Source organism: Marmota flaviventris, chromosome 7 (genome assembly GCF_047511675.1).
Source record: "Marmota flaviventris isolate mMarFla1 chromosome 7, mMarFla1.hap1, whole genome shotgun sequence".
NCBI classification, from domain to species: domain Eukaryota; kingdom Metazoa; phylum Chordata; class Mammalia; order Rodentia; family Sciuridae; genus Marmota; species Marmota flaviventris.
Genome location: NC_092504.1, coordinates 74,121,016 through 74,193,104, shown reverse-complemented (window position 1 = coordinate 74,193,104; position 72,089 = coordinate 74,121,016). Strand labels below are relative to the sequence as shown.

Here is a 72,089-nt window from a genome sequence, read left to right as displayed (position 1 = left end):
AATATCTGTAGGCCTTAAACTAAAAACTTCTGCCTCTGGCAGCTCCTCTTGATAGTCTCTATTTATAGTTATCAGGCATTCCTGTCTGATAATCCTTCTTTGTAGCCTCCAGTCTTACTTATTTTGGGAGGCTAACATAAAGTGTATACATTAAAATATTATTATTATTATTATTATTATTATTATTATTATTATTATTATTTAAAATGCCCAGGAATGGTTGTATTTTGGTTTTAACTGTCTTTGCTAAGTGTTTAAGATGAAGCAGTCAAACTGAATTTTGTTCCTTTCTATTGTTAACAGTCAGCTGAGCTTTTATGGGAGTCATTCCTGGGGCAACTTGAGAGCAGCTTCTCAGTTCTGCTAGTGCCATTTGCGCTAGGTGGGTCCAGGTCTTGCTTGACCATGTGGCTTCTCTCGGAAGCATCAGTGATGTCTCCCTTCTCTGATGACTCTCCTCTTCATAACAAATGCACTGATTGGATTTCTGTTCTCCAGTGGTCTCATTAATCTCCCTGATCAGGAGGTTATGTGGCCAAGAGTTGCAAAGCTCTTTAGAGAAGTCCCCTGTTCCCTGGATTCAGACTGACTCAGAGGGCAAGAGCCAAATATTGGTTTTATTTGCCCTTTTCATTTAACTTTAATTTTAAATCCTAATCTTAAACATCCAGCAAATAAATTTTAACAGCCTTATATTAAGAGTACTGGGCTTTAATGTCTATAACTTTATAATTATTTATCTTTTTATTAATTGGGATCTGTATTATTCTGTCTGTCTTGTAGGTGATGGCTTATTATCTTGAATAAACCCATGTTGTGTTCTTAAAGCAACACTTCTGTTAAACACTTACAGGGAATCTTAAGATCACTTATAAGAAAATTTCAAAATAAAATTAACAAGAGTAAAAATACTTAGTTCGTGAAATAGCTACCCTGAATTTTTTGGCTGAGTTATACATCATATCCCCTGTTTGAGATCCTAGTAATCTTTACAGAAAAAAAAAAAAAAAAAAACAACTTTTGAACATAACTTTAAATGAAATAAAATCTGACCTACTGCTTTAGTAGTTATTCTCACATGTAGTAAGATGGGACACAGAGGCTTATCTCAGGTAAGGCAGGGCTCTTTATAAGTCTTAAGTGTTTTAGTTCTAAAGATGATCTTTGTTTTTTTAAATATCATTTTACAAAGTTTACATAAATTGTTTGAGGTCACATGAACATTAGCTAACATCATATGATATCACATTTAAAACATGAATTAAAGAAAGGCTGAAAGTTCTTAACCTTTACATAGATTAGGCTCTCATTAACATAAAAATATATTTAAATTTTTCCCAATGTAAAAAGTAACATAAAACTTTACATATCTTATTGATAACAGGTAAATGAATGCCCAATATATTTTTTTACCATACAACTTCAGAACACCAGCTTGATATAATGCTCTTTTAAGTTTCAACCTTACAGACTTGTATACCTGGAAGATATGAGCACATTAATAGCATCACAATTACATTGATGTTTCTACATTAAGCCAGTTTAGCTTTTAAAGAAATGGCAGTACAGTGCTCTAAAATAACAGTTCTTATTTAGTCAGTTGTTTAATTTTTATGGTTGCTTGCTCTAGAAAAAATAAAACTTAATAAACACAATGTTTGGGTAAACTTATGTTTTTAGAAATTTTTGTCTCTTTAACACATGACTGATTTTTACAATCTTATACAGACTTTAGTACAAACTTATACAGACCTTAGTAAATCAATCAGATATCTAACAAAAGTACTCATGACTGAGTAATCCCATATCATATTTACTTTACTTATTTATCAAAATATTAGACAAATGTATTGAACAGTGTAAACCATTTTTTTTGGTTGAAGGAAATGTCCTAGAACCAAGTCATATAAGACATTTTATAGACATTAATATTTTATTATATTTTTGAACACCTAGAAAAACTTTGAAGCTTAAATTTAAAGACATTTATTTTTATCTGTTTATCCAATTTCAATTGAACCATTTAAATGACCTGAATTAAAGATCTTTGGATTCAGTGTGGCCTGAACACCCTTCCTGTGAACCAGGAGTGATCAAATAGGCCTGCCCTTATTACTGCTACACTTCTCCAGTTTGAGGCCTACTGACTGCCAGGTATAGATTCTTTATGTGAATTGGAGTCATGAGAAAACCCAAGCATCTATGGTCTAGCCTCTGCAGGCCTTTGAAGAACTCATTTGTCCCAAAGGATCCCTATTCTCACTTGATGGAGGTCAGGAACCTTACAGAAGATGGCAAGAGACTTCATCCACAATGACTGCTGTTTTGACCATTTTGGTTTTGTAGCACACATGGAATCTTACTTTAGATCCATCAGGTGCTGAGAATCTAAGCCACAGCCTCACACAGGACCAAGAGGCTGATTCAGACACATCCCTTTCCAAAGCAATTAAGCAAAGAGCCACAGGTGATGCCCATTCATTTCCATTTCAAAACTGTTTTCTTCAGGCTTCACAAAGGGCTGGCCAGAGGCAAAGACCTTCCTGACATTCAGGGCAACTGAAGAATAGGTAAGCAAATGGCCCAAAGCAAGGATTCTCCACTGAGACTTTACTGGTCACATTGATATCTGAGTATTCTGAGATCCTCCCATTCCCTTCAGTTATCATGTACATGGCCATGTCACAGAGCTTGGAGGTGGTACATATCTTGGACACAAAATCATGAGCCTATTCTCGAGAGTGGCCAGAATTCAGGAAGAAAACAAGAACGTAGTAAGATAGTAGGTGTTCCCTATCCATAAGGCAAGTCACAGTCCATTCATAAATTGGGCAGGATGAATGCTGGGAAGCTTTCTACTAGACAGGACACATCCATTGATGCATTCTCTTTTCTAATGTCTACAACCATGGACACAGTGGGATACACAGACATAGAAACACTCGCCTTGTCAAACAACTTACTAGAAAAAAGTCCACTCCAAACCAAACAAACCGCCTTTCCTACCTATTCTCAGAACATGAGACAAAACCACAAACTCACACCCACACCCACAAAGGCACCTCCTTCCCCCAAGTAGGTCTGTAACTATCCGGAGTGTCCTCTGACTGGTGGGTCATACTATGTTCCCCCGAAATGGCCTATTCATTCTCAGATCTGGTCTCCTTGGCCAACTCTGTGAAGTTGTCAGGAGCCTGTGGTGAGCCACTACCTGCTTTCTCAGAAAAGGCCCCTGGCATTTGGCCACCGTCACATCAGTAGGTACCAAGAAAGACTGACTCTGTCCTTAGTAACACCAAACAAGTGAGCCCACTGGGACTAGGACTGGGATTGGCTCTGGGTGCCTGGCTTCCTGGATCCCAAGTTTAGAGAGTTCCATCACCAAGGAAGTGAGGTAGGTCACTTCCTTCAGGAAGTGAATGAGGTCACTGCCTTGGCAAACACTTTGTCCTAACAGTTGCTTCCAAGAGTCCCATGAGATGGAGGCTGCCCCTACTTCCTGTGACACTTTCACAAGTTAGAATGATATATCAATCATAGGCACCAAGGAACAGCTCTCCAAAAAGGCCTGGTTTGGTCCATTTTCTCTACATTAAGAAGAGAGAGGCTGATTCAGACACATCCCTTCATCCTGACCAGGTTGTTTGCAATGGAAGAAGACTTTTTCTCTCTCAGGTCCTTCATAGCTGCCTACATCTTTTTCAGGGATCATTTCTGCATGGACCTTTGAGGTTATCAGCAGGTGGAAGATCCCCTACATTCCTGTATTTTAAGACCAACTCTGTCCCTGCTCTTCTCTAAAGTTAGATTGAGGGAACACTGTGGTTAGGGTTAATAACAGGTTCGATTTGGGTTAGGAATCATTCTGCGGGATGAATAATGGTATTGGGAATCTGTGATATTTTCAAGAATATAGACGTGAGATATAAGTATGAAAACAGAAATCTAGGTAAGATTTGAAGCCCAGAAGGGCATTGGGACCTTGATTGGGATACTTAGCATTGAAGCATTGAAATACTTTCTGCACAGATGTCTCAGATAAATCGATATACAATGGCTTAGGACATTGTACCTTGGATGATTGAATGTCGAAGAGAACCTCCAGTCAAAAAGGGATAGTCGTTAGGATTAGGAAGATAGTCGGTAGGTTTAGAAAGAAGAGTGAGTATAGGATTTGGACCAAAGATCTTTACCAATATGGTTTCGGTTAGAGAGTGAATGTTAATGTCAGTCCATGTGAAGAGTCAGTCACAATGATGAACTGGGGAAAATATGTAGGAAAGCAGATATCAATAGAGACATTAGGAAATCAAGCAAAGTATTAAGTGAGTCATAGGATTAGGCATTTTCAACAGGGTTGAGGTTGAATATATAATCTTAGGAAGAAACAAATATGTAGTCACCAATAGAATTGACATTTGAGAGCATTAGGCAACCTGGACATCAATGTTTTTAGTAATCCATGCTCACTTTCCATTTAGGCTTTGGTGAAATTAAATAAAATAGGTACTTGTCACTTTCTGTTTTTCTGTATGCTTAACAAAACACTGTTGAAATCTTGAAAACTTTTTGCTAATCTTTTTCCCAGAATGTGCTGTCCCCAACTGCCAAACTGCAGAATGTACTCCCTCACCCGTTTACACGCAAACCGCCCACTCGCCCTGGCCCATCAATAAACTTCCCTCCCTGCCCTCTCCAAGGAAAGTATATAAGCTCTGCTTAAGCTGTTGTCAGGGCTCTCTGCTCTATTCAAGTGAGCTCTGAGCCCCAGAATTCTGGACCCTTTGCTGTTGCTTGAGACAGTCTCTTGGTGGTCTCTTCCTCCGACTCTTGCCCAACCTTTACATCTGAGGGCCCCAGCGAGATTCAGCAGCGGTGGACGAAAAACCCCCAATGGGCTCCTCTCAGGGTAAGTAAGGTGCCTCTTTCTGGTTTCAGGTTTTGTTAGGGATGGGCAAAATGGCTATCGGTGATGAGCGTGAGCTCTCTCTTACGGTGGCTGACAGACATGTCACAGAGCCACAGGCCACGTCTCTGGTGGATGCCCCAGAGGACTCGGGAAATCAAGTAACAATAGTCTTCTCGACTCAGTGATATTTTGTTTCGGATTCGGTATTTCCAGCCCATCAGGTTTTGCCAGCTACTCAGTCCTGGTCTCAGTATTGGACGTCCATTGCCTGTCTTTATTGTCTTGTCTTGTCTGTGTCGTGTGTCATTGCTTTCACTGTTTGTGTATCTTTCATATGAGACAGAGCACGCACTTCAACGCCTCTGTCCCTGACCCTTGATCACTGGACCAAAATCTGCTTAAGGGCTCAGAATCTTTCTTTTTCAGTAAAACGCCGGACCTGGCAGACTATCTGTGCCACAGAATGACCTACCTTTGGAGTCGGATGGCCCCCAGAAGGATCTTTCTACTTCCCACTAATTTGAAAACTCAAAGATATTGTCTTTCACCCGGGGCCACATAGCCATCCAGATCAACAGCAATATATCTTAACTTGACAGGACCTCTGCAAATCTCCTCCTCCATGGGTGAATCATTTCCTTGTCCCTGCCTCCGCTCCTACTGCTTCCCCCATGATTCTATCTCTCAAACCCTCTTCTCCTTCTCCTCCACCTTCTGTTCTCCCTGAGTCTCAAGACTCTACTGAACTCTCCTCCCCCTCCTTATGCCCTGTTCTTGTCCCCCAACCCCCAACACCCTCTAAGTGATTCCCCTGGTGCTGACTCAGACTCTCCGCCATTGGAGGAATCTAGGCCAGCCCAGTGCCCTCCAGATGACTACCCCCATGGCACACACAGCCCCTCCTTCCCTGGAGGAAGCTGGCCCGGCCAAAAGAACTCAAAGAACTCGCTGGCGGGGGGAGTAAACTTTGAAGTGGATACAGGGGCGGTATACTCAGCCCTTAAGGCCCCATTGGGCCATCTATCAAATAAAAGGACTCTAGTTCAAGGGGCTAATGGCAGTAAATATGGGGCTTAGACAACTAAGAGGACTATGGACCTGGGGAAAGGAAAAATCCATCACTCCTTCCTAGTAATCCCAGAATGCCCGGCCCCATTGATGGGCAGAGATCTGCTCAACAAGCTCCAGGCCAGAATAACTTTTAACCCTGAAGGCCCCTAAGTGAAATTTCTAAATCCTTCAGTAAAAACTCCTATAGTCACGGCTTTAACTATGTCAGTAGAAGATGAACAGAAACTCGTCACACCCCCCAAGACTGATTAAACAGGCAAGCTACCCCAGAAATGGATAACAGATTACGCAGATGCCTGGGAAAAAACTGCTGGGTTAGGCCTAGCCATGAAACAACCTCCAATAACAGTGGAGTTAAAAACTTCAGCCCCCCCAATCAATGTCAAAAAATATCCTCTGAGCAAAAAAGCTAAAGATGGGATAAGGCCCCATATTCAGAAATATCTGGCCTTAGGGGTCCTAAGGCCCTGTCATTCGAACTGGAACACTCCCCTGCTACCAGTAAAAAAAATCCAGGAACCAGGGACTATCGCTCCGTTCAAGACCTAAGAGAGATCCACAACAGAGTGCAGGACATTCACCCCACAGTACATAATCTGTACAATCTGCTTAGCACTCTGAACCCTGAGCAGAAATGGTATACTATTCTGGACTTAAAAGATGCTTTCTTTTGCTTGCCTCTGCATAAAGATAGTCATTTGCTATTTGCTTTCGAGTGGGTAGACCCAAAAACCAAAACGTCTGGTCAACTAACTTGGACTAGACTCCCACAGGGGTTCAAAAACTCCCCCACTCTCTTTGATGAAGCCCTCCCCAGAGATCTCAACAACTTCAGAACTATGCACCCTGAAGTCACCCTGCTTCAATATGTGGATGACCTGCTACTGGCAGCCAACACCAAGGAAAACTGCGAGTCTGGGACCCAAGCACTGTTATCCGAGCTTGCTCAACTCGGGTATAGAGCTTCTGCTAAAAAGGCCCAAATTTGCCAGCAAGAAGTAATCTTCCTGGGCTATTCCCTTAGGGGCAGTAAACGATGGCTCACTGAGCCCAGAAAACAAACTGTTGAGCAGATACCACCCCCATCTAACAGCAGACAACTCAGAGAGTTTCTTGGGACTGCTCTCTTTTGCAGGTTATGGATACCTGGGTTTGCGTCCTTAGCTGCTCCTTTATACCTGCTGTTAAAGGGAGATGCCCAATTCCAATGGATCCCTGAGCACCAGCAAGCTTTTGATAACATCTAAGGACACTGACACTGAAATCTTCAACTTCACTGAGCCCAGCCTGCATTTTCAGAAAGCCCTAAACTACGTTAAAAATGTACATGAACTCATTCACCATGGTTCAAAGAAACTTCAGGCATTCCTGAAGGATCAAGAACAGAGTTTTCCACTAACCGACTCAGAGCAAAAGGAAATAACTGAATGGGTAACAAAAGCCTGTTGGGTCTGTCAATTGGTTAATGATGCTTACCCTTCCAAGTTTCCTGCAGGAAAGCACCTACAAGGAACCAGACCAGGACAATTCTTGGAAGTGGTCTTTACTGAAATTAAGCCAGCAAGGTATGGACTTAAATATCTCCAAGTCTTTGTAGATACATTTTCAGGATGGATTGAAGCCTTCCCCACAAAAAAAAAAAAAAGGCACAAATGGTGGTCAAGAAGATCTTGAAAGATATTTTTCCAAGGTACGGACTGCCTAAGGTAATAGGGTCTTATAATGGACCGGCGTTAGTCAGGGGTTAGCCAGGACCCTGGAGATTAATTGGAAGTTACATTGTGCTTATAGACCCCAGAGCTCAGGACAGGTAATAAAATAAATAGAACCATTAAAGAGACCTTAAAGAAATTAAGCTTAGAGATGGGCATAAAAGATTGGACTATGCTCCTGCCTTATGCACTGTTTCATGCAAGAAATACCCATACTCCCTCTGTTTCTTTGTGTAACCTCACCCGCTATGAAATTCTCTATGGTCCCTCCTCCAGTAAGGGACCTAACCCCAACTCTAAGACCTAACGATCCCTTCCACACCCCCTTGCTTGATAGACTTAAAGCTCTTGAAAGAACTCAGCGATACCTATGGAAACAGCTGGCCACTGCCTACCAACCTGGGGACGAGGGGACTCCATATCGATATCAAGTAAGAGATTTCGTCTACATAAGAGGACATCAGGTGTCATCCCTGGAACCCCGCTGGAAAGGACCATACCAGGTGCTACTTATAACACCTACAGTGGTAAAGGTAGACAGAATCACTTCGTGGATCCATGCCTCTCATCTCAAGCCTGCGCCCTGTCCAGACTCTGGCTGGAAATGGGAAAAGACTGGTAACCCTTTCAAATTGTGTATTCGCCATGTGGATAAGGCTATAGACTCTCCCCTTGGCCAATAGTAGTCCTAAACCTCATAAGCCTGTTCAGCAGCGATGGCTGATCACAAATCCTAGTGTACAAGAAGTATGGTCTATCTTGCATACAGCCCCCTTAGGGACCTGGTGGCCATCTCTCCAACCAGACATTTGTCAGCTGGCTATAGGTCTTTCATATTGGGATATCCCTGATGAAGGGGATCCCACTAAAATTCCATTAAATCCCTCCCGTACCATAGGTAATGGAAACAAACATTTTGGATGTAGGGAAACGTGAGCCAGATGCAGGTTGGCTAGCTTAGATTACTATGTTTGCCCAGCGGACTATCAAAGCCACAAACAGCCACGGCTGTGTGGGGGAAAAGCCGACTTCTTCTGTAAGTCATGGGGATGTAAGCATACAGGTTCTGCCTGATGGAACCCAAACTCCTCATTAAATTCACTACACAGCATTGGCCATATTACCAAATAGATAACCAAAACCGATGGCCCCCAGAGGGTTCTCAAATTCTGCGTGAACTTTTTAAATTCTGCAAGTGCTCAAAAGGGTGAAAGGAGATTCCCCTATGTGGAAGCCTTTTCCCTCCTTCACTCACATCGTAAACTATGCTTCTCCAATAGATCTTCACCCTCAGTGTTCTGCTCCAGAATCTCTGCTGTCACTCCCACCTCAGCAACCTGATTTCTCCCCTCCAATTACTAGATCAAAAACCCAAACTTCCACTGGTTCTCAGACCACTGCCCCCTTGCTGAGGTAGCAGGTACTGAGGTACCCCTCCACCCACTCATTCCTCTCTTCTCCTGTCAGTGCCCGCACCGGGTCCCACCAGGTCCTCTTACCAGCTAACCCAAAGCTCAAACCAGCTGAGGAGAGCCCTCAGACCCCTCTCCAAGATGTAATGAAAATGGCCTTTAAAGTTGCTTTGTCATCACTGAAAACAGGTTGCTAAGAATTTAAAGTCCCTCACAGGCTTTTTGGAATACTCATTCCCGTCTTCCCCTCTGCACTACCTGTTCTACTGCTCAACATTTTTTGCCTGGAAAATCCCCAACCCCTTTCCCATTATTCTTTTACATCTCTCCTTCCTCATTCTCAGACCCAAGGAGCTGCTCTCAGACCTGCTTTCCCAGTCTTCCCCCTCTGTACCAGGCCCACGGAAAAGTCTTAACTGACCTTCTCCAGAAGTCTTCACCATGGCTCACTTTAGGACTTTCAGCCACAGAGTCCCTATAAAAGAGTTCAATGTAGATAAACTTCCCCTTTTTGTGTTGCCCTGTTCCACTTGGCCACTGGCTGGAAAAATCAGCACTCCTAAGCTAGACACCCCCTTACTAGTTTTACACAAAGCATGTGAACAAGGGCTCTGGCCTTGAGCTGGGGCTTCACAGAGATGGCTACAATTCTAAGATAAAGAAGTTACCAACTGGGCTCCATGGTTACAGCTGGCAGGGAGAAATAAAAAAGAGAAGAAAAAAGCTCTCCCCCTCCAGGTGTCCTTAAAATGTTAACTTGCCCAGAACAGAGGGAAAAAAAAAAAAAAAAAAAAAAACAGAAACATAAACTTATTTTTGTGAACTTCTGCAGAGTGTGAACTTCTGAGCCCCTTCCCTTACATGTTGGGTACAAAATTCTGAAACTACCTAAACTTGGGGTTCAGGTGATTAATTGATTACAACAGAACCAATGCCCTCTAAATCCGGTTGCAGCCAAATAGGTCTGTTTCCCTGTCTTCGGTGCTATCTTAGGTGCCTTGCCTTGTCTGTCCCTACAACAGTATAATTCTATATACTTAAACATTGTTTATGTTTTCATAAAATGGTCAACAGATGTGATTAATTATGTAATGTTGCAGATGATTCCCAGAGTGCTCTATCATGACGCAGGTTCATTTAAATATCAAATAGGGGGGCATACAACCCGGTTCCGCTGGTAACCTGTATCCCTCACTTTAGCCATCCTATTAGGAAAAGGAGTTGCTGCAGGGGTGGGCACATGAACCACTGCCCTAGTCCATGGGACACAACAAAAGACCCAATTAGAAGCAGCAATAGACCAAAACTTAAAGATATTAAAAACCTCCATCACAGCTTTATAGGAATCTTTAACCTCTCTCTCTGAATTTGTTTTGCAGAACAGGCGAGGGTTGGACCTCCTCTTCATGAGAGAAGGGGGCCTTTGTGCTGCATTGAGGGAAGAATGTTGTTTTTATGCCGACCATACTGGAGTTGTAAAAAAATCTATGAGTAAATTAAGAAGATGCCTTGAAGAACGTCAACAAGAGAGAGAGGCACAAAAAGGGTGGTTTGAGTCTTTGTTCACACAGTCCCCCTGGTTAACTATGCTTTTATCAGCCCTGGCCAGTCCATTAATAATCCTCATATTATTGCTAATTGTAGGACCCTGTTTGCTCAACCGTGTAGTTTCCTTTCTACAAGCTCAAATTGGATAAGTTAAACTTATGGTAATCAGACAACAATATACCTAACTAGCAGACATAAAATGTGAGACCCCCGAATGATCACTTTTATGATTAAAAGTAACCAGAATAAGAAGTGGGGAATGAAAGGTTAATAAAATAGGTACTTGTCACTTCCTGTTTTTCTGTATGCTTAACAAAACACTGTTGAAATCTTGAGAACTGTTTGCTAATCTTGTTCCCAGAACGTGCTGTCCCCAACTTCCAAACTGCTGAATGTACTCCCTCTCCCTTTGGCACACAAACCACTCACTCGACCTGAACAATCAATAAATTTCCCTCCCTGCCCTCACCAAGTAAAGTACATAAGCTCTGCATAAGCTGTTCTCAGGGCTCTCTTCTCTATTCAAGTGAGCTCTGAGCCCCAGCATGCTGGACCCCCAATATACCCTTTGCTGTTGCATGAGACAGTCTCTTCTTGGTCTCTTCCTCCGACGCTCGCCCAACCTTTACATTGGTACAATCATAAGTGTGAACTTTGCTTTGTGTGTCCAGAATATTACTGTAATAAAATGTATATGGAGATCAGGTGAGAGGAGTATTTCTTCCACCATTTCTGGGAGCAATATATTGAAGATGTATGAATTAGTATTGGGGGTAGAAATAGGTGTACCATGTGTCTATGAATATAGAGATAATACATGAATAGACCATACTGTGAATAAATAATATAAGTGGGTCCAACTTTAAATAATGGATTGAATTGATATCTGCAAATATACAGGAAATCTTATATTGATATAATACATTTAATCCTACCCGTTATACATCTAATTGTAATATTAGGGTTATGGATTATCATGAAGAGTGTGTGAGTTTTGCTTCAAAAGTGATTATGGAAATTGAAAACAATGTGTTTGGAATGAAGTCTCATGAAAAGATCAGTCAAGAAACCTGGAGGTATACATGTGTTCTGAAGCAGGAAGTGATTGAAAGTGAAACAAATGCCTATATATTTGCTAACTTGTGGATGAAATATATATCCTATGATGTGCATAAATTGAAGAAATAGTAATGTACCAGTGTTGAATAAAAATGAACGTTAAAATACACAGCATGTCCCATAGGAATCTACTTGAATTGATGTTAAACTGGGTCAGTTACTGTAGAAATATTAGGATTTGTATGCACCATTCACTGAAGTTAGTTTTCAGTACTAGGAAACAAATATGTATTTCAGGTGGATGAATATTTCTGAGAATAATCTCGTGAAAAGTTGATTATAAATCCACATACATGAATATGAATGAATTTTGGGAGTGTATAATAAGACTCATACATTTCATATTTTGAAAAATCTGGAGAGTATATATATATATATATATATATACACACACACACACACACACACACACTGAGACATTAAAAATTGCAGTATATATGCCAATCGAAATTCACCATGAAATATACATCATCCACAGATCCAAAAATATTCATTTTACTGAAGATAGATTTATGTATAATGTTGTTTAACTAGGAAGTTTACCCATATATTGAATTTTCAGTTCCAACAGCATTTAGGAGGAGTGATCTCTTCTCACAATTTGTATCTGCCAAGTCAGCCACCTCACAAAAATTTACATGTGATACCAGGTAGGATTCGATATGTGCATATGAAAATACATGTGCTGAATAGGCTAAAGAGAGAGGGAGACAGGAATTCACATATTTGTTAACTTTAAAACACATGTAGAACTATTTCAACAAAAAATTGACTGGATTTATAACACCTACCTTTTTTTATGCAAAAGGCAATTCCAACTATACAACATGCCTCCTCTGAACTGCTTGTATTTCTATTCTCTTTGGGTTATTTTTCTTGATCATATTAGGATTAGTAGTAAGAATCTAGTAGGTTATGGGTTAGTGTCAGGGATTCAGTATTTCAAATGGAAAATAGGATAATTAATCCAATGTGTATGCAAATATGTGCTACACAAAAATCTTCCCACTCTCATCCAGAACAATGGCTTGACATTACCTTCGCCCGAAATAAGACACAATTAGAAGAGAAGAGTTAGAAAATGTGTGAATACATATCTGGAATGGAAAATGCTCAGGAGTTCACAAACTTGGAGGTGGTAGAGGAGTTTCCAAAAGTAAGGGACATGGTAAACACTCCTCAAACATGGAGGTCTGCTGGCCTAAAGACATCTTGTGAAACTGCCTCTGAAGTTGGGTACTTGAAATATATGTTATTTTCAGGAGTTTTAGCTTCCTTTGTAGTGAGACCATCAAAGCTGGGTCTGCATCTATGTGACCTGGAGGATATGGTTTCTTATTTTCCAGTGAACATGAGGCAGCAATGCTGAATTCACTCTTTGTAGGTAAACAGTGGCCACTGGGGTCTAAGTGTCTCCCCGTGTGGACTGTGGAGCCATTTGGTCATCCTCCACTTTCCGTGGTGTTTCTTGCTGCTGCACTGGGAGTTTGGTATTTGCTTCACCAAATACAAGGAGTTCAACAGGGACACAGTGCTGGACGGAGTTCTGTCACTTGCGATGGGTCAGGGTCTGCAGGAGAATGCACCAACCAGGCTTCTTTCCCACATAGCTTGCCCCCTTGTCCATAGCAACTTGATTCTGAACATGGCCCTAAAACCTCTCCATATAAAAACATGCTTTTACATATACGGGTCTCCTGGCTGCACCATGTCAGTCACAAGGAATTTGGAAGCCAATGGCAGATCCACATGGCCACAACACAGATGTATTATCACACAACTGCACACCAGTTCTCTAGGCCCACTACTCGGCAGGCTCTAACTTAATGGCATCTCTGTTCTACACCATTTTCATGAAACCCAGTCAAACAAGGAACTGTCTGGTACACTTTTGATCAGCAACAAGACATCCAAAGGTTCTCCAGTGCCACCTGCTCATGGGAATTTCAAAAAAATCATGGTATTTATCTAGCCATTTTTCAAGGATAAATTTGGAGGCACTGTGGGTTTCAATTCATTCAGGAACCATTAAATGGTGAGGAAGCTCATTTAAATGAAAGCTCTGGAGAACGATCACAGGCAAGGTTTCCCAAAGAGTGGCCAAAAGGTCACATGAAGACAGGCCCATTGAGGTCTACAATGTGAGGTCCATGTGTGTTTTGACTCTGAACTATGGCTGTCAAGTCTTTCAGAATAAAATCATATGATATCCTGGCTGATATTCCCAGTGCTCTCTGGAAAGCCACCCTGGGCCTAGATCTCAGTTTCCAAGGGCGACTCTCATGCATGGCCTCCTAAAATCCCAACACAATTCATGGCAATACTTCTCTGAGGTCAGTTACAGAACACAGTCTCTAAGGGGAATCACACCAGAGTTCAAGCCCAGGTGGACCCAGTCATCTCTTCCAACTGCCACACAAATGACCACAATTAAAACCAAAACACTCCCACATGACCTCATCTTCTTCCACATAGACACTCATCATAACCTCTGGCTGTATATTTCCATGAGGGGTGCAGCACAAGACAGTGTCCAAAATAGGCTCCCTTGCCCCTCATTTACCTAAAGTCTGGGTGGCCTGGAAACACTTTCTGTGAAACAGGAGTAATCAAATAGGCGTGCCGTAAATAGTGCTGTGCTTCTCCAATTTGTGGCCTACTCACTGTCATGTATAGATTCTGTATGTGATTTGGAGTCATGTGACAACCCAAGCACCTGTGGTCTAGCCTCTGCAGGGATTTGAAGAGCTCATTTGACACAAAGGATCCCTATTCTTATTTGATGGAGGTCAGGAACCTTACAGAGGAAGGCGAGAGACTTCATTCACAATTACTGCACTTTTTGCCATTTTGGTTTTGGATGCAAACATGGGATCTTTCTTTAGATCCATCAGATGCTGAGAATCTAAGCCACAGCCACACACAGGGCCAAGAGGCTGATTCAGACACATCCATTTCCTAAGCAATTAAGCAAAGAGCCACAGGTGATGCCCATTCATTTCCATTTGAAAACTGTTTTGTTCAGGCTTCACAAAGGGGTGGCCAGAGGCAAAGACCTTCCTGACATTAAGGGCAACAGAAGAATAGGTAAGCAATAGGCCCAAATCAGGGTTTCCCCACTGAGACTTTTCTGGTCACACTGATATCTGGGTTTTCTGAGATGCTCCAATTCCCTTCAGCTATCCAGTACATGGCTATGTCACAGAGATTGGAGGTGGTACATAACTTGGACACAAAACCATGAGCCTATTCTGGAGAGTGGCCAGAATTCAGGAAGAAAACAGGAACTTAGGAAGACAGTAGGTGTTGCCCATCCATAAGGCAAGCCGAAGTCCATTCATAAATTGGGCAGGATGAATTCTGAGATTTCTACTAGACAGGACACATTCATTGATGCATTCTCTTTTCTAATGTCTACAACCAAGGTCACAGAGAGATGCACAGACATAGAAACACTCGGCATGTCAAAGGACTTACTAGACACAGTCCACTCCAAACCAAACAAACCGCCTTTCCAACCTATTCTCAGAACATGAGACAAAACCACAAACTCACACCCACACCCACAAAGGCACCTCGTTTCCACAAATAGGTCTGTAACTATCAGGAGTGTCCTATGACTGGTGGGCCCTACTATGTTTTCCCGAAATGGCTTGTCCTGTCTCAGATCTGGTCTCCTTGGCCAACTCTGAGAAGTTGTCAGGATCAAGCGGTGAACCACTACCTGCTTTATGAAAAAGTCCACTCTTCAGAGCGCTGCTGGCATTTGGCAATCCTCACATAAGTAGGTACCAAGGAAGACTGACACTGTCCTTGGTTATTCCAAAAAACTGAGCCCACTGGGACTGGGACTGTGACTGGCTCTGGGTGCCTGGCTTCCTGGATCCCAAGTTCAGATAGTTCCATCACCAAGAAAGTGAGGTAGGTCACTTCATTCAGGAACAGAATGAGGTCACTGCCTTGGCAACCACTTTGTCCTAACAGTTCCATTCAAGGGTCCCAATAGATGGAGGCTGCCCCTACTTACTGTGACACTTTCACAAGTTAGAATGGTATATCAACCATAGGCACCCGGGAACAGCTCTCCACATAGGCCTGGTTTGGTCCATCTTCTCTACATTAAGAAGAGAGAGGGTGATTCAGACACCACCCTTCATCCTGACCAGGATGTTTGCCATGGAAGATGACTTTTGCTCTCTCAGGTCCTTCATAGCTGCCTACAACTTCTCCAGGGATCATTTCTGCATGGACCTTTGAGGTTCTCAGCAGGTCGAAGATCCCCTACCTTCCTCTTTTGTAAGACCAACTCTGATCCTGCTCTTCTGTAAAGTTAGATTGAGGGAACAGTGTATGGTTAGGGTTAATAGCATGTTCGATTTGAGTTAGGAATCATTCTGTGGGATGAATAATGGTACTTGGAACCTGCGATATTTACAAGAATATATAGGTGAAATATAAGTATGAAAACAGAAATCTAAGTAAGATTTGAAGCCTCAAAGGGCATTGGGCCCTTGAGTGGGATACTTATCTTTGAATTATGTTCTGCACAGTTGTCTCAGATAAATCGATATACAATGGCATAGGACCTTGTACCTTGGATGATTGAATGTAGAAGAGAACATCCAGTCAAAAAGGGATAGTCGGTAGGATTAGGATGATAGTCGGTAGGTTTAGGAAGAAGAGTGAGTATAGGATTTGGACCATAAATTCTTTCGCAAGAGGGTTTCGAGTAGAGAGTGAATGTAAATGTCAGCACATGTGAAGAGTCAGTCACAAAGATGAACTGGGGAAAATATGTAGAAAAGTAGATATCAATAGAGACATTAGGAAATCAGGCAAAGTATAAAGTGAGTGATAGGATTAGACATTTTCAACAGGCTTCAGGTTGAGTATATAATCTTAGGAGGAAACAAATATGTAGTCACCAATAGGATTGACATTTGAGAGCATTAGGCATCCTGGACATGGATGATTTTAGTAATCCATGCTCACTTTCCATTTAGGATTTGGTACAATCATAAATGTGACTTTGCATTTTGTGTCCAGAATATTACTGTGATAAAATGTATATGTACATCAGGTAACATGAGTATTTCTTCCACCATTTCTGGGAGCAATTTTTTTTTGAAGATATACAAATTAGTATTGGGAGTACAAATAGGTGTGCCCTGTGTCTATGGATATAGAGATAATACATGAAAAGGCCATACTGTGAATAAATAATATAACTGGCTCCAACTTTAAATAATGGATTGAATTGATATCTGAAAATATACAGGAAATCTTATATTGATATACATACATTCATTACAAACAGTTATACATCTAATGGTAATATTAGGGTTATGGTTTATCATGAAGAGTGTGTGAGGTTTGCTTTAAAAGTGATTATGGAGATCGAAAATAATGTGTTTGGAAAGAAGTTTCATGAAAAGGCCAGTCAAGAAACCTGGAGGAAATAATGTGTTCTGAAGCAGGAAATGATGGAAAGTGAAACAAATGCCTATAAATTTGTGGACTTGTGGATGAAATATATATATTTGTATATATGATGTATATATGATGTATATATATATATATTATGATGTGCAAAAACTGAAGAAATAGTAATGTACCAGTGTTGAATGAAAATGAACCTCAAAATACACATCATGTCCCATAGGAATCTACTTGCATTGATGTTAAACTGAATCAGTTACTGTAGAAATATTAGGATTTGTAACCACCATTCACTGTAGTGAGTTTGTTGTACTAGGAAACAAATATGTATTTCAGGTGGATGAATATTTCTGAGAAAAATCTTGTGAAAAGTTGATTATGAATCCACATACATGAACATGAATGAATTAAGGAGTGTATATAAGACACATATATTTCATATTTTAAAACTCTGGAGAGTGTATATATATATATATACATATATATATATATATATATATATATATATATATACACAAAAAAAAAAAAAAACACACACACAGACATTAAAATGTAGCAATATATATGCCAATCAAAATTCATCATGAAATATATATCATCCACAGATGGAAAAAATATATATTTTAATGAAAATGGATTTATGTATAATATTCCACTAGGAAGGTCACCCATACTTTGAATTTTCAGTTCCAACAGTGTTTAGCAGGAGTGACCTCTTCTCACAATTTGTATCTGCCAATGCAGGCACTCACAATAATGTACTTGTGATACCAGGTAGGATTCTATATGTGCATATAAAATACATGTGCTGAATAGGCTACAGAGAATGGGAGACAGGAATTCACATATTTGTTAACTTTAAAAACACATGGAGAACTATTTCAATTAAAAATTGACTAGATTTATAACACCTACACTTTATCATGCAAAAGGTAAGTCCAAATATATGCCATACCTCCACTAAACTGCTTGTATTTCTATTCTGTTTGGGTTATTTTTCTCCATCATATTAGGATTAGTAGTCAGAGTCTAGTAGGGTATGGGTTAGTGTCAGGGATTCAGTATTTCGAATGGAAAATAGGAAAATGAATCCAATGTGTATGCAAATATGTGCTACATAAAAATCTCCCCACTCTCATGAGAAAAATGCCTTAACATTACCTTCGCCCCAAGTAAGACACAATTACTGGAGAAGAGTTAGAAAATATGTAAATACAGATCTGCAATGGAAAATGATCAGGAATTCACAACCTTGGAGGTGGTAGAGGAATTTCCAAAACTAAGGGACAGGGTAAACCCTCCACGTACATGGAGCTCTGCCGGACTAAATACTTCTTGAGAAACTGCCTCTGTGGTTGGACACTTAAAATATATGTTGTTGTCAGGAACTTTATGTTCCTTTGTAGTGAGAACATCAAAGCTGGCCCTGCATCTATGTGACCTGGAGGACATTGTTCCTTATTGTCCAATGAACATGGGGCAGCAGTGCCGAATTCTCTCTTTGTAGGTAAACTGTGACCACTGGTTGCTAAGTGTCTCCCCGTGTGGACTGTGAAGCCATTTGGTCATCCTCCACTTTCCATGGTGTTTCTTGCTCCTGCACTGGGAGTTTTGTATTTGCTTCATGAAATACAAGGAGTTCAACTGGGACACAGTGCTGGAGAGGTTCTGTCACATGTGGTGTGTCAGTGTCTGTAGGAGAATGCACCAAACAGGCTTCTATCCCACATAGCTTTCTCCTTGACCATAGCAAACTTATTCTGAACATTGCCCTGAAACCTCTCCATATAACAAGATGCCTTTAAAAATAAGAGTCTGCTGGCTGCACCATGTCAGCCACAAGCCATTTGGAAGTCAATGGGAGATCCACATGTCCCCAGCACATATATTTTTTCACACACCTGCACATCACAGCTCTGAACCCACTACTCAGCAGTCTCCAACTTACAGGCATCTTTGTTCTACACCATTTTCATGAAACCCAGTCAATTAAGGCACGGTCTGGTACACTCATGATCAGCAACAGGACATCCAAAGGTTCTCCAGTGCCACCTGGACATGGGAATTTCAAAAATTTCATGGTATTTATCTAGCCATTTTTCAAGGATGAAGTTGGAGGCACTGTGGGTTTCAATTCATTCAGGAACCATTAAATGTTGAGGAAGTTCATTTCAAAGAAATCTCTAGAGAATTCTCACAGACAAGTCTTCCAAAAGAGTGGCCAAAAGGTAACATGAAGCCAGGCCCACTGAGGTCTACAATGTGAGGTCCATGTGTGTTTTGACTCTCAACTATCGCTGCCAAGTCTTTCAGAATAAAATCATGTGGTATCCTGGCTGAGATTCCCAGTATTCTGTGGAAAGCAACCCTGGGCCTAGATCTCAGTTTCCAAGGGCGACTCTCATGTGTGGCCTCCTAAAATCCCAACACAATTCATGGCAATACTTCTCTGAGGTCAGTTCCAGAACGCAGTCTCTAAGGGGAATCACACCAGAGTTCAAGCCCAGGTAGACCCAGTCATCTCTTCACACCACCAAACAAATGACCACAATTAAAACCAAAACACTCCCACATGGCCCCCATCTTCTTCCACATAGACACTAATCATAACCTCTGTTTGGAGCTTTCCATGAGGGGCACATTCCAACAGAGTGTCCAAAATAAGCTCCCTTGCCCCTCATTTGGCTAAAGTCAGGGTGGGCTGGAAACCCTTCATGTGAACCAGGAGTGATCAAATAGGCCTGCCCTTAATACTGCTCCACTTCTCCAATTTGCGGCCTTCTGACTGTGGGGTTTAGATTCTTTATGTGAATTGGAGTCATGAGAAAGACAAGCACCTCTGCCGAGATTTGAAGAACTCATTTGACCCAAAGGATCCCTATTCTCACTTGATGGATTTCAGAAAACTAACAGAAGAAGGCAATAGAATTCATTCACAGTGACTGAACTTTTGCCATTTTGGTTTTGGATGCACACATGGTATCTTTCTTTAGATCCATCAGGTGCTGAGAATCTAAGCCACAGCCTCACACAGGGACAAGAGGCTGATTCAGACACATCCATTTCCTAAGCAATTAAGCAAAGAGCCACAGGTGATGCCCAAACAGAACAATAGGTAAGCAAAAGGCCCAAAGCAGGGTATCTCCACTGAGACTTTCCTGGTCACACTGATATCTGAGTTTTCTGAGATACTGGCCATTCCCTTCAGCTATCCAGTACATGGCCATGTCACAGACCTTGGAGTTGGTACATATCTTGGACACAAATCCATGAGCCTATTCTGGAGAGTGGCCAGAATTCAGGAAGAAAACAGGGACTTAGGAAGGTAGTAGGTGTTGCCCATCCATAAGGCAAGCCGCACTCCATTCATAAATTGGGCAGGATGAATGCTGGGAAGCCTTCTACTAGACAGGACACATCCATTGTTGCATTGTCTTTTTTCATGTCTACAACCACGGACACAGTGGGATACACAGATATAGAAACACTCACCTTGTCAAATGACTTACTAGAAACAGTTCACTCCAAACAAACAAACCACTTTCCTACCTATTTTCAGAACATGAGACAAAACCACAAACCCACACTCACAAAGGCACCTCCTTCCCCCAAGTAGGTCTGTGACTATCCAGAGTGTCCTCTGACTGGTGGGCCATTTTATGTTCCCCCAAAATGGCCTGTACTCTCTCAGATCTGGTTTCCTTGGCCAACTCTGTGAAGTTATCAGGAAAAAGTGGTGAGCCACTACCTGATTTCTCAGAAAAGGTCCCTCTTCAGAGCTCTCCTGGCATTTGGCCATCCTCACATCAGTAGGTACCAAGAAAGACTTACTCTGTCCTTGGTAAATCCAAACAAGTGAGCCCACTGGGACTGGGACTGGGACTGCCTCTGGGTGCCTGGCTTCTTGGACACCAAGTTCAGAGAGTTCCATCACCAAGGAAATGAGGTATGTCACTTTCTTTGGAAGTGAATGAGGTCACTGCCTTGGCAACCACTTTGTCCTAACAGTTGATTCCAAGGGTCCCATGAGATGGAGGATGCCCCTATTTCCTCTGACACTTTCACAAGTTAGAATGGTATATCAACCATAGGCACCCGGGAACAGGTCTCCACACAGGCCTGGTTTGGTCCATCTTCTCCACAATAAGAAGAGAGAGGCTGATTCAGACACATCCCTTCATCCTGACCAGGTTGTTTGCCATGAAAGATGACTTTTGCTCTCTCAGGTCCTTCATACCTGGCTACAACTTCTCCAGGTATCATTTCTGCATGGATCTTTGAGGTTCTCAGCAGGTGGAAGGTCCCTACTTTCCTGTATTGTAAGAACAACTCTGTCCCTGCTCTTCTGTAAAATGAGATTGAGGGAACAATGTATTTTTAGGGTTAATAACAGGTTCGATTCAGGTTAGAAATCATTCTGCACGATGAATAATGGTATTGGGAACCTGCGATAGTTACAAGAATATATAGGTGAAATATAAGTATGAAAACAGAAATCTAGGTATGATTTGAAACACAGAAGGGCATTGGGCCCTTGATTGGGATACTTAGCTTTGAATTATGTTCTGCACAGATTTCTCACATAATTCGATATACAATGGCATAGGACCTTGTACCTTGGAACATTGAATGTAGAAGAGAACATCCAGTCAAAAAGGGATAGTCGATAGGATTAGGAAGATAGTCAGTAGGTTTAGGAAGAAGAGTGAGTATATGATTTAGCAATAGGGTTTAGTTCTTTAGCAATAGGGTTTAGTTCTTTAGCAACAGGATTTAGTTCTTTAGCAATAGGGTTTCGGTTAGAGAGTGAATGTATATGTCAGCACATATGAAGAGTCAGTCACTATGATGAACTGGGGAAATTATGTAGAAAAGCAGATATCAATAGAGACATTACGAAATCAGGCAAAGTATAAAGTGAGTGAGAGGATTAGACATTTTCAACAAGGTTGAGTTTGAATATATAATCTTAGGAAGAAAGAAATATGTAGTTAACAATAGGATTGATATTTGAGAGTATTAGGCAACCTGGACATGGATGTTTTTAGTAATCCATGTTCACTTTCCATTTAGGCTTTGGTACAATCATAAGTGTGACCTTTACATTTTTTGTCCAGAATATTACTGTATAAAATGTATATGTAGATCATGTGACATAAGTATTTCTTCCACCATTTCTGGGAGCAATATATTGAAGACGTATAAATTAGTATTGGGGGTACAAATAGGTGTACCCTGTGTCTATGAATATAGAGATAATGCATGAATAGACCATACTGTGAATAAATAATATAACTTGTTCCAACTTTAAATAATGGGTTGAACTGATATCTGAAAAATTACAGGAAATCTTATATGGATATACAATCATTCATTCCAACCAGTTATTCATCTAATGGTAATATTAGTGTTTTGGTTTATCATGAAGAGTGTGTGAGTTTTGCTTCAAAAGTGATTATGTAAATCGAAAATAATGTTTTTGGAAAGAAGTCTCATGAAAAGACCAGTCAAGAAACCCTGACTATACGTGTGTTCTGAAGCAGGAAGTGATTAAAGTTGATACAAATGCCTATAAATTTGTGAACTTGTGGATGAAATATATATCCTATGATGTGCAAAAACTGAAGAAATAATAATGTACCAGTGTTGAATAAAAATGAACGTCAAATTACATATCATGTCCCATAGGAATCTACTTGCATTGATGTTAGACTGGGTCAGTTCCTGTAGAATTATTATGATTTGTATGCACCATTCACTGAAGTTAGTTTTCAGTACTAGGAAACAAATATATATTTAAAGTGGATGAATATTTCTGAGAATAATCTTGTGGAAAGTTGATTATAAATCCACATACATGGACATGAATGAATTTAGAGAGTGTATATAAGACACATATATTTCATATTTTAAAAATCTGGAGAGTGTATATATATATATATATATATATATATATATATATATATATACACACACACACACACACACACACAAAACACACACAGACATTAAAAAGGAGCAATATATATGCCAATCGAAATTCATCATTAAATATATATCATCCACAGATGCAAAAATATTTATTTTACTGAACATGAGTTTATGTATAATGTTGTTCTACTAGGAAGCTCCCCTATAGGTGGAATTTTCAGTTCCAACAGTGTTTAGGAGGAGTGATCTCTTCTCACAATTTGTATCTGCCAAGTCAGCCACCTCACAAAAATGTACGTGTGATACCAGGTAGGATTCTATAAGTGCTTATAAAAATACATGTGATGAATAGGCTACAGAGAAAGGGAGACAGAAATTCACATATTTGTTTACATTAAAAACACATGGAGAACTATTTCAATTAAAAATTGACTAGATTTATAACACCTACCGTTTATAATGCAAAAGGTAAGTCCAACTATACACCATGCCTCCTCTGAACTGCTTGTATTTCTATTCTGTTTGGGTTATTTTTCTCCATCATATTAGGATTAGTAGTCAGAGGCTAGTAGGGTATGGGATAGTGTCAGGGATTCAGTATTTCGAATGGAAAATTGAAAATGAATCCAATGTGTATGCAAATATGTGCTACACAAAAATGTCCCCAATCTCATCCAGAACAATGCCTTGACATTACCTTCGCCCCAAGTATGACACAATTAGAGGAGAAGAGTTAGAAAAATCTGTGAATACATATCAGTAATGGAAACTGCTCAATTTTCACAACTTTGGAGGTGGTAGAGGAGTTTCCAAAAGTAAGAGACAATGTAAACCCTCCACAAACATGGAGCTCTGCTGGCCTAAAGACTTCTTAAGAAACTGCCTCTGAGGTTGGGCACATGAAATATATGTTGTTGTCAGGAGCTTTAGCTTCCATTGTAGTGAGACCATCAAAGCTGGGTCTGCATCTATGTGACCTGGATGACATGGTTACTTATTTTCCAGTGAACATGAGGCAGCATTGCTGAATTCTCTCTTTGTAGGTAAACTGTGGCCACTGGGGGCTAACTGTCTCCCCGTGTGCACTGTGAACCCATTTGGTCATCCTCCACTTTTCGTGGTGTTTCTTGCTGCTGCACTGGGAGTTTGGTATTGGCTTCACCAAATACAAGGAGTTCAACAGGGACACAGTGCTGGAGGGAGTTCTGTCACGTGTGGTGGGTCAGGATCTGCAGGAAAATGCACCAACCAGGCTTCTATCCCACAAGCTTTCCTCCTTGAGCATAGCAACCTGATTCTGAACATTGCCCTGAAACTCCTCCATATAACAAGATGCCTTTACATATAAGGGTCTGCTGGCTGCACCATATCAGTCATAATCCATTTGGAAGCCAATGGCAGATCCACATGGCCCACCACAGATTTTTTATCACACACCTGCCCACAACTTCTCTAGGTCCACTACTCAGCAGGCTCCAACTTACTGGCATCTCTTTTCTATACCATTTTCATGAAACCCAGTCAATCAAGGCACCTTCTGGTATACTCATGATCAGAAACAAGACATCCAAAGGTTCTCCAGTGCCACCTGCTCATGGGAATTTCAAACATTTCATGGTGTTTATCTAACCATTTTTCAAGGATGAAGTTGGAGGCACTGTGGGTTTCAATTCATTAAGGAACCATTAAATGTTGAGGAAGGTCATTTCAATGAAAGCTCTCGAGAACTCTCACAGGCAAGGCTTCCCAAAGTGTGGCCAGAATTTCACATGAAGCCAGGCCCATTGAGGTCTACAATGTGAGGTCCATGTTTGTTTTGACTCTCAACTATGGCTGCCAAGTCTTTCAGAATAAAATCATGTGATATCCTGACTGAGATTCCCAGTCCTCTGAGGAAAGCAACCCTGGGCCAAGAGTCATTTTCCAAGGGCTACCCTCATGCGTGGCCTCCTAATATCCCAACACAATTCATTGCAATCCTTCTCTGAGGTCAGTTCCAGAACGCAGTCTCTAAGGGGAATCACACCAGAGTTCAAGCCCAGGTGGACCCATTCATCTTTTCCAACCGCCACACAAGTGACCACAATTAAAACCAAAACACTCCCACATGGCCCTCATCTTCTTCCATATAGACACTCATCATAACCTCTGGCTGGAGGTTTCCATGAGGGGTACAGACCAAGACAGTGTCCAAAAGAAGCTCCCTTACCCCTCATATGCCTAAAGGCCCAGACTCCCTTCCTGTGAACCAGGAGTGATCAAATAGGACTGCCCTTAATACTGCTCCACTTCTCCAATTTGTGGCCTAGTGACTGTGGGGTTTAGATTCTTTATGTGAATTGGAGTCATGAGAAAACCCAAGCACATATAGGCTAGACTCTGCAGGGTTTGAAGAACGAATTTGACCCAAAGGATCCCTATTCTCATTTGATGGAGGTCAGGAACATTACAGAGGAAGGCGAGAGACTTCATCCACAATGACTGCTCTTTTGGCAATTAGCTTTTGGTTACACACATGGGATCTTTCTTTAGATCCATCAGGTGCTGAGATCTAAGCCACAGCCTCACACAGGGCCAAGAGGCTGATTCAGACACATCCCTTTCCAAAGCAAGTAAGCAAAAGCCACAGGTGATACCAATTCATTTCCATTTGAAAACCATTTTCTTCAGGCTTCACAAAGGGTTGGCCTGAGGCAAAGACCTTCCTGACATTTAGGGCAACAGACAAATAGGTAAGCAAAAGACCCAAAGCAGGGTTTCTCCACTGAGACTCTCCTGGTCACACTGATATCTGAGTTTTCTGATATGCTCCCATTCCCTTCAGCTATCCAGTACATAGCCATGTCACAGAGCTTGGAGGTGGTACATAACGTGGACACAAAATCATGAGCCTATTCTGGAGACTTGCCAGAAATCAGGAAGAAAACAGGAACTTAGGAAGATAGTAGGTGTTGCACATCCATAAGGCAAGGCACAGTCCATTCATAAATTAGGCAGGATGAATGCTGAGAAGCTTTCTACTAGACATGGCACATCCATTGATGCATTCTCTTTTCTAATGTCTACAACCACAGACACAGTGGGATACACAGACAAAGAAACACTCGCCTTGTCAAAGGACTTACTAGACACAGTCCATTCCAAACTAAACAAACTGCCTTTCCTACCTATTCTTAGAACATGAGACAAAACCACAAACTCACACCCACACCCACAAAGGCACCTCCTTCCCCCAAGTAGGTATGTGACTATCCAGAGAGTCCTCTGACTGGTGGGCCATTTTATGTTCCCCCGAAATGGCCTGTCCTGTCTCAGATCTGGTCTCCTTGGCCAACTCTGTGAAGTTGCAGGGCCCAGCAGTGAACCACTACCTGGTTTCTCAGGAAAGGCCCCTCTTCAGAGCTCCCCTGGCATTTGGCCATACTCACATCAGTATTTACCAAGAAAGACGGACTCTGTCCTTGGTAAATCTAAACAAGTGAAACCACTGGGACTGGGAATGGGACTGCCTCTGGGTGCCTGGCTTCCTGGATTCCAAGTTCAGCTAGTTCCAACACCAAGGAAATTAGGTGAAGTCACTTCCTTCAGGAAGGGCAACAGAACAATATGTAAGCACAAGGCCCAAAGCAGGGATTCTCCACTGAGACTCTCCTGGTCAAACTGATATGTGAGTTTTCTGAGATGCTCGCCATTCCCTTCAGCTATCCAGTACATGGCCATGTCACAGAGCTTGGTGGCGGTACATACCTTGGACACAAAACCATGAGCCTATTCTGGAGAGTGGCCATAATTCAGGAAGAAAACAGGAACTTAGGAAGATTGTAGCTGTTGCCCATCCATAAGTCAAGCCACAGTCCATTCAAAAATTGGGGAAGATTAATCCTGGGAAGATTTCCACTAGACAGGACACATCCATTGATGCATTCTCTTTTCTAATGTCTACAACCACGGACACAGTGGTATACATAGACATAGAAACACTCGCCTTGTCAAACGACTTACTAGAAACTCTCCACCCCATAACAAACAAATCGACTTTCCTACCTATTCTCAAAACATGACACAAAACCACAAACTCACACCCACATCCACAAAGGCACCTCCTTCTCCCAAGTAGGTCTGAGACTATATGGAGTGTCCTCTGACAGGTTGGCCATTCTATGTACCCGCAAAGTGGCCTGTCCTGTCTCAGTTGTGGTCTCCTTGGCCAAATATATGAAGTTGTCAGGAGCCAGCGGTGAGTCACTATCTGCTTTCTCAGGAAAGTCCCCTCTTCAGAGCTCTCCTGGCATTTGGCCATCTTCATATCAGTAGGTACCAAGACAGACTGACTCTGTCCTTGGTAAATCGAAACAAGTGAGCCCCCACTGGGACTGAGACTGGGACTGGCTCTGTGTGCCTGGCTTCCTGGATCCCAAATTCAGAGAGTTCCATCACCAAGGAAGTGACGAAGGTCACTTCCTTCAAGAATTGAATGAGGTCACTGCCTTGGCAACCACTTTGTCCTAACAGTTGCTTCCAAGGGTCCCATGAGATGGAGGCTGCCCCTACTTCCTCTGACACTTTCACAAGTTAGAATGGTATATCAACCATAGGGAACCAGGAACAGCTCTCCCCACAGTCCTGGTTTGGTCCATCTTCTCCGCATTAAGAAAAGAGAGGCTGATTCAGACACATCCCTTCATCCTGACCAGGTTGTTTGCCATGGAAGATGACTTTTGCTCTCTCAGGTCCTACATATCTGCCTACAACTTCTCCAGGGATCATTTCTGCATGGACCTTTGAGGTTCTCAGCAGGTGGAAGATCACCTACATTCCTGTATTGTAAGACCAACTCTGTTCCTGCTCTTCTGTAAAGGTAGATTGAGGGAACAGTGTATGGTTAGGGTTAATAATAGGTTCGATTTGGGTGAGGAATCATTCTGCGGGATGAATAATGGTATTGGGAACCTGCAATGTTTACAAGAATATATAGGTGAAATATAAGTATAAAAACAGAAATCTATGTTAGATTTGAAGGCCAGAAGGGCATTGGGCCCTTCATTGGGATACTTAGCTTTGAATTATGCTCTGCGCAGTTGTCTCAGATAAATCGATATACAATGGCATAGGACCTTGTACCTTGGATGATTGAATGTCGAAGAAAACATCCAGTCAAAAAGGGATAGTCAGTAGGATTAGGAAGACTGTTGGTGAGTTTAGAAAGAAGAGTGAGTATAGGATTTGGACCAAAAGTTCTTTAGCAATAGGGTTTCGGGTAGAGAGTGAATGTAAATGTCAGCACATGTGAAGAGTCAGTCACAATGATGAACTAAAAAAATATGTAGGAAAGCAGATATCAACAGAGACATTATGAAATCAGGCAAAGTATAAAGTGTGTGATAGTATTAGACATTTTCAACATGATTGACTTTGAATATATAACCTTAGGAAGAAACAAATATTTATTCCCCAACAGGATTGACAATTGGGAGCATTAGGCATCCTGGACATGGATGTTTTTAGTAATCCATGCTCACTTTCCATTTAGGCTTTGGTACAATCCTAAGTGTGATCTTTGCATTTTGTGACCAGAATATTACTGTGATAAAATGTATATGTAGATCAGGTGACATGAGTATTTCTTCCACCATTTCTTGGAGCAATATTTTGAAGATGTATAAATTAGTATTGGGGGTACAAATAGGTGTACCCTGTGTCTATGAATATAGAGATAATGCATGAATAGACCATACTGTGAATAAATCATATAACTTGTTCCAACATTAAATAACGGTTTGAATTGATATCTGAAAATATTCAGGTAATCTTATATGATATGCATACATTCATTCCAACCAGTTATACATCTAATGGTAATATTAGGGTTAAGGTTTATCATGAAGGGTGTGTGAGTTTTGCTTCAAAATTGATTATGGAATTGAAAATAATGTTTTTGGAAAGAAGTCTCATGAAAATACCAGTCAAGAAACATGGAGGAATACATGTGTTCTGAAGCAGGAAGTGATTGAAAGTGAAAAAAATGCCTACAAATTTGTGAACTTTTGGATGAAATATATATCCTATGATGTGCATAAACTAAAGAAATAGTAATGTACCAGTGTTGAATAAAAATGAACGTCAAAATACACATCATGTCCCATAGGAGTCTACTTGCATTGATGTTAAACTGGGTCAGTTACTCTAGAAATATTAGGATTTGTATGTACCTTTCACTGAAGTTAGTTTTCAGTACTAGGAAACAAATATGTATTTCAGGTGGATGAATATTTCTGAGAATAATCTTGTGAAAAATTCATTATAAATCGAAATACATGAACATGAATGAATTTAGACAGTGTATGTAAGACACATATATTTCATATTTTGAAAAATCTGGAGTGTATATATATATATATATATATATATATATATATATATACACACACAAAACACACACAGAGACATTAAAATGTAGCAATACGTATGCTAATCCAAATTCATCATGAAATATATATCATCCACAGATGCAAAAATATTTATTTTACTGATCACGGATTTATGTATAATGTTGTTCTACTAGGAAGCTCACCCATAGGATGAATTTTCAGTTCCAACAGCGGTTAGGAGGAGTGATCTCTTATCACAATTTGTATCTGCCAAGTCAGACAACACACAAAAATTTATCTGTGATAACAGGTAGGATTCTATATGTGCATATAAAAATACATGTGCTGAATAGGCTATAGAGAAAGGGAGACAGGATTTCTCATATTTGTTAACTTTAAAAACACATGGAGAACTAATTGAACCAAAAATTGACTGGATTTATAACACCTACTCTTTATCATGCAAAAGGCAAGTCCAAATATACACCATGCCTCCACTGAACTGCTTGTATTTCTATTCTGTTTGGGTTATTTTTCTCCATCATATTAGGATTAGTAGTCAGAGTCTAGTAGGGTACGGGTTAGTGTCATGGTTTCAGTATTTTGATTGGAAAATAGGAAAATTGCCTCAGTCTGGCTGGGCACAAATCACGAGCCATTGAAGCAGGAACAAACTTTATTTTTGAACTGCAAGAAAAAACCTCACACACGCTCCTGGGGAATTATCTCGATGCCACGCGGCTTGTCCAGGAAAACCCCTAGCCGGAAATATCTCTCCCGGCAATCCCTCCTCCTGCACTTCCCCAATCAATGGGAACTCTCGGGGAATCCCCAGAAATCCCTAATGGCTCTTAAATCTTGCAATAATCTCCATTTACCAGATTTCTTTTTAATGACAAAAATGGGAGTATTATAGGGAGATGCGGAAGGTTGTATATGTCCCTCCACTAATTGTTGTTTGACTAGGTCATGGGCTGCTTGTATCTTTTCTTTAGTCAGGGGCCACTGAGGAACCCATACTGGTCTATCTGATTTCCAAGTAATTTTTATTGCCTCAGTGACCCCTTCTGAAAACCCAGTCCATGTCTATTTATTCCTTGATCTATTTGAATTGGTGCTGCTATAGCTTGTTCTCCTAAACTTTTTTCTTTCCTGAAACCTTGTCTAGGCCTAATAGTGGGCGCATTTGGATTGATGTTATTTGTTAATGTCAAACCTAGTTGATCTAGGACATCTCGTCCCCATAAATTTATAGGAAGATGATCCAATACATATGGCTGTATAGTTCCTTCACATCCTTCAGGATCCTTCCAATCTAATACCATTGCACTTCTATGGGGATTAGTTGCCACTCCTAGGCCTCAAAGCGTTTGAGTGGCTTGTTGTAATGGCGAATGTTTTGGCCATTCTTGACGAGATATGATGCTAAGGTCTGCACCTGTATCCAGTAGCCCATTAAATTCATGTCCTTGAATATTTAGTTTTATCATTGGGTGAGAATCTGAATTCAAAGACAGCATAGCCCAATCTACACCTGTGGAGCCTATTCCCCTGGAACCTCTTTCTATACTACTACTGGAAAATTTATCATGTAGGCTGGGTACTATTAATAACTGTGCTTTTCTATCTCCTGGTGAAATTACTGATATACCCTTTGGAGAACTGGCTATAATTTTTATTTCACCTTCATAATCGGGATCAATTACCCCAGGACTTATCATAAGTCCTTTTAGAGTAGAAGAGCTGCGTCCCAATAATAAGCCTTCTGTTCCTTTGGGAAGAGGTCCTTTCACCCCTGTGGGAATGATTTGAACTCCCATCTCTGGAGTTAGTACTGCTCTGGTGGAGGCGCAGATGTCCAACCCTGTGCTCCCTCTGGTTCGTCTGATGAGAGATCTGATAATAATGTGTCCTGGGCACTACCCTGATGGTGTTGCTGGGTTCCTCCATGGTGTTTCTGGGTTCCTCCAGTGCCCCGTACATTTGTGGTCGTGGGCCCCAGAGCATTGGGCACCCCTGTCCGTTTTTTTGGCAATGGAGCCCGATGTCTTTCTCCACGATATCGTGGGTAAACACCTTGTCCTTGTCCATTTTTTGATAATGGAGTACCCTCTATGGTGGTTTGAGAATGGCATTCATTAGCCCAATGTCTCCCTCTATGGCATCGTGGGCAAATACCCGGTATTCTATTCCTTTGATACCTAGCTTTGTTAAATCCTCCTCCTATGGGGCAACTCCTTTTAAAATGTCCTGGTTGTTCACAATTGTAGCATTCTTTTGGCCTGGCATCTAAAGCCTGTTGTACTGCTGCCTAGACTTGTCCTTGTTCATTAATGTCTCTACATAATTTAATATATGTGTTTAAATCTTCATGTCTCCATGGTCTAATGACCTCTCTGCAGCAACGATTTGCTTGGTCATAAGCCAGTTGTTTTATAAATGGCATTGCATGTTCTGTATCCCCAAAAATTCTGGAAGCTGCTTGAATAAACCTATCTACAAATTCAGTGTAAGGTTCATTAGTTCCTTGTATTACCTTAGATAAGTGACCTTGTAAATCTCCATGCCCCTGTAAAGTTTTCCATGTCCTAACTGCATCTACAGCAATTTGTGCATATACGCCAGGATCATATTCAATTTGTTGCTGTTGACCCTCATAAGGTCTTTTCCCTAACAACGTATCTAGATTTCTTTGAGGGTAACTGGCTGCTGCATTTTGCCTAGCTGTCTCCCTGCAAAATTCCTCATGGGCAACCTTCCATAACAAATATTGTCCTCCATTTAGCACAGATTTACATATATTAGCCCAATCTGCTGGCGTCATGTCCAAATTGGTAATGGATTCGAACATGCTTACAGTGAAGGGTGCTTGAGGACCATAGGTTGTTACAGCCTCCTTTAACTGCTTCACTGTTTTGAAATCTAAAGCATGGCGAATTCACTGCCCTCCTGCCTGCTCAAGTACAGGGCATGCTAATCTTTGAGGTTCTGTCTCAGGATCCCATCTATCTACTAAGGGGGTTGAGGGCCACTCAGCTATCTCCATAGGTGGAGCTGTTGGTTGAATTACGCCCTCTGGTGATAGAATGGTGTTAGTAGCAGCCTCTTGTTGTAGCTTTTTCCCTAATAGCTGTTTCTCCTCTAAGCTTTCTTCCTTTATATTTTCTTCCTCTGTCTGACTAGCTTGAGAGACCTTCTCTTTTGCTTGATCTAAAATGTCTTTCTCCATGGTCTGAACCTCTAACAATTTACTTAACACTCTTTCAGTTTGTTTTTTTTACTAATTTCTAATCTGTTATAAAGATAACGCAACCCAATAAGATAACACAAAACAAAACTGAAACAGAATGAAACAAAAACGGAACAAAAATCGTTGTATCAATTTTCCTATTTTCTTGACATGTGCATTTGTGGTCTATTTCTATCTCTTCCTCAGGGGCAAACAACTTCAAACCTTGAGCCAACCATTTTTCCCAGTCTGCCTGAGAAAATTCTAGGGATAGGCAGCTTGAAACAAACACAAAACAAATCAAAACAAGAACACGTTGTTTATTAAAATGGTCACCCATTTTCTCGCCTTCCCTTAGGGGCAAGAAGTTTCACTTACACCGAAGCTTCAGACGTTCCCCGCACAGGCCACCAATTGCCGCAGTCTGGCTGGGCACAAATCACAAGCCACTGAAGCAGGAACAAACTTTATTTTTGAACTGCAAGAAAAAAACTCACTCACGCTCCTGGGGAATTCTCTCGATGCCACGCGGCTTGTCGAGGAAAACCCCCAGCCGGAAATATCTCTCCGGGCAATCACTCCTCCTGCACTTCCCCAACCAATGGGAACTCTCGGGGAATCCCCGGAAATCCCTTCGAGAACTCCAAAACAGTGCGAGAACTCAAAAGTAGTGGTAGAGGCGGATAGTAATGCCTCGCCTGTCAATCAATACTGTTGGCAAAATGCCAGGGGCCATACAGACTTGGCCGTGGCTCTCAGCAGAAAATGAATCCAATGTGTATGCAAATATGTGCTACACAAAAATCTTCCCACTATCATCCAGAACAATGCCTTGACATTACCTTCACACCGAGTAAGACACAATTAGATGGGCAGAGTTAGAAAATATGTGAATACATATCTAGAATGGAACATGCTCAGGAGTTCACAACCTTGGAGGTGTTAGAGGAGTTTCCAAAAGTAAGGGACAGGGTAAACACTCCACAAACATGGAGCTCTGCTGGCCTAAAGACTTCTTGAGAAACTGCCTCTGAGGTTGGGCACGTGAAATATATGTTGTTGTCAGGAGATTTAGCTTCCTTTGTAGTGAGACCATCAAAGTTGAGTCTGCATTTATGTGACCTGGAGGACATGGTTTCTGATTTTCCAATGAACATGAGGCAGCAGTGCTGAATTCTCTCTTTGTAGGTAAACTGTGGCCACTGGGGCCTAAGTGTCTCCCTGTGTGGACTGTGAAGCCATTTGGTCATCCTCCATTTTTGTGGTTTTTCTTGCTGCTGCACTGGGAGTTTTGGTATTTGCTTCATGAAATACAAGGAGTTCAAAGGGGACAAAGTGCTAGAGGGAGTTCTGTCAGGTGTGGTGGGTCAGGGTCTACAGGAAAATGCACCAACAAATCTTCTATCCACATAGCTTGTCCCCTTGTCCATAGCAACCTGATTCTTAAAATTGCCCTTAAACCTCTCCATATAACAAGATGCCTTTACTTATAAGGGTCTGCTGGCTACACCATGTCAGTAACAAGCCATTTGGAAGCCAATGGCAGATCCACATGACCCCACCACAGGTGTTTTATCACACACCTGCACACCAGTGTTTTAGGCCCACTACTCACCTGGCTCCAACTTACTGGCATCTTGGTTCTACACCATTTTCATGAATCCCAGTCAATCAAGGCACTGTCTGGTATACTCATGTGATCAGCAACAGGACATCCAAAGGTTCTCCAGTGCCACCTGGTCATGGGAATTTCAAAAATTTCATGATATTTATCTAGCCGTTTTTCAAGGATGAAGATGGAGGCTCTGAGGGTTTCAATTCATTCAGGAACCATTAAATTGTGAGGAAGCTCATTTCAATGAAAACTCTGGAGAACTCTCACAGGCAAGGCTTCCCCAAGAGTGGCCAAAAGGTCACATGAAGCCAGGCTCATTGAGGTCTACAATGTGAGGTCCCTGTGTGTTTTTCCTCTCAAATATGGCTGCCGAGTCTTTAAGAATATAATCATGTGATATTCTGGCCTAGATTCCCAGTGCTCTGTGGAAAGCCACACTATGGCAAAGATCTCAGTATCCAAGGGTGGCTCTCATGTGTGGCCTCCTAAAATCCCAACACAATTCATGGTAATACTTCTCTGAGGTCAGTTCCAGAACGCAGTCTCTAAGGGGAATCACACCAGAGTTCAAGAGCAGGTGGATCCAGTCATCTCTTCCAACCACCACACAAATGACCACAATTAAAACCAAAACACTTCCACATGGCCCTCATCTTCTTTCATAGAGACACTCATCATAACCTGTGGCCAGAGGATTCCATGACGGGCGCAGCCCAAGACAGTGTCCAAAATAAGCTCCATTGCCCCTCATTTGCCTAAAGTCATGGTGGTCTGGACACCCTTACTGTGAACCAGGAGTGATCAAATAGGCCTACAGTTAATAAGGCTCTGCTTCTCCAATTTGAGGCCTACTGACTGTGGGGTTTAGATTTTTTATGTGAACTGGAGTCATGAGGAAACCCAAGCATCTCTGGGCTAGCCTCTGCAGGGCTTTGAAGAACTCATTTGACCCAAAGGATCCAGATTCTCACTTGACGGAGATCAGAAACCTTACAGAGGAAGGTGAGACACTTCATCCACAATGACTGCTCTTTTGGCCATTTTGGTTGTGGATGCACACATGGGATCTTTCTTTAGATCCATCAGGTGCTGAGAATCTAAGACACAGCTGTTACCGCTGTTGACCGGTGACGAGTTCTTGCTTCCCCAATGTTGAAGAATAACACCAAAGAAGCACGCCGAGGCAAGGTCAGAGTAGAAATTAGAAGTTTATTAAAGGACAGCAGAAAAGACTTCTCCCGGAGGAAGAAGGGGACCCAAGAGGTGGAATCCGTGGTCAGGAAGGACTTCTGAGTCAGCACCTTTTTGCTGGGGGCTGTTCATTAACATTTCTTTGAGGTGGACTTTGGCCTAGGGCCTTTTTTGGACTTCATTAACATTCCATGAGTTGTCCTGTGTTTTCCCTGAGTCATTCTCCGCATGGTCTCCATTTTAGATTTCACTCGATATTAGACCCGATTTATCTAACTACACTGACTACCTAACTTTAAATCTGGCTTCATTCCCCCCTCTAATTTGGGAACTCCTTACTGCTGTAAGGAAGAGGGGTGAAGAAGATCTTTCTGGCTTCTTCAGGCTGAAAAGGGACGATGTGGGGCAAGCAGTTTGGAGTCCCCCTTTAAAAATCGGGTCTATCGAGTGGTCCATGATAGAAGTCTGATTGAGAAGTAATAGGCTGGAGGGCCATTTGAGTGATGGATGGTCTATAAGAGAAACAAGAATTCATTAGTACTGGAACCATATTGAAGCAGCAATAAATGCCATAGCACAGGAATATGCCAATGAGTATGATGGCAAAGACAAAGACTAACAATGTTTTCCACCAGGAAGTACCAAGAACCAGGAGCTAAGATATTGTTTCCATGACAAAGTTGCTGAGGACATGGCTTCTATCTGAGCATGTAAATCTTTAAGGATATTTGTCACATTGCGAGAAATGTCAGGGATGTAAACACAACATTTAACTTTTAGGGTTACAGATGTCCTTTTCCTTAAGATACAGTTTAATAATTTAATGTCATCTGGTCTTGCAAAATCCTTTTACTAGTATGGCCTCTGTGTCTAATAGAGAAATCTTTAATTCTGTTACTTAGGGCTGGATAACCATATTTGCAAACACTAAGCCTACCTGTGTAAGTTAGAAATAAAGGCCTTAAACTAAAAACTACTCTGGCAGTCCCTTTTGATAGTTATCAGGCATTCCTGTCTGAGAAACTCTTTTGTTAGGGTTAGGGTTAGGGTTAGGGTACATTTAACTATTATTATTATTTAAAATGTCCAGGAACAGCTGTGCTTTGGCTTTGACTGTCTTTGCTAAGTGTTTAAGATGAAGCAAGTCAAACTGACTTTTGTTTTTATCTATTGTTAACAGTCAGCTGAGCTTCCCTGGGAGTCCTGGGGGAACTTTACAGCAGCTTCTCAGTTCTGCTAGTGCCATTTGCGCTGCTAGTGCCATTTGCGCTAGGATGGGTCCAGGCCTTGCTTGACCATGTGGCTTCCCTTGGAAGCATCAGGGATGTCTCCCTTTTCTGATGACCCTCCTCTTCACAGCAAATGCACTGATTGGCTTTCTGTCCTCCACTGGTCTCATTAATCTCCCTGATCGGGAGGTTATGTGGCCTAGAGTTGCAAAGCTCTTTGGAGAAGTCCCCTATTCCCTGATTCAGACTGACTCAGAGGGCAAGAGCCAAATTTTTAATTTTAAAACTTAATCTTAAACATCCAGCAAATAAGTTAACAGCCTTATATTAAGAGCACTGGGCTTTAGAGATAACTCCTTATCTTATGTTGACCCAGGTTGAGTTCTTAAAGCAGTACCTCTTTAAAACATTAACAGGAAATCCTTAAACCATCTATAAGCATGCAAAACTATAAGCACAGTGTCTTCCACATACAGAAACAGGGGAAACCTAAAAGGCAAAATCACCAATACTTACCTGTACCGCATAACCTGTATTATATGGTATATTGGAATCCTCAGGTACTTCATGTACCCAAACATCTCCAGATATACCACTTGGATCCTTCCTTGCAGCCAATATATCTAACAACCTATAAAAGGACACACATGTTCAGAGATTTTTCCTTCCTACAAAGGCCACATCTCTCACCTACTCAGAATCCAGATTCTGTTCAAGTTAAAAATTGAACTAGTCAAAAAATTCTATGGTTTAACATGTGTGTGTGTGTGTGTTTGGGTACGTGCATGCACACATAGAAATTCTTAGCATCCTTTACTTCATGTGCTATAAGACATTCCAAAATCATTAAAGCAAAATATTATTGGCTTATCCAGTATAGACTCCCAGTGACCCTCACTTTTATGGTCCCAACCCAGGCAACAGTCTCCTTTATCTCTGATGTATGATCTCCCTGAGAACTTCAGTTCCTTCTGTTCACTTTTATCATTATTCCCTTATCTTCTTTCCTCATTAGTTCATAATATGATGAACTGCTATATTATGATCACTTCATCATGCCATGTTGTTAATGCTGAATTTAATAAGACTTCCTGGTCCTTGGATTAAAACCATATGCTAGTCTAAATTGATTTTCTCCATAGTACCTAGCATCAGACAGGAAATGCACAGCAAATTCACGTGATTTTTTTGTGGGGTGGGGGCCGAGGTACCAGGGATTGAATTCAGTAGTACTTGACCACTGGGCCACATTTGCAGTCATCTTTTGTATTTAATTTAGAGACAGCAACTCATTGAGTTGGTTAGCACCTCGCTTTTGCTGAGGATGGTTTGAACACATGATCCTCCTGCCTCATCCTTCCAACCTGCTGGGATTATAGGAGTGCACCACCATGCACAACCAACGCATGTGATTTTTTAAAAAGCATACTAAAATGCAGCCCAAAAGGCTTACTTACACCTTCTTTTGTACTCACAAAGTATTGCCTGCAACTGAGGGTCCCACGATGGCATTAAGGCCAGGGTTCATGATCCCACTGTAAACACAAAAATATACTGATTTAGTATTTTACTTTATAAAGAGTTCCATAGGTTTAGGGTCTACACTGAATGCATTTAGGAAAGGTTGATGAAATTGCAGATAGATAACAAGCACCAAATATTAATGTAAAATATCATTGATTAATAGAAGTCTAGTCAGGACCTATAAAAAATGTCTGAGATCTCGCAAATATCTTGAAACCCCTAATCTCTTTGGGGGAAATGACATATTTCATGTTCAGACCACAAAATAAGTACCAATTTTTATGAATGATCTGCATTACTCTTACTCCTTTTAAAACAGTTTCTAAATCATGTTTAATGATCAGCCTCTTCAAATCCCCTCACCTGCTTCCCAGTCAAGTTAGACACCATTAATGAACACTGATTTGGAGATTGATCAGCAGTAATGTTCTCACTTTTAAAATCTAGTCAGAATGAAAATTAATATATCTTCAGTAGAAATCAAAGAGTGGAGCAAAGTACTCCAGAGTACACAAAAAAAATCGTGTATTCTTCACATTCAGGAAAAATGTCTTACCAATTAAAAAAACCAGGGTAGATGATTCACTGCTTTGTTAAGTATCTGATTAATTGACTGGAAAATGTTCTGTGTGTATTGGGTGACATCCCTGTAGTATGGACATCCTTGTGAGATGCACAGTCAGAAAATGGATATAAGTATGCTTTAATCAAATTAAGAGAATTCCTGAGGGTAGTAAACAATCAGAGTAGAAGAGGGTGATTATGGCAGTGTTGACTGTGCTAAGACCTAAGAAGTCAATTTTAGGCTGATTATTATCCTAAATATAAGAGGTGAATCTACTAGAAAGAATTAGGTGGAGGAAGAGAACTAAGGGCAGGGCTACTGCAGGGGCACCGGAGTGCACACAGCAGTCTGGCTTCAGGCATTCAGAACTCTGGTGTGTATGCCAGTCCCTCTTTTGACTTGCTAGGCACATCAAGATGTGTTCTACAGTGGAATCAGTATCTATTCCAAGCACAGGATCAAAGCCAACAGCTATGTGCCCTCACATACTGATACCCAGGGAGGTTGATCCTATGATTGCATAGGTGTCATGAAACATGAAAGTCCCAGTGCAACTGACCCCACAGCACTCACATCTAGAATGATCTCATCTTTCTTGGCCTGTAGCACCTGATCTTTAACAAATGAAACCAGCGCTGCCAGAGGCTGAGGTGATATGTACCATTCACTTTGTTTATTAACTGTGGAAACTCTGAATCACTGGACTATTGAGAGTGTGGTAAACTGGGATTCAGAAAATTCTTAATTCATTTGCTATCCTTCCTCCCCCAGTGTAAAGACAAACAAATGACTGGTATGTCTGGGGGTGTAGGTCAGTGCAAGTGGGGGTAGTTAGCATGCATGAAGTCTTGGGTTCAATCATTAGCAGTAACCCAAATTCACAATGCTTGGGCAAACTCTCAAAGTGCATTTGTCTACAGTTCTTAATGCATCTCCCTTATTAATATCTACCTAGAAACTGCTTCAGAAATGATCAGTAAAAGCCTTTATATTTCCTAAGTTTTCATTGCCTAGAAAATTTCCCATGTTTTTAAGATATGTAGTTAAAAAAAGAGCAAGCCATCCTGAAGGATTCAACCAGAAAAACAAATGTGAATATAGTAAGGCAAAGCATTTCAAAACTCCCTTTGTTTGGCTTTCTTTGACAGTAAATGCCAGTGTTACAGAAAACATCAGAAGCATAGAAACCCAAATGCCACAGTTATTATGTAGGGCACTGACTAGTTCCACATCCATTCAGGCAACACAATTATATTGTGTCTACTATGCATGTACAAGATAATATTTTAGGACATGGGATAGAGGTGAGAGCAAATCCAGTAGATAAACAAATGGAAAAACAAAGCCCTAGCCCCCTGGAGTTCACACTCTAGTCAAGGGGATGAGCACCTACAGGTGGTCAATTGTTTTCTATTTGCTAAACACCTTGAGTAGACAGAACTATGCTAATTTGTTTCAATAGAGTCTGGAGCTACACTCATGTAAAAAATTCAGTTAAGTCCTTTACCTTTCCTGTTCTCCCCATCTTCACCTCCAGCTTTCCCTCAGCCCTCACAAGCCATTCCCCTCTTATTTTCTGCTTTACAGCATATGCCTCTTTCCTAAAACTGTAAAACCTTGCCAAGAAGACTGTGTCTTTCTGTAACCACTTCTCCCTCCTGCCCTTCTGCTGAACCCTGCACTACTATTAATTCAAGTTTCCATACTGGGTGGTGAGGGTAGGGATAAAAGACAAACAGACACACAAATAGAGGAAAAAACTGGGGCCTGGTAGATCACTGTACATTGATAGATAAATAGTGACCATGAGCAGGCTCAGAAAATTCTTTATATAGGTTTAAACAGCAAAAGGAACAATTGTGAGAAAGTTTCTTCAAGAAAAACAAAACTGAAATTTTGAATATAAACAGCCCAATTAGAACCATCAGCTTACACTCCTAATTCTCTTCCCCCAGGCAGCTGGTAGTGGAACCTAGGTCATGAACTGATAAATCCATGGCTAGTATGGAATTTCCCTTTAAACATGTTATCACTAAAGAAGCTCTGTAGTCTCAAATTGGCAACTTAGGCCCCTAGAGTTTCCAGGAAGTGCATCGTCTCTGAATCCACACAGTTCAAAGACCATAATTCATTTACCACTCTTGACACCTTCCCCCGTTAGACATGGCACACTGAATCCCAAATACTGACTGTACAACATGAAAAGACCCAAAGAATTCCTGTTGGATCTACTACACATTATGAGATCATGGTACACCCTTTGGTCTTGTTTTGTTTATAGTCAAAGGAGTTAAGTGCCATTCTTGGGACATGGTCAACCTCTCTGTCTCTCTCTCTCTCTCTCTCTCTCTCTCTCTCTCTCTCTCTCTCTTTCTCCCTCTATCTACATACACACACACACACACACACACACACACACACACACACACAAAGAGTTTTCACTTTCTGTATTTCCATGAGCCCTCCAATGGAGGATGAGGGGGTTCTGTATTGTCTTTGAATACTTCAATCAATCACAGCAAAAAAATGCAGGGAAACTGATATAATTTTATAATTCTTCCATCAGATTAAAAGGTTTCTAAGAATAGAGGGCATTTCTGTAACTAGCATCTTCAACAACACCAGACACCTATTAGGATCCCTATTTGGTTGAATAAGAGAATATCCACCTTAGTTTATTGAGCACATAATTAACTAGCTGGAAGGGATAAGTGAGGTAAATGAACACTCATACAGTGTGTGCTTTATAGTTGTTTAACTTGCACATATTCAAAGCATGGTACCTTCTACCTTGTTCATCAAAAAATTTGTAGGGAAAATTATTTCATAATTACTGTGTTTCACAAAATGCTTGTCAGCTTTTCAGTAGTCAATCTATCTAGTCATATAGCAAAAGATCAAAGCCTTACATCCACTATTTCTCTCCCTATTCTAGTCAGGATTACTTAACCAACACAAGAGAAAGACAAAAAAGTAGGCAAGGGAGCAGGTATTCCTGCATGGACAGGGTTCCAGTCCTGCACAGCAGCCCTTGCCTCAGCCCAGTCAGCCATTAAATCCTTGCTATTTCTTTACCTCCAATGACTCAAAAATTTCTATGCTACTTTGTCAAGTCTTTGATTTCTAAAAGGAGTTGTCTGGCATTAACTGAAAAGTGTAAAATCATATAAAAATTTCAAGAAAATAGAACAAACATCAACTTACATATAGATCTGCAGCCACACTGAGTCAAAAAATTATTTTATAGCCACTCTTCAGCCTTGAAAAGCCAGTTGAAGGTGCTTACTTTGACCAGGGATGATTATTTCCCTTATTACAGAAACAGAATTCATAGGCAATGGTATCTGAGCAAAGCCAAATTACATCATGACTCCATAGAAGGGAAGCAGAGGCTCACAAATATCAGAAAAACGCTGACACTCCTAAGGCCAGCATCTGTGAACTCATAGAGGTACCTCATAGTAATAGGTTCTATAATAACACTCATCTCCTTTCTGCTCTAGATCTCACTTCAGTTCCACACTTTGAATTCTGATTATGTTTCTGGATAAAAAGAATAAAAATAAAATTACAATTATTAGGCACTCTATAAACTACATAACATCATTGAGATTGTAGGGATCTTAGGTTGTAGGGATGAGATTGTATATGTTCCATCTGTCTTCATTATAGTAATAAGTAAATTGTTATAGAATGTGAAAAATCATAGACCATTCATTTAAAACAGGTCTATTTGAAAAGAAAAGTACTTTCACAATATGCTCTCATTTCAACCTCCTTATTGTAGACTATAAAGGACATAAAGTGCACAAGTACCTAAAACCAATATGTTTCAGAAAGCTCATTTGAGTAGTGAAATAGAAACACATTCTGTTTCACTGTTTGGAAAGATCAGAGTTATATTATGTACCCACAATCAAAAAACAATAAACTATCCTGGTGTGATGGCACAAGCTTGTAATCCCATCAGCTCAGGAAGATGAGGAACAAAGATCCTAAGTTCTAGGTTAGACTCAGCAAATTGGCAAGGCCCTAACAACACAAGGAGATCCTATCTTAAATAATATGTGAAAAAGAGCTGGTCTGGACATGTGGCTCCATGGGTAAGTGCCATGGATTCAATTCCCAGTACAAAAAAAAAAAAAAAAAAAAAAAAAAAAAAAAAAAAAAAAAAAGCAATTAATTATACCACCAGGCCTATTTCAACAAAAACATGTGGTTGACACATGAAAAACTAAATGGCACATTAATTTCCCAGTTTCTCAAAGATTGATACACATGGTACAATCACTTTTACAAATGGATTGTTAGTCCAGTTCCTTTCAAAGTTAAACATATACTTAAGAGATCATCTCACTCTTACTTTATACAAAAGAAATGAAAGCATTTGTTAATATGTCTAAAGATTTGAACACAAATATTCATAGAGTTTATTGGTAATACATAAAACCTGGAATTTCATTGTAGGTCAATAAAGTGGTCCTTTAAAAGATCATGCACAAGAAGAGTGAGACTGGAGTCATTTCTGTTCCAGACCTTAAACTATACTACAGAGCAATAGAAACAAAAACAGCATGGTATTGTACCTGTAGGCCAATGTTACAGAAGAGAGGACACAGAATCTAACCCACATAACTACAGTTATCTTATATTAGACAAAGGTGCCAAAAACATACACTGGATAAAAGATCACCTCTTCAAAAAATACTGCTGGGAAAACTGGAAATCCACATGTAACAAAATGAAATTAAACTTCTATCTTTTACCATGCACAAAACTCAACTAACTCAAAGTGGATCAAGGACCTAGTAATTAAACCAGAGATCCTGCACCTAATGAAAGAAAAACTAGGCCCAAATCTCCATCATGTCAGATTAGGCCCCAACGTCCTTAGTAAGACTCATATAGTACAAGAAACAAAATAAAAAATCAATAAATGGGATGTATTCAAACTAAAAAGGTTCTTCTCTGCAAAAGAAACAATCAGTGAGGTGCCTAGAGAGCCTACATCTTGGGAGCAAATCTTTACCACAAGCACATTGGATAGAGCACTAATCTCTAGGATATATAAAGCATTCAAAATCTTAACAGCAAAAAAAAAAAAAAAAAAAAAACAAATAACCCAATCAATAAATGGGCCAAGGACCTGAACAGACACTTCGCAGAAGAGGATATACAATCAATCAACACACATATGAAAAAATGTTCAACATCTCTAGCAATTAGAGAAATGTAAATCAAAACTAGTCTTAAGATTTCATATCACTCTAGTCAGAATGGCAGCTATCAAGAATACAAATAACAGGTTAGGAATTTCCAGCAATAGTGGGGTGCTCTGGAACCTGGAGGAAGGATTTCCATTGAACGAGGGTGGGCTGCGGGGACTCAAACATGGGAGATTTGTGGCACGGAGGGTAACACTGCTTATTCAGCAAATCGCCCTCGCTGCTAGAGTCTGCAGCGCACGCTGGGAAACGAAGAGATAGTGACGCAGGGACACAGCACTTCAGTTTCTGCCAGCCGTGCAAGCAACGTACTCAGTGCTGAATTCTGGGTTCGAGACAGGGGAAGGAAGCAGTCCAATTTGGTTCTCCACACCGGTCAGACCACAGAGGAGGCCAGTGGCCACCATCTTGGAGAGCTGACGTCACCATCCCTGTTTTCGACTGACCGCAGCTCATTCAGCCACAGAACAGGTAATTTCAGGGTGCCATTCACCTGCGGCTTGCAGACAGATTACTCAGGCTCAGTGCTAGATGACCCGCGGAGACTGCTTCTTGGAGCCTGCTCTTAACGGAGCATACACCGAGCACAGAGCAGCTGAGTTTCGGCTCCTGGAACTGCTCTGGCCCAAGGCTAAGGAGCCCGCGGAAACTGCTTCTCGGTCCGCGTCCTGCTGAGGACTGTGGAGGTAAATACCAACCGAGCCTTCATGGGCAGTGGCAACAGGACTGAGATGGGGCCTGTGAGAGCCGGTCAGGACTCACCCGTTACTTTGGTCACCCGGCAAACGGAATGAAGTGCTGCCATTCGCATAGGATACCAACATGGCAGAGATATGATGTCATCAGAAAGCAGTGGAGGAGAGAACTTCATCAATACCAGCGGTGACAGAAACAGTTGGTCTCCTGGTAGGGAGGATGAGTCACAGACACCGGAGTCTCTCTCACTTTGTCTTCGAGCCAGAGGGGAGGAGCCGGGCCGCCGCCCACGCCCGGAGGAGGCCCAGCGGCTCGCTGGCGTGGTGGTGGCATGACCCCAATTGGAGAGGGGGCGGAGCAGAGCCGCCACCCGCACCCGCAATGTGGGCAGACCTGCGACAGACTGGCGGGTCAGGCCCAACGGCCTGCCAGCGTGGTACACACGTCACCCCAATTGGAGTAGGGGCAGAGCAGAGCCGCCACCCGTGCCTGAAAGGTGGGCAGACCTGTGACCGACCAGCGGGACAGGCCCAGTGGCCTGCCGGTGCGACAGACACGTCATCCCATTTGGAGTAGGGGCAGAGCAGAGCTGCTGCCCGTGCCCGCAAGGTAGGCAGACCTCCGACTGACCGGTGGAACAGGCCCAGTGGCTGGCCGGGGTTGTAGGCATGTCACCCCAATTGGAGTAGGAGCAGAGCAGAGCCTTCACCCACACCCGGAACAGGCCCAGCGGTCCATGGGTGTGGTAGACAAGTCACACCAATTGGAGGGGGCACAGAGCAGAGCCGCCGCCTGCGACTGCAGGGTAGGCAGACCTTCAACTGACCGGTGGATCAGGCCCGGTGGCCTGCCGGCCTGGTACATTCATCACCCCAATTGGAGTAGGGGCAGAGCAGAGCCACCGCCCGCGCCCGGAACAGGCCCAGTGACCTGCTGGCGTGGTAGTCACGACACCCCAATTGGAGTAAGGGCAGGGCAGAGCCGCCTCCTGCGCCCAGAATAAGCTCAGCGACCCGCTGGCGTGGTAGACACCTCACACCAATTGGAGGAGGGGCAGAGCAGAGCCCCCGCCCATGCCTGCAAGGTAGGCAGACCGCCACCTGACCCTGCAAGGGAGACTTTTCAACTATACAAGAGCAATATAAATACATAGGGGGAAAAACATTTCAAAAACACAACAGTTTCACCAAGCAGAAATAAACGCAAGCAGTATGAAAGACAAGGAAAGAAAGGACCACAAGCAATGCAGGTCAACTCAACTTTAGAAGAGGTAACAGCTGCAGCAGATGGAATGTCAGGTAAAGAATTCAGGATATACATGCTTCAGATGATCTGGAGTATCAAGGAAGACATTAGACAGCAAAATCAGACAATGAAAGATCACTTTGACAATGAATTACACCAACAAATCCAGGAAGAAAAGGATCAACTATACTGGGAGATAGAGGTTATAAAAAACAAACAAACAGAAATCATAGAAATGCAGGAAGCAATAAACCAACTTAAAAACTCAATGGAGAATACTACCAGCAGAGTAGAACACTTAGAAGATAGAACATCAGACAATGAAGACAAAGTATTTCAACTTGAAAAGAACATAGACAGCTCAGCAAGACTGTTAAGAAACCATGAGCAGAACATCCAAAAAATATGGGATAACATTAAGAGACCAAACTTAAGAGTCATTGGGATACAGGAAGGTACAGAACTCCAAACCAAAGGAATGAGCAATCTATTCAATGAAATAATACGAGAAAACTTCCCAGACTTGAAGAATGAGACAGAATCCCAAATCCTAGAAGCCTACAGGACGCCGAATGTGCAAAATCATAAGAGATCCACACCTAGACACATTATAATGAAGATGCCCAACATACAGAATAAGGAGAGAATTTTAAAAGCTACAAGAGAAAGGAAGCAGATTACATTTAGGGGTAAACCAATCAGGATAGCAGCTGATCTTTCAACACAGACTCTGAAAGCTAGAAGATCCTGGAATAACATATTTCAAACACTAAAAGAAAATGGGTTCCAACCAAGAATTGTGTATCCAGCGAAATTAAGCTTCAGGATGGAAGATGAAATTAAAACCTTCCATGATAAACAAAAGTTAAAAGAATTTGCAGCTAGAAAACCATTTCTTCAAAACATCCTCGGCAAAATATTACAGGAAGAGGAAATGGAAAATAACAATGAAAACCAACAGTGGGAGGTAGGGCAGTAAAGGGGGGGGGGATAATCAAAGAGGAAAACAAACCATGTTTAGTAACATAAATAAACAAATATGGCTGGAAGAACAACCCATATCTCAATAATAACCCTAAATGTTAATGGCTTAAACTCACCAATTAAGAGACACAGGCTAGTAGAATGGATCACAAAACAAGACCCAACAATATGCTGCCTACAGGAGACGCATTTGATAGGAAAAGACATACATAGGCTGAAGGTGAAAGGTTGGGAAAAATCATATCACTCATATGGACTTCAGAAACAAGCAGGAGTGTCCATACTCATATCAAATAAAATAGATTTCAAGCCAAAGTTAATCAAAAGGGATAAAGAGGGACACTACATACTGCTCAAGGGAACCATACACCAACAAGACATAACAATCATAAATATATATGCCCCAAACAATGGTGCAGCTATGTTCATCAAACAAACTCTTCTCAAGGTGAAGAGTCTAATAGGCCACCATACAATAATCATGGGAGATTTCAACACACCTCTCTCGCCACTGGACAGATCTTCCAAACAAAAGTTGAATAAGGAAACTATAGAACTCAATAACACAATTAATAACCTAGACTTAATTGACATATATAGAATATACCACCCAACATCAAGCAGTTACACTTTTTTCTCAGCAGCACATGGATCCTTCTCAAAAATAGATCATATATTATGTCACAGGGCAACTCTTAGACAATATAAAGGAGTAGAGATAATACCATGCATCTTATCTGATCATAATGGAATGAAACTGAAAATCAACGATAAAAGAAGGAAGGAAAAAGCATACATCACTTGGAGAATGAACAATAGGTTACTGAATGATCAATGGGTTATAGAAGACATCAAGGAGGAAATTAAAAAATTCTTAGAGATAAATGAAAACACAGACACAACATACCAGAATCTATGGGACACATTGAAAACAGTTCTAAGAGGAAAATTCATTGCTTGGAGTTCATTCCTTAAAAAAAGAAAAAAAACAACAAATAAATAATCTCATATTTCATCTCAAAATCCTAGAAAAAGAAGATCAAAACAACAGCAAAAGAAGTAGAAATCAAGAAATAATTAAAATCAGAGCTGAAATTAATGAAATCAAAACAAAAGAAACAATTGAAAAAATTGACAAAACTAAAAGTTGGTTCTTTGAAAAAATAAACAAAATCGACAGACCTTTAGCCATGCTAACAAAGAGAAGAAGAGAGAGAATTCAAATTACTAGCATACGGGATGAAAAAGGCAATATCACAACAGACACTTCAGAAATACAGAAGATAATCAAAAATTATTTTGAATCCTTATACTCCAATAAATTAGAAGATAGTGAAGGCATAGATAAATTTCTTAAGTCATATGATCTGCCCAGATTGAGTCAGGAGGATATAGACAACCTAAACAGACCAATATCAATTGAGGATATAGAAGAAACCATCAAAAGACTACCAACTAAGAAAATCCCAGGACTGGATGGGTATACAGCAGAGTTTTACAAAACCTTTAAAGAGGAACTAATACCAATACTTTTCAAGCTACTTCAGGAAATAGAAAAAGAGGGAGAACTTCCAAAGTCATTCTATGAGGCCAACAACACCCTGATATCTAAACCAGATAAAGACACTTCAAAGAAAGAAAACTACAAACCAATATCTCTAATGAACCTAGATGCAAAAATCCTCAATAAAATTCTGGCGAATCGAATACAAAAACATATCAAAAAAATTGTACACCATGATCAAGTAGGATTCATCCCTGGGATGCAAGGCTGGTTCAATATGCAGAAATCAATAAATGTTATTCACCACATCAATAGACTTAAAAATAAGAACCATATGATCATCTCGATAGATGCGGAAAAAGCATTCGACAAAGTACAGCATCCCTTTATGTTCAAAACTCTAGAAAAACAAGGGATAACAGGAACATACCTCAATATTGTAAAAGCAATCTATGCTAAGCCTCAGGCTAGCATCATTCTGAATGGAGAAAAATTGAAGGCATTCCCTCTAAAATCTGGAACAAGACAGGGATGCCCTCTCTCTCCACTTCTGTTCAACATAGTTCTCGAAACACTGGCCAGAGCAATTAGACAGATGAAAGAAATTAAAGGCATAAAAATAGGAAAAGAAGAACTTAAAGTATCACTATTTGCAGAAGACATGATTCTATACCTAGCATACCCAAAAGGGTCTACAAAGAAACTATTAGAGCTAATAAATGAATTCAGCAAAGTGGCAGGATATAAAATCAACACGCATAAATTAAAGGCATTCCTGTATATCAGCAACAAATCCTCTGAAATGGAAATGAGGACAACCACTCCATTCACAATATCTTCAAAAAAAAATAAAATACTTGGGAATCAACCTAACAAAAGAGGTGAAAGACTTATACAATGAAAACTACAGAACCCTAAAGAGAGAAATAGAAGAAGATCTTAGAAGATGGAAAAATATACCCTGTTCATGGATAGGCAGAACTAACATCATCAAAATGGCGATATTACCAAAAGTTCTCTATAGGTTTAATGCAGTGACAATCAAAATCCCAACGGCATTTCTTATAGAAATAGAGAAAGCAATCATGAAATTCATATGGAAAAATAAACGACCTAGAATAGCAAAAACAATGCTAAGCAGGAAGTGTGAATCAGGCGTTATAGCGATACCAGACTTCAAACTATACTAGAGAGCAATAGTAACAAAAACAACATGGTACTAGTACCAAAACAGGCGGGTGGACCAATGGTACACAATAGAGGACACAGAAACCAATCCACAAAACTACAACTCTCTTGTATTTGATAAAGGGGCTAAAAGCATGCAATGGAGGAAGGATAGCATCTTCAACAAATGATGCTGGGAAAACTGGAAATCCATTTGCAACAAAATGAAACTGAATCCCTTTCTCTCGCCAGGCACAAAAGTTAATTCAAAATTGATCAAGGAGCTTGATATCAAATCAGAGACACGCCGTCTGATAGAAGAAAAAGTTGGCTACGATCTACATACGGTGGGGACGGGCTCCAAATTCCTCAATAGGAAACCCATAGCACAAAAGTTAATAACTAGAATCAACAAATGGGACTTACAAAAACTAAAAAGGTTTTTCTCAGCAAAAGAAACAATAAGAGAGGTAAATAGGGAGCCTACATCCTGGGAACAAATCTTTACTCCTCATACTTCAGATAGAGCCCTAATATCCAGAGTATACAAAGAACTCAAAAAATTAGACAATAAGATAACAAACAACCCAATCAACAAATGGGCCAAGGACCTGAACATACACTTCTCAGAGGAGGACATACAGTCAATCAACAAGTACATGAAAAAATGCTCACCATCTCTAGCAGTCAGAGAAATGCAAATCAAAACCACCCTAAGATATCATCTCACTCCAGTAAGATTGGCAGCCATTATGAAGTCAAACAACAACAAGTGCTGGCGAGGATGTGGGGAAAAGGGTACACTTGTACATTGCTGGTGGGACTGCAAATTGGTGCAGCCAATTTGGATAGCAGTATGGAGATTTCTTGGAAAGCTGGGAATGGAGCCACCATTTGACCCAGCTATTCCCCTTCTGGGTCTATTTCCTAAAGACCTAAAAAGAGCATGCTACAGGGACACTGCTACATTGATGTTCATAGCAGCTCAATTCACAATAGCAAGACTGTGGAACCAACCTAGATGCCCTTCAATAGACAAATGGATAAAAAAATGTCGCATTTATACACAATGGAGTATTACTCTGCATTAAAAAATGACAAAATCATAGAATTTGCCGGGAAATGGATGGCATCAGAGCAGATTATGCTAAGTGAAGCTAGCCAATCCCTAAAAAACAAATGCCAAATGTCTTCTTTGATATAAGGAGAGTAACTAAGATCAGAGTAGGGACAAAGAGCATTAGAATAAGATTAACATTAAACAGGGATGAGAGGTGGGAGGGAAAGGGAGAGAGAAGGGAAATTGCATGGAAATGGAAGGAGATCCTCAGGGTTATACAAAAGTACATACAAGAGGAAGTGAGGGGAAAGGGAAAAATAATACAAGGGGGAGAAATGAATTACAGTAGAGGGGGTAGAGAGAGAAGAGGGGAGGGGAGGGGAGGGGAGGGGGGATAGTAGGGGATAGGAAAGGCAGCAGAACACAACAGACACTAGTATGGCATTATGTAAATCAATGGATGTGTAACTGATGTGATTCTGCAATCTGTATATGGGGTAAAAATGGGAGTTCATAACCCACTTGAAGCAAAGTGTGAAATATGATATGTCACGAACTATGTAATGTTTTGAACAACCAACAATAAAAAATTTAAAAAAAAAGAATACTAATAACAATAAGTGTTGACTAGGATGTGTGGAAAAAGGCGCACTCATACATTGCTGGTGGGACTGCAAATTGGTGCAACCACTCTGAAAAACAGTATGGAGATTACTTGGAAAACTTGGAATGGAACCAATATTTGACCCAGCTATCCCACTCTTCAGTTTACACCTAAAGGACTTAAAAACAGCATCTTACAGGGACAAAGCCATACCAATGTTTATAGCAGCACAATTCACAATAACTACATTGTGGAACCAACCCAAATGCCCTTCAATAGATGAGTGGATAGGAAAACTTTGGTATATATACACAATGTAATATTACTCAGTATTAAAAGAGAATAAAATCATAGCATTTGCAGGTAAGTGGATGGTGTTCGAGAATATATTGCTAAATGAGGCAAGCCAATTCCTAAAAACGAAAGGCCAAATGTTTTCTTTGATATGAGGACGCTGACTCATAATGGCAATGGTGGAGAGCATGGGAGGAATGGAGGAACTTTAAATAGGGTAAAGGGGAGGAAGGGTAAGGGAGGGGGGAAGGGGATAGGAAAGATGGTGAAATGAGTTAGTCATCATTACCCTAAATACATATATGAAGACACGAATGGTGTGAAAATAGATTGTGTACAATCAGTGACTTGAAAAATTGTGCTCTATATGTGTAATATGAAATGAATTACATTCTGCCATCATGTATAACAAATTAGAATAAATAAATAATTTAATTTTAAAAAAAGGTCATGCACATACTTGATATCTGATAGTATCCTTTTCTTAGTTATTTTCTGTTTAAACAGGAAGCCTCTCTTCTCTTTTACATGATAACAGATGTTGTAGAAACATAACACAGGCCCTTTCTGGTCACTGGAGGTGGTCCCAAGGAAGCCATCAGAGTTTACCGGGAGTAAGTCAATTGAAAATGAGTCCTTATTGGCAGACATCTGCAGAGTTCTGTTTTTCTGTTTAGGGAAAACCAATAGTAAGTTGATAGTTTAGGTAATCAAAATTTTAAACACCAGATAAGAACACATTTAAACCAAGCATCTTCTAAACTGTGCTGCAGTGAGTAGGTTCTTTCCCAAAGAACAGCCCACATGATTGTGATAAGAACAATATTAGAACCTATAATCAGAGGCAGATACAAATTAGAATATTGGCATTCCAGTTAGATATCACATTCCCAAATTCAGGGGTCCTAAAAAGTAAAAATTATGAAAATTATGCAAAACCCAGAAAGGAAGTAAAAGGCAGATGATAGCTATATCTTGTCTGACTTGAAATTCATACTATGATACAACTTCAGTTCAGGGATAGCCTACATGATCATCATGCAGCTCCTGTATTTTTTTAATATTGGAGTTTACAATATTTTGGCTACAAAAGGAGCTTAGTATAGCAGTCAGGAGCTGGAAAGATTTTTCTGAATTTATAGTTTCAACTTGTACATCTCTGTGTGTTGGGCACCTTCAATTATCTAAAAGGGTAAACTCCAAGATTGTTTTGTACTGACATTATTATTTATTTAATGGGCACACATATGAAAATGATTAACTAAATCAAACCAATAGTTAAACAGCTCAAGGTCTTAAAGAAAAATTGAATATTAAGTTAATGTGAAGTAAAAAACATTTCATTAGAGAGTTACAAAAGGCTCCTTAAATCAATTCAGAATAAAACTTGGTGCTGAACTGAGATTGTTAAATAAGTTTGAAATACTAAGTGCAATAATTAGAGTTTTCATTTGTGAAATCCAAAATCATCCATGGAGACCTTTCTCTTTGCCTATGGAGGACAGCAGCTCCATCCTCCTGAGAACAACCATCGAAGCAGACAGAACATGAGAAGGAGCATGTGAAAAGTCTCTGATGAGAGCAACAAAGCCACAGGAGTGGAGAAACCAAAATCCCAGAAAATAGAAAGAGTACTGAGCAATCCCAGCACCTCATGCCTTTTCCTCTACAGGTATTTGGAAATGCAAACTTTATACACAAGGGGCAACATTGGGATCAGGCAGGAAAAGGCTGCTAGAGGCATCTTCCAGAAGCCCTTAATACATCTGAGCAAATATCTCAGCAGTCTTTAAGCCAGGGAGACAAAAATTGGACAGCTGGGCCTGCAAAGGTGATAAAAGAACCCAACTTTAGAGATCCCAGAAGCATTATTGCCTGGGAATAAGGGAAAACCCAAAATAGACCATTCTCAGCTTAATCAGGGTCATCTGCTCAGACATTGCTAGTAGAAAGTTAAATCCACTTTCAAAGAAGATATCAGCCAAGTGTGGTGGCACATACTTGTAATTATGAGATTCAGGTGGCTGAGGCAGAAGATCACAAGTTTAAGACAGCCTCAGAAAATTAGTGAGGCCCTAGGCAATATAGTGAGATGCTGTCTCAAAATAAATAAATAAATAGGGCGTGGATGTGGCGCAATAGGTAAGAATCCTGGATTTAATCCCTGGTAACAAACACCAAAAAAGATCATTGCACAAACTTTAAATCTAAAATCCCCAGGCATGCCAGAATATAGGAGCTAAAGTTCCAAATCAGAATATAAAGGAAGACCCACAGGTGAAACACAGTGGAGTTATCAAACACTGACATTAAAACCATTTATTAATATGTTCAGGAAAACATAGGTTATCATCAAATAACCAGACCTTAAAAAAATAAATTATAAACTCCAGTTAGATGTGATGATCAAATCACTATAACCAGCTACAAAGGGGACTCAGGTAGAACAGGTGGTCAGGAAAGTGCACTCCAATGAGACTGTTGAGCTGTCACTGAGGGAGGCCATCTGGAGGAGCAGTGCTGAGCTGAGCACTACTGTACAAAACCAGCAAAGAGGCCAGAGGGCCTGGTGTGTGATGGAGGGCAAGAAGAGAGGAGCTGAGGTCAGAGGAAGGACAGCTGAAGCAGAGCCCATAAGCAATTTGACTTGGACTAGAAATGAGAATGAGAGGTACCAGGAAGTTCTGGGTAAAGGAATGGCATGATTTAAACTATTTTTACCACTCTGACTTTTATCAGGGGTAGGGATGGAGCAAGGAGATCATATGAGAGGCTACTGTAACAATCCAAGAGCCAGGGGACACTGTTATGAACCCTCCTCTGTCATAAAATCTTAGAAGTCTTCTTTCTTTCTGTGTGTGCTGCCACAGTACAATACCACTCAAGAACTGCAAGAACAGAAAGAGCACCAGGTTTATCAGACACAACATACCAAGAACACACCACCTGAAGAACTCTCTCCTGGCCCAGTAGAAAACATAGGTGCGGATGGGAAAAGCACAGAACTTCAAGAGGAGGAGAACCTCATTTACCAGCAAGGACAGAACTGAACAGAGGATTTGTAAGGGTTCTTTATGAACTTAAGTTGTTTCAAACTATCCCAGCCCATGATCAATTTGGGGACATAGAAAAAGGGGTAGGAATGTGGCTCAGTGGTAGAGTGCTTGCCTTTCATGCATGAGGCCCTGAGTTCAATTCCCATCACCAACACAAAAAAGAAATTTAAAAAAAGAATACAATACATAATAAAGATTGATGTTATGGCCCTTGGAAACTAGAGAAAAACTCATGTAAATGTAAAAGGAAACCCCTTTGTATTCAAATAAGAGGAGTAGGTAACAAGACTTAGGGGAGGGGTATCTGAGGCAGTTAGGAAGACATCACTGGCAGATGCCCTGGGAAGTCCTCACCTTTTGTCTACTTTCTGCATCAAGCTGATTCTATCCTACTTGCACACTCTTTAGACCTTCTTTGGCTCCTCTCATTCAGTGCTTCCTCTTTCTTTGAAAAATTTCCATCCAGTGTGTTTAGTGGGAGATTACGAGACTTGTTACCTTCTAGAAACATCTATTTTACCTTCTACATGGATTGAATTGTATTACCTAATGCTAACTGAGCCTAAAAACTAAATTCCAGCCAGACCCTGCTCTAAATAGCAGCAAGGTCTTCTCCAGTCACAAATCCAAGAAATTGAGGTAGTGATCCATAAAGTATAGGAAAACTGGTTCAACAGGTTCCCTGATGAAGTAGAAATTTCATTCCCTTCTTGTTACAACAAACTTAACCAAACTGACTTTGAATATATATTAATATTAATAGCAATATATATTAGTAACCACAGAAGTGTACATTGAGTAGGAGAGATATACAGTATAAGAATAAAATTATACAAGACATTATTGAAAAAGAAAAAAATATGGGAACATAATCATCTAGCCATCAATTTTTGGTTCACATTCTGAAGTGAACTCAGCATTGATTATTTAAAGAACAGATGAGGATCTCGTAGGTCTAGAGAGCCTATAGACACAAGTAGGGAGACCATTTGGGCTCTTTCATTTTCATTGAAACCTTTGAATCCTAGCTTCCTACCCCAGAGTATATGGTTCATTTTTAACATAATATAAATCTTCCTCCCTCCTTGATCCTGTCTTCAACTTCTACCAAACTCATATCAAAAACTGTCAGCATACTGTTTGAAGACAGAGATAAACCAATTACCCTCATCTTATAGTTGCACATTGTAGATGTGTAAGAAAATGTCACACCAAACACTTACCTATGTTTAATTAGTGTGGGTCAATTGAAAAATATATACATATATTTTTTAAACTAATGACAAACCCATTTATAGACTATTTAAAGAACATGATGCCCACCTATCCCTCTAAAAAATCCAGGTTTATTCCCAAATAAGATCCAGCCATCAACAATAGCATGTGGGACCACAGGGTCTTATCATTCAAGTGAGTCCTGTAACACTTAGAGTAAGGACAGTTACAACTACAAAAATCCTCCTTAGGAAGTGCCCTTAGAACATACACTACTGCATACATATGGATCGCACTGAGGGTGCTCTCCATTGCCATTCCTCTGTCTCTTCTGCATGCCTAGGTGACTGACACACACACACACACAACATATTGCTCAAAAATAACTGCCATGAAAACAGACCACAGATCAATGGTACAGAATAGAAGACTCATAAACAAAACCATTCAGAAATACTCAAATAATCCTTTTAGACAAAGATGCAAAAAAAAAAAAAAAAAAAAAAAAAAAAAAACATGCATGGGAGCATGGACAGTCTTTTTAAAAAATGGTGCTTGGAAAGCAGGTTATCCATATATAGAAGAATGAATATACAGTAGAATGGATATAGAAGCATGAAAATGAAACAACATTCTGTCATTATGTACACATAAAATGCAACAAAAATGGAGAAAAAAAGTTTTAAAATAATAAAAAGTAAACACCAGGAAAAGCTTCTCTCATGAACCAGCTTCAGAGGGAATGACTGATCATTCTCTCTCTCTAATGGCCTTCAGGATACACATTTTTATGTACAGGGAGCTTTTCAGTTCACCTGTATCTATTGCAATGTGCTCCCTCAGGCAATGTTCTACTCTAGGTGGTAGTTTACTATATCTTTCACATGCTCACTTCAAATGCTTCATGGATGCCTAATGATATTAAGTTCAGAAATAGATTTGAACACATGTGTTTATATTTTAATACATGTTATGTAAAGTAATGTGTTCCCTAAGTGAACTCCTGAATAATGTCCAGGACCCTGGAACAAATAAGCCCAATAAACACACTTGTTGCTATGAATCTGTATATTTTTTCTGAAAAAGGAATGAGTAATATATATATATTGCTTTGTATACACAAACATTTTAAAACTTATCTACAATTTAGTTTTTGGGCTGAATTTTTTGCATCATTTGAATGTTTTCAGTATTGTTTTTAGTAAGTTTTGTAAATAGTTGGTTCATTTTTACATTTAATCATCAAAACTGAAATATTTCCATAAAAATTCTGAAAGAGACCTCAAGAACTCTGTAGCAAACTACCAAATTGATGAGAAAACTAACCTGGGAATAAGAAAAATAATTGCTTTGCCAATCCCTTTAAAGCATTAATGCTAATAAATATTTCCTCCACCAGCAGTAATTTCCATGCTCAGGAAAGTTTTCCTTCTTCAATATTAACTCTCCTTATCTTCACACATTTGAGAACAGGCAAGAGTTTTATCTTAACTGACTTGTGCAGGCTGGACTCCCTACAGACCCAGAATCAGTTGCACTGCCACATCGTTTTGTGAAAAAAAATTCTGTATGGACTGTTTTTATTTCCTACTCTCAAATCAAACTGCCAAGGGTACAAACTCAGTCATGTCATTTAAGCAATGTGCTCTTTTTTGTTTGTTTGTTTGTTTGTAGAGAGAGGGAGAGAGTTGTAGATGGACACAACACAATGCCTTTTTTTTATTTTTAAAGAGAGAGAGAATTTTTTAATATTTATTTTTTAGTTTTTGGTGGACACAACATCTTTATTTTATTTTTATGTGGAGCTGAGGATCAAACCCAGTGCTGTGGGCATGCCAGGCGAGTGCGCTACTGCTTGAGCCACATCCCCAGCCCCAGTGTGCTCTTTTCTAAAAAAAAAAAAAAAGAAAAAATACCTACCGACCTTTCCTGGCACACAAACTTGTTCACTTAATAGTAGTTCAAATGACCAAGCACAAATTTCTGCTCAGAGGCATAGCATAAAACTCATGGATATAAAGCACAGATATGGAGGTCAAAGGGAGTCAGCTTGAACTTCCATACAGGCCATGAAACATCAGCTTCCAGTCCACAAGGCCACCAAGCATCTGTACTGCTGTAGAAATCCTCAAGCATTTTCCCCCAGTCCCCTGGCTCCTTTCCTCTGCCTTCCTTTCCCTCCCTTCCCGGTGGAGGACTGAGTGCTTCCCCTCCCTCCTGCACTCTGATGAAGCTGTCTGTGGGCTTGAGGACAGTGCCCACAGCCTCCACTGATCCCTTCCCAGATGGAGATGACCCCACCACTCCCTCTACCCAGAGGAAAAACACTCACCTAGTGGGAAGGTTCTAGTAGCCCCTCTCAGGGCTGTGGGCAGCAAACTGGACCTCTAGGAGATAGCCTGGACTGGACTTCGGTACAGGAGACTCAGGCTGTGGGGCAAGCATGCCCACGGCCACCTCTCCCTGAAGTTGCAGTCCCTGGGCCAGGGCGGGGGCAGAAGGCAAAAGGTGTGGCATCAACTGATAGACTGTGGTAAGCCTCTGTTTTCAAGGCACCAAACCTCAGGGACCACTGCCCTGCTGCGGAATCCAGTTCATGGAGAAGACTGTCCCTGACCACACAGGGACAAACCAAAATCCCCACCTCTGGTGCATTTTCAAAGGAACAGAAGCAATTCGCTCTGGTGGGTACTTCCAAGGCTGATGGACACCTCATGTGACTGGATGGGTTTGGCACTGTTGCTCTCACTGTCCCTGAACACTAGGAGTTCTGACACCTAGGCTTTTCCTCTCACACTTCACCCATCCCAAGGGCAAGAGGTGATTTCTGGTCAATGAGTTTGGAACAAATTAGATGGTTGTGTCCAGGGACCAATACATCAGGAACTGAATCTAAAGGGATGGAGGGTTTGAATGAAAGTATTCCTGTGGATGGTTTCAATGGTTTCATACTGCTGAAATAACTATTTCTCTGCATTAGTTTGAGACAGGAAACCCTAGAAAGTGATAGCATGGGTTCAGGAGAAGCTCTGGTTATCAGGTTCTGTGAGCAAGTACTGCCATCCCAGCATTCACCCCCTGCCTCTGGCCTCAGAAAGTAGCACCTGCATGTGGACAAAATCTTCTATTTGCAGTTTACAAAGAAAAACCATGGTGTCATGCTGTTGACCTCAGGAGTTATTGTTAATATTATGTCCTATTCAGGAAAATCAGGCATGAAGGGAAGGTAAGAAAATTGACAGTACATAATTTTTAGAATATCATAGGTACTATATTGGAGACTTAAAGAACTTCAAGTATATGTCCATGATGAACACAAACATTTTCATGATTTTTTTTTTTTGATTCATTCTGTCACTGGGAAGACTCATATAGAAATATATTTATTCAGGTTTCATTTTAAACCAAAATTAGGATACTGCACATAGTTGGATCTTAATGAATATTTTGGTATCAGCATTCTCTGAAAGCAACTCAAAGAAAGTATAAACATACGAAAAAGGAGAAAGAAAATGTGATTTTGAGACAAAACATTAATAACAGAAACAGGATATTAGGTTGTATAAGGTATTTTGGAATTTATATAAATAAAAGAATTCAGAGTGCTGGCGATGAAGTTCAGTGATAGAGAGATCACAGCCTAGATTTGCTTCCTGCACACACATAAAGTAGTAAATAAATAAATTCAAAATATATACCAAAAACTGTTACGTAGAAAATACTTGAATGAAAATAATGAAATAGTGCTCGCTTCGGCAGCACATATACTAAAATTGGAACGATACAGAGAAGATTAGCATGGCCCCTGCCCAAGGATGACAAGCAAATTCGTGAAGCGTTCCATATTTTTCACGGAATACAGGCCACGTGACCTGGAAAAGGGGCCCAGCCACCCACCCGCGCGATAGGCAGACCACCCCAACTGGAGGAGGGGCCCAGCCGCCCTCCCCCACGGTCACCAGATGAGATCTGGACAAAGTAAGGTCTCCCCAACACCCACCACCTCATCAGACACCTTAGGAGAAAAACTGATGGAACTCATCTTGGAAAATACTACCAACCCTTAAAACCCACCAACCGGTGGGCGTGGCTACCAGCTCTGTTCTGTGGTGGATCAGGCGCCTGGTTTACATTTCAGAGAATAAGAGTAGAGAGGCCACAGGTGGAAACTCAAGTCCTCTCACACTGGCTACTTCCACCACCCTGAACGCAGAGACTCAAGCTAGGAATAGACAACGCCACCTACTGGAAGAAAAGAAAAGAGAGTTCTGAGAGACATTTTCTTTTTCTTTTCTTTCTTTCTCTTCTCTCTCTTTTCATCCATTCATCCAGTCTCCTCTACCCTTCCCCCTCTGGTCCTCACAACCTCAACATATGTGAAACCAAGAATTGTTCATGAAAAAGGTCTTTAACAACTGAATCACCAGAATAATATAATATAGAGGAATTGCATATGCCCCACCTCCCTCCTCCCCTTTTATTTCTTTTCTTTTTTCTGCTCTCTTTTATCTCTTTCTTTCCTTTTTTTTCCTCCTTCTTACTCCCGCTATCCCACTTGCAAACCCCTAAATTTTACTATTTATAAGTAGGGTAATCTTATAAATACAGATAGGAGTATGTGTGTGCTTAGATGATGTACTATTGATTTTGGGAACTATTAACATTGTCTTTCTCCATTTTTAAAACAGTTTTGTGGTGTTGGTGGTGTGGGTTTTTTTGGTTTGTTTGTTTGTTGTTTGTTTGTTTTTTTATGTGCTAATTATTCCTTCTAAATGGAGGGGCCTTTCTGAGAGCCACAAGCCCTGCCTTGTGTGTGGAAAAACTAGGTGGAAGGACTTCTGCTTTCAATGTTTTTTTCTGGATTAATGCCCTACAATCAGCTCTGTGCTGTCCTTGTTTTAAGGTTTGGCTCTTTAGTGTCTCTGGAAAAACTCATGTGTTAATGCAGGAATGTTCAAAGGTGTAATCATTAGGTTATGAGAGCAATAACTTAGTAGACTAATTCTTTTGAAGAAATAATAATTTGAGTAGATTACTTACTAGGTGATAAGAGTAGGTTGGTGAGACATGGCTGGAAAACTTAGTTCATTGTGTATGTGTCCTTGGGGTTTGTATATTGTCCCTGGCCTCACTTCTCCTCTCCTTCCTTTCTCTCTTTCTCTCCCTCTCTCTCTCTCCTTCCTGGCTTCCAAGAGCTGACCAACTTCCTCCACCATGTCCTTCTATGAACTAAACATCTGAAACTTTCAACAAAAACAAAACATTTTAACAATATAAACTTTTACTCCTCTAAGTGTACTTATCAGGTATTTTGGTTATGGTTATAGAAAGCTAACACACCTTGATTCAAAAAACTGTTTATCTATGTAGACATCTCAAGTTTTGGATTCTCCAAAGGCAGCTACATTAGGTCAAGATTGTAGGAATAAACTTGCTCAATAATATGGATACAGTTATGAATGGGTACTTTAGGATCAGTAGGAAACACAGAGGCTGGGTTTAAGTCTATCCTGAATTCATGGTGATAATAGAATTGCTCAGTAATATAGTTTGAATGTTGCCTCGCCTCCCCAGGTAAGTCAACTCCCTTCTTTTGTTCCTGCAAGTGGACTTTATATAGTGATAACCTGGCTGGAGTATAACTTCTTTGCTTCTTGCAGCAAATCACAGTGGGTGCTACCATACTCAGCCATATGGGCATACTTAGTAATTATATCCAGCTGTTTTGAAAAATAGGCTACAGTCTTCTTCTATCCCCTAAATTTTGTATTTAGAAATGACTCAGCTGTTGTATCAAATTTCAGCATTACAGAATTTAAGATTTTAAGCAACATGAGGAGTACAATTATAAATACTTAATCTCATTTCTATTCACCTAGTCTATATTTGACAGTAATAACTGCATTGCTGAGACATCAGACAACCATTTCAAGTTATCTCTTAATCAAAGAAAACCTGTGTACTTGATGCACATGATACACAAGTGTGATAAAGCAATGTGAATTGAATAGTTTGTTAAAGGGCATTTCAATCCAAATTATATTTATGACAAAATGGTAGAAGCTAAGATAACCACTTTATATGACTACACTTTAAGATATTTTTTTGTAGTCTTAGGAAGTTTGTGGACCATTTATTTTTAGGTAAAGCAGATCTCATTGCAGCCTGATTTCTTAAAAAGACTGTGACCTTTGCTCCTCCTCTTCCCCCTCCTCCTCTTCACCCTTCTTCTTTTGACTATTTATTTCATCTTTCTCCTTCATTTTCCTTCTTCTCATTTTCAAACGAATTTATGAGTTAACTCTTAGATTTTGCATTCCACATAATAACAGTTATCCTTAATATAAGAAGAAAGTCATTAGAAGAAAAAATGAAAAGCTTAAAACTTTTATATGTTCACCCTATAATTGCAGTTTAAGATTAATTAAAATGCACTCCCAAGAAGTTTGTAAATTAGGCATGCTGATAAAACATTAAATTAGGCTTGCAGACCCAAAATGTTTTTACCAGAAAAGGCAAGAAGATGTTACTGGGAGTTAATAGTGTTTAAAAAATTCATGGGAATCCCCTGCAAAAGAGCAGAATGGCCCCAGGAACCTCTTCTAAAGCTATTTTTCAGAATTAAGGTGACAGTATACCTGGCAGGTTTAAGTTAAATTCTTCCCAGTGCTGTCTCCAGCAGGCTAATGCTTTCCTTAATTCAAGGAATACGCAGATCAGACAGGATTACAAAAAAAATCATTTTTTCTTCTCATGGATTTATAGCTGCAAGTGACCCAGTTGTTGGAGAATGTCAACTAATGGGCTGAATGTGGAGATGTAACTCATATTTCCCTTTGTTTCCGAATAGTGACAAAACAGGTCAAAATTATATTTTTTATTACTTATATTGTAGTTAGAATCAGGTCTCAGGACACTTGCAATGAAGGCCAAACCAGGTCTGACCAGGTTTCTGCAATCTGATATGGTCCATCTCCAACCACAACCAGACCAACCCAGAGAGAAACCAAAGAGAACTTCTGTAGATAGAGGATCCTTAATCTGTCTCTGGTCTGGAATCACATTGCCCCCAAGGAAGTTCAAACCAGAACTTCCATTCAGATGTTAAATCTTGTCTATCCAAATCCAGCTCCCTCACTAGAAAAGCCAAATGAGAGGGGAAAAGAAATATGAATCTGATTGCTTATACCAAAGTGACTCATGTGGTAGGAAGTCTTCAATCCAGAGTGCAAAATTGAAACTATGCACTGAAGGTCCACAGTACTGAGTCAGGAAAAGTCCCAGGGATGGTCCATGGGACGAGGTGCTTAGATACTTGTTTTGACTTGTCCAAAGGTTTGTAGAGTGGCAAGGGGCTGAAAAGCCATGGCAAATGTACTTCTGGATGTTATTTTTGGCCATTTCAACAAATTGTTTCCAAACAAGTTCCATTTTGCACACCTCACTGTATGCCAGTCATTACAATGACAAGTTTTGTAAAAAAGAGTGTATTTGTAAATAGACTCAGCACAAAGAAAGAAGAGACCCTCCTGAGACTAAGGTTTATGGTGTTTTCTGGGATAAAGGTGCAGGTGATTTAAGGCATGAGAAAGGTGACTAGAGGGGAAGTAACCAGTAGTTTACACATGTTCAACTCAATGCCATGGCTCTTCTCAGGATGCTTGTTCAGAAATTATTGGTGTTAGCAGATATGAGCATGGAATTTTTGGCCTGGGGATGTCAAAATGTTACCCATGCAATACTGGTGCAAGCCCAAGTGAAGTCATTGGCTCCAACAAACATGGGCTTTGAATCCCTGGGAAACAACCCCAGCAAATGATTTCACCATGCCCCACATGTCCTTGATTTTAACTACCGCAAAGCTAGTAGGAGGCTAATGATAATATTGCTCAGCTCCATGACTTCCAAAATTATTGATTTTTAAGTCAATTAATTAATAAAGAAAAGCAGGTGAAGCTGGAATATTTATTTAGACTTTCAACTCTGTTTCACAGAAATAGGGACTAAATGCCAAAAGTGGAGGACAGACTATGTGACAGCATTCACTCCCTTGGTTCTGCTCTCTATTACTGGGGGCCTCTGAAGAACTGGGCAAAGTCCTCTATGATGGTCAAGAAGTGATGAGGAAGTAATGGAATGGAAACAGCTGAAAAAACTCACCCTCCTACTTTCACTGGTAGCAGGAAGAGAGATCTCCTCTGAATTGAGCCCACTGAGATCAAAGAATGGGACAAGGCTCCCATATCATGGGATAAGTAAGCTTGGTAAATAATTCACAGTGTCTTCAAAGGACATAGTTCAGAGACAGGGTTGAAATTGCATGGAGAAACCCATCCAACCCACCAAATCACACAACTGAGAAGGCATGGAAGGAGCAATTACACAAACTAACACTGAAGCTCTTTCCCTAGTTGGAAATATTTAATAATTCAGAATTTACCCCTTTAGGAATAAGCATCTGACTCCTTATGTTCTAATTCTGCACACTGATACAATGTTGGACAGCTAGTCAGATGACATTGGAACACTAATTTCCTCAACTCTAAAGGCTGACTAAACAGGAGAATTTGAAATGACTCCCTCTAAAATTAGGGAAATGCATATGAAATTAAGAGGGATTGAAGCCCCAAATTGTTAGAACTTCTGAACTTCCTCATGTTGACAAGAGAAACTAACCCCACCTTGGCCAGGCACCACTGACATGATCTCTAACACAGATTAGCTAAACCTTCATATATATTTCCCCTACCTTTTGTCCTCTTTATCACTCCTTCTCTTATAAAAGCTTTCTTGGCCATTGAGCTTTCTGAAGATGGAAATTCAAAACAAAAAGCATTTTTTTTTATCTTTCTTCAAAGCTGGCTTTGAATGAAACCTATTTCCCTGCCCATTTGACTCTGAGTAATTGTGGAGCATTATGAGCAATAAAATCTAGATTCTGACTCACTTGGGGAAATACTTCTGCTGGGTAAAAATTGGGTAGAGAGGGTTAAATACACTTATGCAAAATATTAGGAACCAGGAGTGTTTGGGTTTGGGAATTTTTTCATGTGTTGAGATTATATATACAACATATAATATATATTATATCACAATATATAATACATATTTATATACAATAAATATAATATATATTATAATACATCTATAATATATAATATATTATAACATATATTATATTATACATAATATATAATAAATCTGATATATATATATATATAATATAATATCTCATATCTGATAACACCAATAATTTCTAAACAAGCATCCTGAGAAGAGCCATGGCATTGAGATGAACACGTGTAAACTACTTGTTACTACTCTTCCAGTCACCTTTCTCAGGCCTTAAATCACCCTGCACCTTCATATATATATATATATATATATATATATATATATATATATATATATATATATATATATATATATATATATATATATATATATATAAAATTTATAATATGTAATTATTATAATATATAACATATAATATATAATATATATATAGCATATAATATATAATATTATATCATATTATACATTATATAATCTCAACACCTGAAAGTATATATATACATTTCTTTGGGATGGATCCAAGATATCTGCAAATTGTACAAATCACCTGTATATAAGTTTATACAATATTTTTAGCAATTTGGGGCATGAAACAATGTTTCATGGTGTTGAATTTTCCACTTGTGTTGTCAAATTGACCTATTACTTTCAGATTTTCATACAATTTCAGATTTCAGATCTGGGGGGGTGTTAGGGAGGCTCAACCTGCATGAAGTTTGATGTACATATAGCAAGTCACATATTCAATTCAAACCCTTATTTCTAGGCAATTTTTGTCTACTTTTTCCATCAAAGATTGAGAGAGGTAGGTTTAATTTCCAGTGCAATATGATTTTGCTAATTTTCCTCATATTACTAGTAGGCATTGTTTTCTGTGTTGAAGCTCTACTATTGAATCCATATGATTCATGATATTTAAATCATTGATGATCATACATATATCAACATTAAATAATGTTCATCAGGCCCCATGTTCATTTTATACTATCATTTATCAAATGAGTATAGTATCACCTAACACATTTAAAAAATATTTTTGTCCCTCATACATCTTTGCAAAGATTTGTTTTTTTAACATTATTTTGAGGGAGTTCATAACCCACTTGAATCAAAGTGTGGAATATGATATGTCAAGAAATTTGTAATGTTTTGAACAACCCACAATAAAAAATTAAAAAAAAAAAAAACAATATGGAGACAGCCAAGTGTTTTTTACCAATAGGTGGAAATCTGTGTAGTCATTACAGAGGGGAGAAAGAAGTTCAAGAGGTTTACTGTAAATCATGGTGACTATAGTCAATAAAAATCATATATTATATATTTGAAATTTGTTAAGATAATTGATTTTTAAGTGTTATCACAACAAAATTATAAGCATATGAGGTAATGCATGTATTAAATAGCTTGATTTGGCCATTCCAAATAGATATCTGTGTATGTATATGTGTGTGTGTGTGTATATATATATATATATATATATATATATATATATATATATATATCTGGAAGCTTCATGTTGTGCATCATAAATATGTACAATATTTTGTGTTAGATAAATAGGCATATAAAATTTTAATAAAAAGAATAGATCTATGTGATCTGATATAAAAGGAAAAAAAACAAAAAAAAAAACATTATTTTGAGGGTTTTAAAAATGTTGTACAGATGTCATTGTCATTTTCTACTATTTATTGGTGGAATTTGTTCATCAATAAGAGTTTTTTCATTTACATTTTATGCTTTTGTTAAATTTCTCTTATTTTTTCCTCTCTTTTGCACACTCTCCTGTTATTTTCAATATTTTTTTCTCTTTTTAGATTAGATATTAGTTTGTTTAATCTTTCTAGTGACTAATTTATGTAATAGATATGATTCTAAATATCTTTATTTGTATTTAATATTTTTATTGTATTTTCTCAAGAATATTAAGAACAGAAGAATAACCATCAACTACTTTGAAATGATTAACCATATTTAAAGGCAGCTTTTGGTAGTTTACCTACTATTTGGTTACTTGTGTTTTAATGTTTTGCTCTGGTTTCATTTATGGAAAATTGGAAATGAAGGGTTAGGACTTTAGCCAAATAGCAGAATGACTATGCTAACATGGATATATAAGTGTTTCCAGCACTCATTTCAGGTTGTCTGTTTCTTATGAGCTGAGCCCTTCACAATTACATTCATGTGGGAGAGTGTGTGCCATCCAAGTGGCATATACCATCAAAGACTGACCAGAGAAGTGATGGAAATATGAAGTTTCCATTGCATATTAAGAATGTGCAAATGTCTTTACATTTCTTTATTTTAGTTTTTCCAAGTCCTAGATTCTACTGTATTCATTTCCTACAAAAAAGAATTTAAGCACAGGAGAGTTATTAGCTAGCCAATATATCAGCATCCCTAATCATGAATCCTAGAGGCAGATATTCAGGCTGGAGAAAAGTTGAAAACCTTGTTCCTATCATCTGACTTCAAATCCAAGGGTCATTTAACTGCTACCAACATAGACTCATTGTGTTGCTGATTCATGACCAAATGTAGAACTGTCACTCAAGGACATTTGGGCTGCCCCAGGAAAAGGACCAGGTTCGTGTTTGATGAACTGTGTTAAAATAATCATTCTTCAGGGCTAGAAGACATTGTTTCCCAGTATGTCCAGCAGATGGCGTGTCATAATCAAAGCAATCCATTCCTACTCCTTTACTGAAGTAATGAAAGCTAAACAGATCCTCAGACCTTCAGGATCAAAATTCAGTACTGGATCTTAAGCACAATAGGAAAAATAAATAAAATATATATTTAATTGATGACTGTAATACTTATATTTAATTGTTAAATTAACAATATCATATTTAAGGATCAAAATTTTTAAATAAATCATCAATACTTTGGGGGTGGTGTTAGTAATTAGGGATTGATCCAAGGGACATTCAACCACTGAGCCACATCCCTAGCTCTGTTTTGTATTATAGTTAGAGGCAGGGTCTCACTGAGTAGTTTCCTCCTCGCTTTTGCTGAGAGTGGCTTTGTACTCATGATCCTCCTGCCTCAGCCTCCTGAGCTTCTGGGATTATAGGTGTGTGCCATGGTGCCTGGTCAATATTTCTTTCTGAGAATAACAAAGTCAATGGTAAAATACCTCCAGAGTGCTCTCTATTAATCCATTCAGATTACAGTTTTATTTTATGTTAGTTGAAAGTAATCAACTTAATCACTTAGTTAGTTGGTATTTTGAGCCTTCACTTCGTTCTTATTCTTTTATGTCAGCTTTTTCCCCTCCATAGGCTCTGGATCCATCAAAAGTCTCTACAGAGTGTTTCATACTGTCAGTGCCTCTGTCAGAGCTGGGCAGGAAGCATGCTCCCTATCATGTCAAGTATGATAGAAAGAACAGGAGATTTGACAAGAATAGGAATCCTCACTTGTCACAGTTTCTCCTTCCCTGGTCATCTCTGGAGCTTGTGTGGGTGCTTATGGCCATGCGGGAGATGGAATCGGCCTCATTCTGCATGGTTTGGGCTGGCGACGATAAGACTGCAAGGACACAGAAATACTTTTTTTTTTTTTTTTCACAAAGTCTGGGGTTCTCAAGTGGCTCTACTGACCTCAAGGGTCCTCTTCCACACGGAAGGCAAGAGAATGAGAGCACCTGGAAGCCCTCTATTTATCAGGGAAAAGACCTTGGATAGAATATTCCACCCAAATATGGTAGGGGATAATGTTTCAAAAGGGGGGGGGGTGCTCAATCCCATTGGGCATTCCAGAGCTGATGCATTTCCTTGCAGAGTGAAAGTAAGGCCATTTGCTTTGCACAATGTGTGTCCTTGTGATACCCGCCCAATATCCCCTTTACTCAAGGCTGGGGTGGTGGCATCTTAGCTCCTGCGTGGGACAGCCACCCACAGGTGCTACAACTTAGACTCCAGGTGTGGCCTCCCCTCTAGTACTAGAGGAGATAGTATTGCCTAAGAGCTGACCAGGGGCTTGTAAATATCTGAAATTATGGAGCTAGACATTCTATTTCTAGATTGATAGGAAGATGCTACCATTAAGTAATTCACCTAACTTGACACCTATGAAATTGGAATTTGGCAAGAAAAATCCTCACCTCAGTTTCAGGAAAGCACTAAAGATTAGTGGCATCAGCATGAGTGTGAAATCTACATGTTACTGTTTCAGCCAATACACATTTACTAAGAACCTATGAACCATCAGGCTGTGTGCTGGAGCACCCCAGTGGCAAACTTCAGATTTGATCAGGAGTTGTCTACTGATTGAATGAAAGAGACACTTGGTTTATGGATATATAAATATATCCATCCCTCTTCTCCACTAGATGATATTTATTTTCAGTGCATGGTTTGTGTCTCCTTTATCTTCTTTCTACCTCATAAAATGTCTTTACATCCAAAAGAAACCTTAGAGTTTTTTTGTGAATTCTTCATTTAAGAAAATTGTACAATATTTTGGGCAGTATAAGTACCAGAAAGCTGAATGGAGGTCTGAAAAGGATGAAATCCTTTAGGAAAGAGGCCTTGAGAAGTCTGGTTTTTCGCTTAGTGCAAGATTCCAAAAGTATGAAGGTATTGCTTCTCATAAAATGACTTGCAGCTAACTTGGAATAACCTGCAGGGGTAGATTTTTACCTTGTAAAGGCAGGGAAAAAAGAGATAGAGACTCTTTTGGACATATCTATGTATTTTTGTTGTTTTAGTTCCTCCTATCACAGTTCAGGTTATTGGTTAAATTACCAGCAACATTGATGTGGTTCATTCATGGCAATTATATTGGTCAAGTTCATCTGATACATCACCAATTTTGGCTCCTTCCTGGAAAATGGTGATTTTTTTTTTTTTTTTTTTTTTTGCCTCTTTCTCTTTTACTGTAGTTGGAAGAGATATTGGACATCTACACTCCCAGAATATAACTTTTCAGGGTTTCTGAAATTGTCTGGATATAGTGATATTTGTGGTAGTTTGAAGAACACCAATTTTCCTACCCTATTATAAAATGTTAATTATAATCTTTTATTTCCTTAGAATTTTATTTTCCAATATCCCCAGAAGAGAATCTGACATTTTCTTTAAATTATGTTTGTGGGATACCACATATTTGCCAATTCCTGAGGTGAAACCTCTCATAATCAACAGGCATTTACAGTGATCTCTCAATTAACCTCAATCATCACAGAAAAAACTTGCTGATTCATAGTTGGCTTTGGCCTGCCATATGAGATATGAGAGAAATTATTTATTTGGGGATTTTGCTAGTGACATTTTTCTCCACCTTCTGAAAAAAATTGTGTATCTCTGCACACTTGTCAGATTTGAAAAGAAACAATATTTTGAAAATATGTGGAGTATCAGGATAAGTTTCCTGCAGTTTAAAATTTCCTTCAAATAGTCCACAAAAACAAAATATCAGATATTTCCATCAACATTCTCTGTATAAGGTACAAGAAATCTAAGGCAGAGACTGCAATCAAGATCAGTCCCTCTTTCATGCTGTGCCTGCCATTGACTGCATTGTAGCTCTAGAACTTGTCCAGTTGGTTTTCTATTCCTCTATACTACTTAATTATTTATGTTCCATCTCATTTACTTCCTTCCAGAGGTCTCAGTGTAAAACTGAAACTTAGCAACAGCTCTGGAAATAATTTCCCCAAATAATTTGAATGGCAGAGTGCAGTGCACATAGATTATCAATTATCCCAGAGCACAGTTATTTTTGCGACTCTTAAGGATATATACCCTGCTTCTTGATCTATGTGGATTTAGTTTTATTAAGTTATTGAGAATCTGATAAAAGTGCAAGTGTTATATTTTCCAAGGGAATAGCATAATTATTTTCTTTTTATCAAATGATTTCAATATTGAACAAAGACTAGGCAGTACAATTCCACATTTTAAACTTGCATGTGTATTAGTGAAAAGTTTGATTGCATATCCCAATGTGTGTATAAATTCTCATATGTATTGGAATAGTGGGCATATCTGTAAAAACATACACATTTATAAGAGCAGAATATAGATAATTATAAATAGAATTCTAACACTTTCTCACCACCTCCCTACATGTTTTCATGTCCTCTTCCCTTACTCCAGTGAGTTGCCTTGAACCCATTATGCACACACATGAAAGATAGCTAATCTCACAGGAGTCATGACCAGATTCCTTAGCTTAGTAGTTGCAGCAGTATGAATTTTTTTAAAGTTGATGCATTTTGTTTTCTTTTTTATTAACTCTTCACACTGCAAAGGTAAGAAATCAGAGTGCTTTTGTGAAGAACAGGGAAGGGTGACTCCCAATCCATTTCTCCTTTAGAAAGTTTTCAGAGCAAGTAGAGTAAGACTTATATTTTGCTCCCCCAAATGTATCTCACACTTCATCACACCATCAAACCTGTGAATATGGACAAGGCATTGAGTTTATTTGGCTCAAATTTTTTAAGTTCACCTGAAACCTAAGCAAAGTAATTACATTCTATACATTGCACCTTGACATCACTTTGAGATTCTGTCCTCTATTTTCCTGTTCTATTTCTCCAGTGTGTGCTCTGAAGTCTACAGGATAGTGTCAATCAGATATTTGTCTTAAGCAGTAGTCTTTAAAATCTAGAAGAATTTCTTGGTTTAGTAAAATAAACTAGTCATTTTAAGACTCTTTTTTATTTATATACTACAGGAGTAAAATATAAAACTTTTTTTTTTCCAATTCTTAGAGAGATTTTCATTTACATCTGGTCAAACTAGTGGGTCTCATGTGACCATTCTTCTGGGCATGGGTAATTCTATTTCTGGTGCCAGAACTCTTCTACCATCTGACAATATAGGTTTCATTTACCACATGCAAAAGAGGCCTTTTCATTATGTAGCTAGGCTGGGAAACCACACACTCTAACTCAGGGGCAGATTTGAGTATCCCATGATAGTGGGTACTCGGGGAAGAAGAGGAAGCCAGAGTCAGAGAAGTTCTTGTGCAGGTGAGGGAGAGATGCTGCACTTGAAAATGTTAAGGATCCTCTCTTCCAGAAGGAGGCCAGAGAAAAAAATTAGAACCTATGCTGGCATAGAAACTTCTTCTCAAGAGTTCCTCACTCACA

At 39.8% G+C, this 72,089-nt stretch overlaps 1 protein-coding gene and 1 non-coding gene across 3 annotated transcripts; one reads left to right on the top strand and one right to left on the bottom strand.

Moving 5' to 3' along the window:
• Nucleotides 1–35,542: 35,542 nt before the first annotated feature.
• LOC139706521 (broad substrate specificity ATP-binding cassette transporter ABCG2-like) lies at nt 35,543–58,424 on the bottom strand. Of its 2 annotated transcripts, XM_071614835.1 has the most exons (6): nt 58,245–58,424; nt 52,102–52,310; nt 47,920–47,982; nt 38,249–38,308; nt 37,290–37,404; nt 35,543–36,056 (listed from the first exon to the last, which is right to left on the bottom strand). In XM_071614835.1, the coding sequence occupies exons 2-6, from the start codon at nt 52,290–52,292 to the stop codon at nt 35,985–35,987; spliced, it is 501 nt and encodes a 166-aa protein (XP_071470936.1). In that variant the 5' UTR covers nt 52,293–52,310; nt 58,245–58,424; the 3' UTR covers nt 35,543–35,984. The 2 variants fall into 2 exon arrangements, with proteins under 2 accessions (XP_071470936.1, XP_071470937.1); XM_071614836.1 differs by lacking the exon at nt 47,920–47,982 and having other exon boundaries at nt 58,245–58,416.
• A 1,231-nt stretch (nt 58,425–59,655) lies between these two features.
• On the top strand, nt 59,656–59,762 carry LOC114082062 (U6 spliceosomal RNA). The gene has a single exon (XR_003580908.2). It is a non-coding gene; the product is annotated as a U6 spliceosomal RNA (small nuclear RNA).
• The last annotated feature ends 12,327 nt before the right edge of the window (nt 59,763–72,089 follow it).

Bases quoted from the DNA above. Each gene is read 5' to 3' on its own strand.
- LOC139706521 (XM_071614835.1), bottom strand. From the start codon at position 52,292: ATGTCTGCCAATAAGGACTCATTTTCAATTGACTTACTCCCGGTAAAC. The intron at 47,983-52,101 runs GTATGTGCATGA...TCTTTTTTTAAG, and splicing joins AGGATACTATCAGATATCAA to GAATGAACTCCAAGCAATGA. The intron at 38,309-47,919 runs GTATGTTGTGTC...TTGTGTTTACAG, and splicing joins AATGTGTCCCATAGATTCTG to TGGGATCATGAACCCTGGCC.